The sequence below is a fragment of the Pinus tabuliformis genome, chromosome 3_1 (assembly GCF_031772625.1).
Source record: "Pinus tabuliformis cultivar Carrire ecotype Pingquan chromosome 3_1, CPIR1, whole genome shotgun sequence".
In the NCBI taxonomy this organism is placed as follows: domain Eukaryota; kingdom Viridiplantae; phylum Streptophyta; class Pinopsida; order Pinales; family Pinaceae; genus Pinus; species Pinus tabuliformis.
This window is the reverse complement of record NC_142301.1, coordinates 720,986,858-721,058,946: the sequence shown is the minus strand read 5'-3', so window position 1 is coordinate 721,058,946 and position 72,089 is coordinate 720,986,858. Positions and strand designations below refer to the sequence as shown.

General features: G+C 37.1%; 1 protein-coding gene across 1 annotated transcript; it reads right to left on the bottom strand.

Moving 5' to 3' along the window:
- Positions 1-44,304: 44,304 nt before the first annotated feature.
- On the bottom strand, positions 44,305-69,811 carry LOC149189316 ((R)-mandelonitrile beta-glucosyltransferase-like). Its single transcript, XM_089413186.1, has 2 exons — positions 69,230-69,811; positions 44,305-45,416 (listed from the first exon to the last, which is right to left on the bottom strand). The coding sequence occupies exons 1-2, from the start codon at positions 69,753-69,755 to the stop codon at positions 44,452-44,454; spliced, it is 1,491 nt and encodes a 496-aa protein (XP_089269312.1). The 5' UTR covers positions 69,756-69,811; the 3' UTR covers positions 44,305-44,451.
- Between the last annotated feature and the right edge of the window lie 2,278 nt (positions 69,812-72,089).

The window sequence follows — 72,089 nt, the reverse complement described above, 5'->3', positions numbered from 1 at the left end:
AAGGTATTGTTAAAATATAATTACTTGATGACTCATTCTGAGCTAGAAATATATTTATAATTAGGATCCATCCTATTAGAATTTGTGCACTATGCCTTGGGATCTAAGTATCTACATGGGGATTTATGTACCTTGAAATGATTATATTAACTAACATTGCAATATTTTTCATTGGATTGACGTATGGAAGCACAATGAATGATGATGCCATAGTAGGAATGAGCCACCTGGAGGAATATTTTCATGTTGGGGTGGCTAGAGGTCATTATTAGATAATTTTGCCACATTTTGAGTGAGATGGACTCCAAGGGAAGTTATATTTTAACAAAATTCCTTGGTTTGCATGAGAGTAACACCATAGATGTACAATGGACACATGATTACCAAATTTATAATATAAAATTGAGAAAAAGTTAACAAGATTATTATGTTACTGACATTGTTGTACAAAAAATTATCATGTGTTTGACCACACATGTGGAATTAGTTAATCAATTTCTCCTTATGAGAGGAGTGCCTTATTTCTTAGATTTTTTTTGTAATAATCGGAGGATTTTTCCATGGTTTTGACTTGGAAACATGGTTTTATAATCCTTGCACACGGTGTGACGTCATGGTTCCATAGTAGCTCACAGATTTCAATATGTTGAGGAGGAATCCATCGATACGAGGAGGGCGCCTCCCTCATATATTTAATGTTTTTAACAGAATGGAAGACTCTCTTTCTCTTTATGTGGTCTACTTTATTATTTATTCTCTTGATTATAATGTTCTATACTAGTACTAGTAGAGTAGTGTGTATGAAATAGGCACTGAAGAAAGCACTATTCTAAGGCCAATAATGAAGAGAGAGTATGATTAATAACTATTTTGTTTCTTTGTGATTTTATGAAGCTAGATATTCATATTAAATTTTAATTCCTTAGGGTTTTCAATTCCTACATTATATGTATATTATAATTAATCAAGTTTGCAATAACTATGCTATATCTACCATTCGTTTACCCTCTCTATGAATTTTGTATAGTCTAGGTTTCTTTAGGTTATGCTCCCCAAGTATTCTCAATGAAAATTTGTGGGGACTTACACGTTAAATTAGACGACACCTTTTGTAGGAATTAAATAAGAATCCATATCCAATGGTGAGACTTAACTTATCTGTATTCTTTTCTTTCCATCTCAATTCTATTGTCCTCCCAACCCTTTTTTTATGTAAGGGTTGCATGACCAATATTTAGATTTATATTTTTGTGTTGAATTCTTGGAGCTCACCTTAATTAGATAATTAGTATTTGAATTATTTTATGTTAGTTTTTTCTTAAGGGTAATATTCATTGATGATTATCATGAACTACCTACAAAATATGTACACAAGTGTTTCAGGGAAAACTAATGTCTATTCGAACTGCTAGTCCCACTAAGATAGGTAGCTATCTTATAAGCAAACAATGAAAGCTTTTCAAGAGTTCCTTTAAGTGTGATAGATGGAAGAGAAGAAAAGAGGACCAACTTGGATCTTCCGCTTTGATCCTAGCTTGATTTCTCCTTTCCTTGATAGAATTTGCCACTCCTCTCCTACTTGTCCCACTTCAAAGAGTACCTGTAGAGTCAAAGTAACAAAAAACTATTAAAGAATCTCTATCTAAAACATTATAAACAATGCAGAATCAGAAACACATTGACCATACAATTGCATTCATAAACAATAAAATTCACAAATACACGATTATATGGAGGAAAACTCAAAGAACTTTATTAATAGTAATGTAAGAGAGGATTACAACCCAGCTGTCTGATCCAACATCATCCTCCCAGTTGTAGAAGCCCTCTTCACCTCATGAACAAGCAAATCACCCAACAATGCAATGTCTCTTCTCACCAACAAACCAACAACACTTCCTTACAAAATACAAAATTCTAGCCTCCAGATCCCTCAGAAGAGGGATCCATTTATAGATGTCTTGCAAGGGTGTGAGTCAACTCTGGGTTTATGATTAGTTTCATTCCACTAATAGTTCTTGGTTCCACTCAGAGATTTCATTGATCTCTTACTCATTCCTGGGCGAATTCAGAGAGGCAAGTGTCACAAGAGAAGTTTCTGGAAGATTCTATGATCATCCACCTTGCAAAATGTCTCTGCCATTTATCTATTCTCTCTCATCGCACCCCGCAGAAGTCCATTTCAGTATGCATCGCACCTGGCCAGTTAGGCAATTAGTATGCATCACACCTTGCCCATGGAGTAGTTTGTATGGTCCAGTTGTGGCCAGTTCTGAGTAGCTTTTCAGGTGGAACTTCTGGGAAATGATGTAATCAGCTGACCATGATCCTTTAGGGTATGAAACAACACTTTTAGGGACTTAAGGAGCCCTTAGTTTATGGACATATGATTTTGGGGTTGTGGTGCCCAAATATGCCTATAACAGTTGCCTACTAAAGCATGAGGTCATAAATCTTCTGATGTTGGGTGAAATGCTTTATTCATGAGGATTCGAGGTATTTGTACTAGAAGGTGACCTGTATAAGATACAATAAAATACATCATCATCATATTATTTTCATGATTTAGCTAAGGCGGACATTCCCATGCTCAGCTTTATAAGTTCATTTTCATGTACATAGGACATACAATCGTCTGTTGTTGCAGACTGGTGATTCTTCGCATGAAGAGTCATCTTTCCTGGGTTAGATGACTATCTGTGCAACTTCTGTGTATAATTGATGTCTTTATTTTCCTGAATATATCGCAGCCTGGATGGATGAAACTAGATCTGGGGTCTTCAAAACTCATCCAATCTTTGCCCGATGTACAAGTCGATCCATGTGAGAAGATGTTCTGAATTTGAACATGGAAAGAAATCACCTGATTACCAGCCAATGATGTAAGTTGTTAACAGACGTGAGAGGAGTCACCGTTAATGATGATGACCCTCAAGGTACTGCAGTACAATTCATGTCATGTGAATATATGAGCCGATGTCGAACACCACGCAAAGTTTTTCGATCGAAGGTCATTGATGTAAACCTATTGCCAGAAGTGAGAAACTTTCCATTGAGGCATGCAAGCTTCAAAGTACTGAAAGGGTTGTTTCTAAGTCAGCTTCTTGGATAATGAGCTGGTGTCAACAAGAAGTGACCTATCGTAGGAGGGCCTCGATGTATCCCACATCTACGACATGAAATGAAGAAAATGATTTTTGTGGAGGTGAAAACGATCTGATGATATGAGGTCCAGGAATGGCGGCCATGAAAAATGAAGAGTGAATGTAATGCAGTGGATGAGGCATTTGCTGGATGGTGAATTCTCTGAATTACTTCTCTTGAACATATTGGCGACGCTGATATGGACTTAGTAGCATTAACCCCATGGGTTGCACGGTGGACCAATGGTGATGGTGAACGGAAAAACCCAACCCAACTCAATCACGGTGATGGAGTGAAAGTGTCATGTTCAAGAGCAACCTGCTACCAATAGAGTTCTTCAAGTTTTCTTCCCATTTTTCCCCAGTCATTACTAACTAGTACCTCTTTATTTTTGACAAGCTTGAGGAGGATAACATATGCTTGGTCTATAATTTTCCCTTCCGGAAAACTTGTCGCTTTGTGTTTAGCGAGCCTAGCGTCAGCGAGACTCGTTCTTGTTTGGGTGGACAAGTTTGTCGCTATTATTTTAATGAGTTTAATGACAAATATAACTCGGTCCTTTTCATGTTTAGAGAGTTTGAAAATGGAAGAAAAGGAGACTTCAACAGTCCTCTTTCATGGCATAATCCTTAAGTCTGAAAAGGTGTAAAATGATACAAAAGGGATGACTTTTCGATAGCTTTAACGAGCCGACAAAGACAAGCGCTCAATATTTTTGTTTAATAATCCCTTAAGTCCAAAAAAATTAAAATATATGAGAGGGATGGCATTCCCCTTACTTTAACGAGCTGGGAAGGCCAATAGCTTGACAATCTTTTTATATTTAACGAGTCTTAAAAGAGTTTAAAAGAGACTCGTTTTTTAGGAAGGAGTGGTATTTCTAGGTAGCAGTTGGTTCCAATTAAGTTTGGAACTTCTTAAAACATGGTAGTGTGAAGAGGGTGGTAATCAGAATCACTCATCACAGATGTTCCTCAAAAGGGTAAAAAATCAAGTGGAAGCGTATGGTCAGCCAAACGAATGGAGGTGACGGAAGGAACACAACCAAAGTTCAAAAGGGTTGATAGCAAAGTGATCACAAAGGTTATTTACCAAAGGAGGGTTTATTTTTTGATGAGCTTGAACCTTGTGCCAACATGTGCTCAGTGCAGGTTGATTTTTTAATGAGCTTGAACCTTGTGGGAACATTGTTATTTTTCCTTTTTATGTAAGCTAGGAATGACCAAACTATAAAGTTAAAGATCTAAAAATGCTAAAAAGATAAAAAATGAAACTGGTCATTTTTTTCTTGTATAGAAAAGTTTGCATGCCCCCAACATAAAAAAGTCTTCAGTAACCATATGGAAACTTACTGTGGTTAATCATGATGATTTTCTGTCAATACTTAGATGAAACACTTCTTGCACTTTGTCTGCCAAATAGACAAAGGTGAAAGGTCACTCAGACCGATCACATAACTTATAAGGAAATTTATCTTTACAGTTGGGTTTGTCTACAAAATAGACAAGGGTGCATGCCCCCTAAGATTCATTACATTCACCAGACTACTTGGTAATTAGGTGGATGGAATGAAGGTTCCTTTAAGACTTGACTTGGAACTTTGCTCAACCTTGTTTCATTTTTTAATGAGCTTGACAAAAGACAAGAAATTTTGCTCAGATCATTGGTTTCATTTTTTAATGAGGTTGACACCAGTCAACGAACTATCCTCTAGCGACCTTTGATCACAACTCATAAGGGGTCATGAAGGAAATATTTGGTTCCAATGCCCTCAGTACATAATGTACAACATCACTTAATTGAGTCATGTCAGTCAAATTTTCAACTATGAAAACCTCGCTGTGATTGACACTATCAAAATGGTCAGAGTCCTTCTTAATATTTGATGATGTAGAAGATATCATATGACAGGTTTCCACTGTGGCCACTTCTGCCAGATTACTTGGAGGCAGGAGGGCAAAAGTACCCATTAAGGATGAGTCTTCTAGGAGACCTACTCCGACATGTTGAAGTGATTGACAACTTCCATGGATCAATGGAATGCTTCTGGTAACTTGAGAACTGTTGGGGAGGAAGGTTAGTTGGTCAATGATTGTGATTCCGCATTGAAATGGGAATGCAATCTTTCTAAAATATGTTGACACAACAGTAGCCATAGCATAAATCCAGGGCCTACCCAGTAGGATATTTTAGTCAAGGTTTCCATCAATGACCTCGACTTCAATTTCTACTGTCATGCCCCCTAGTTCGATTTACATGTTACTTAATATCCCATATGGCGTGTATGTTCTTCCATTGAATGCTTTCAATGTCGTTGATGATCGTGACAAGGGTGGAGAGCCTAAAGTTTTCCAGCAACTCCTTGACATGATACAGGTAGATGCTCCTTCATCAATTGTTGTTCTATGAATAGTTTTGTTGAGGCCCTTCACCTATATGAGGAAAGCGAGTTGTGTTGGTAACTGAGGTTTGTATCCTTTATGATTAAAGGCCACTAGATTGGAATCCGTTGGATCAATCCCACCTATTGCTGATAACAAAGCCTACTTTTGGGAGGGGCAATTCTGCAGTACTTCAAGTGTCAACATAGCGGGTGGCGATTGGGCTAGATCGTACACTATATTATAATTTTGTCCTGCTCGGGCATGAGGATTAAATGTCAATTTATGTACTACTCCCTTAGGTGGTTTTATTGTTAACTCAATAATGATTGGTGGAACAACTTCTAACGAAGTTGTTGTCGAACTGCTGGGTTGATCAATAGCCTTGTCGTTCGACGATTGTGGATTTCCATAATCCTTATTCCTTTTAGATATCAAAGCATCATTTTGTTGTTTTGAGATGGATAGCATAAGCACTTGGGATGGGGAAGCACGATCACTAGCAACCAGATTAGTTTCTAGATTTGGAAACGGATCAGTCAATACCGCTGAGGTATTTGAAGTCTCTTTGAATAACTTCTTGACTTCAGCTTGATGTGGACAATCTTTTGTGTGATGGTCCTCATCACATATGAAACATGGCTGATTAGGTTTCTTCTTTCCAGTAGGGTTTCCAAAAGGTTTCTCTGGATTCGAATCCTCTTGTTTCATCTTTTTTTTGTCCCTTTCTTCTTGTCCCCTAGTTGCGTAGGATTTTTGGCTTTGTCGGTCGACACAACATTGACCTCCGAGGTGATAGGTTCTTCATCTGCTTTTTGAGTAGAAACCATATGGGCTTTCTTCAATGTATCCTTTGTGGTTTTCGTGCTTGTTGTACCTATCACTCCATCACCTGCATGAGAGTCTTTGTTTGATTTAGGAGGGGGAGGAATGGAAAATTCTGGTCTAGGAGCGTCAAGAATTTTGTCGTAGAGCGTGCCAGACTAGGTATAGATCAAGTCTAAATATTGTGCATGAGCAATGACTTGCTCTTTAGTGATAACTCCTCCCTTAGCCATGTCCTTTGTAATAGAGGGTAACAATGACTTTATAAACCATTCAGCTAAAATTTGATCAGGAATGTACATCTTCACCATTCTTCGGCCACGTCGCCACTCATGAATGTGATCATATATGTGAGTGGATGTCGTCTATTTAAAGTTGGTAAGGAGTTCTGTCCCTATTTCGTACCTTATGGTTAACTAAAAATGGGTTAAAAAGGTAGTGGCAAGGGTTCTGAAGTTATCAAACAAAGCTCTAGGCAATTCTATATACCATTTATCTACCGGACCAGTTAATATTCGCTGAAAAAGGTGAAGCCTAATCGAATCATCATTCAGGGTTTTGGATGAACACCACAAATGGAATGTCATCACATGATTCGATGGATCTTCACCTGGATTTCCATTGAATTTAGGAATATGAGAGGGAAGTTTATGAGGAATCGCAGGCCACTAAGGGGCGTAAGCAATTGGATCATTCGTTAGTCAGTTTAGATCTGGTAATTCTAGAGTTGCTACAAAGGGCAACTGTTGATTCAGGTTAGGTGAAGCATACCCAGGATACGATGGAATCACTTGAGAAGTAGGTATTTTCATACCAGCATAATGTATTTGATGTTGGTAACTTTGATTAGGTTGATGGGAATAACCATTAGAGTATGGTTGTTGATAACCGCTTTGGAAATGTGGTTGCCCATTACTTACAAATCCTTGTTGCTCAGGTTCTTAATATGAAAGCTGGAACAAAAATTGTTGATATTTCACCAGCCATGGTTGTTGGACCATTTGCTGTTGTCCAATACTGGATGATTGACCAAGATGCGAAGTGATAGTATCTGTTTGAGCATGAGTCGCTCCAAATAAGGAGGCAGTAACCTGAGGTTTTGATTGAATTGTTGAGACAAGAGGCTGCTGTATTGCAACTTGAGAGACTTGAGGTTGGCATACAACAGGTAGCACTTGTACTTGTGTTACAGTCAAAATAGCAGGTGTAGTGGGAATATTTGACACAGGATGGACTGGTTGCATTGAATATACAAGCCTTGGTTGTTGAGGCAGTATTGGTACCCAACTACTGGATGTAATTCCAGTTTGACCTGAATTTTGTTGTAAACTCTCATATGGTTGTTCTCCAGGAGGGAACAATGAAAAAGCATACTGCCCCCAATATGGCGGTAATCTAGTACTTAAAGGGTAGATTGGCCTTTGAAGACACATTGGATCAACTTGTTGAGTTTCAACATAAGAAATACCGGATGAGATTCAGGATGAGGAAATAGGAATAAACCATGTCGTTGAAACAATACCTGGTTGGACTCCAGCTTGTTGTTGATAACTAGTCGGGACAGATGGTATACCAGCAATCATTGTAGGAATGACAGTAGGAAGCTCCGCAATCGTTGTGTCAGTTGACACAGTCCTAGATGTTGATGGTTGTTCAGACATATTTAGTTTATTCAAAAGATTTCCTAGCGATTCGACAGGAACTTGCGATGAAAAAGAACTAACTTCTATAGTAGAAGGATATAAGTGGATTCTGATTCCAAAATGCACTGGAGTATTGGGTGGAAGGTCCTCTACTATCTATTCTATAGCAATCAATCCATGTGGAAGAGGTAGACCGTTAGGTCCGTAAAATATTTCTAGAGCTGAAGAAACTGTAGCTTTTGAAGTAACAGATACTAGAGGGGTGACACCTTTTGAATTCTAGAATTCAACTTCCAGATGTTCAAGAAAGTGAACTTGATTTTCTGGATCAGTCCTAGGTGGAGATGCTTCAGGAATAGAGGTGTCTACCATTACACTAGGATCAGTTCTAATGTCCTCTTGTAACTGTGGAACTTATTCTATAAAGGCAGATGTACCAGAGATAACTGGAGTAACTGTAGTCTCTGATGATGTTAAAACACAAGTTTCAAATAAATCAGGTGAATTGGACTCAGTTGAATGAGAACGCTTTCCCTGGGATGGTTTTGTTTCTGGGGTCAAAGACGGTTGACTCGCTAGCCTCCATGAACAACAGGGTTTTGATTGACTTTCTTCCACGATTGCGGATTACTTGATCAACTCAAAAATTAAAGGGGAAAGATGTTATTCCAATTTAAATGAATTTTAAGACACTTTGATGCAACTTGCTTTTTCAATTTTTAAGAGTCGTGAAAAAGCTAAAGGTGACTATAGCCACCTTCGATTTTTAATGAGCCTGAAGTGACAAGTGCTCAGATGGACCTTTTTTTTTAAGGAGTCAAAAAGGAACGAAAGTGACTGGTCTGGAAGTCTAGACAGAGGGTTTACCAAAATGATTGTAAAATTGTAAAATACACCTTGGTGATAAATTATAGAGAGATTACCAAGGACTTATGTACGACAGTCAATCTTCCCGAATGCTGTGTTCAGTGCATTACGATTGATAGGGCGGCAGACACAGCTTCCTAAGGATAAAGGATATGAGTCTACTGTGGTCTCCCAATATATACTTGATGGTACCGGGAGCACAAGTCCGTACTAGCACTTGTCGTATCAAAGAAGAGGAATCACCCAACCTTCGATGAAAACGATAGTTACTAGGTTTTACGACGCTGGAACACATCTCTAGTCTAGACTTCTAGATGTGTTGCATTAGGTTCCAAAGCGTTTTTATGTTCATTGAGGTTTATTTTAGAGTTGATCTTACTTAGAAGTTTGTATTTCAAGGTTCACCGCATGATGCAGATGTGAAATTCCTAAATATGCAATCTAAAATGATAAACAATCATTTATGTTCTTTTAGTAATGAAAATCCTAGCTACAAAGGAAAGAGGATTATGATTTTCTTTCAGCAGGGAGCATAGAGCACACACTAAATGCACTTTTCCTAAATCAAATTTCGCAAGCTGTCAAAATGCAGATGCACATGCATGTATTTGTTTTCCACTTTTTTAATGTGTGAATGCCAGAAAGAAAGCTAAGTACAGATCTGAACTATTTTCTTTCAAAGTGATACTACTAACAATTTTCTTTTCAAAATGAAAGGAATACTAAGACGACAATTTTCGATTTCAAATTGAAAACTATTTTCGACACTTCAAATACTAATAATTTCAAATCAAGTACAATGACAAAAGTACAATCAGCTATCTATAAGAGGAAGACTTTACGACAATCTTCTATTGATTCAGAATGACAATTACGACACTTGCATCAAAAATGACAGTTCGATTAGGCTACTTTTGACAAAGGAAGACTATAAATGATTGACAAATACACAAAAACATTTACAATTCCTAACTGACAGAGGCTGGAATAATGTGAGGGAAGGAGGTTATGGAAAGAAGGAATTGATCATGAATAGAAAAACTACTGAATAAAGCTGAAAACAAGAAGGTAAAACCAAATTTCAGAAAAGAAAGCAGTATCACTCAATCATCGCACCTGCGACACAGGGAAACAGGGATGCATCTCATCTACAACACACAGGAGGTGCTGTACATCCAGGTTGCATAGTTACAGACTATGCGATGGGCCAGGGAGCGAAACTGAGCTTGGTTTTTGCTCGAAATTTGCAGCTAAGTTCAGTGATTTAGGCTGAGTAATGATGGAAAGTAAAAACAAAGCATAAGGGTAAGATCTAATGAGGTTCTGAGCTACCACAAGGGCACTTTGAATGCTTTGTAAGTCAAAAGTTTAGTTCATAAACCAACCTAGAGATTGACTGAAGCAGCATTTATCTACTTCGCAATTGCATAGAAAAGGCGTTTTGAAGGCTTGCTAGCGAACTTCAGGCTCTGTCTATAGTTTATAAAGCAAACAATAAACAAACAAAATAAACTATTCGTTCCACAACGGAGTCGCCATTTTGTTTCAGGGAAAGCTAGTGTTGATTCGAATTGCTAGTCCCGCTAAGATGGGTAGCTATCTTAGAAACAAACAATGAAATCTTTTCAAAATTTCCTTTAAGTGTGATAGATGGAAGAGAACAAAAGAGGATTGTCAAGCCGTAAAAAGGGTCTTTTTCACCTCTAATTACCTCACATTAACTTGTCAATCCAGGAACAATTTTTTGTTTCAAAGAGTGTACTTAGTTTGAGGCTGTTATTTGTCAGAGTAATGCTAGTAGTACAATTCTCAAAATACAAGAGTAAACGGATGCTTAAAACAAGATCTACTTACAACAAAGCACTTTAAAACCTAAATCATGCTTTCAGAAAACTAAGCAATTTATCAGTCAAGGGTCCAGTAACAGTAACTCATCCCTCTATAAATTGATGTAACTAAAGATAAACAGATCATTAACCTAGGAACTAGACAACAGATGTCAATGCTCGCTACAGTCTCAGATCATTTTGCACACCAAAGCAATGATAATAGGAAATGGAACAACTAGGAAATGGAACAACAACTAAGAAATAGAATGGCAACTAAGAAAATGTAATAGCAACCAGTTCTTATAAACAACAACACCTTAATCTACAGAAACAAGTGCAGTAAGTGTATCCTACAGAAATCATATGGTAATCTTTACTCTAAGAATAAATTAGATAGCACACAAAAATAGAACAACAACTGATTAGTAATGAAATATAGAACAATGCTTAGAGCCAAATGTAAATGCACAACAAACTAAGATAAATAACACACACGACACGCCTTAGTATTGAGAAAAACAGTAATCTGATTTCGATACTACAAATATTAATCTTTAGTTATAAAGGATAACGATCGCAATTCATAATGGAACAACAATGTCAATTGAACAACAATCATAATTAAGTATAAACCATAGATGAATATAGTAATACCAACTTAAGAATATTACAGCCCGGTTACTCTATAATTGGACAGCAATAGCATTCTGTAAAGAACAATAATGTTACATCAATGATTTAAAGGAACAACAATGCGTTATAAATTCCGACTAAACAATACGACATTCCTGTTACAGAGAACGATATTGTAAATATAACAGAGCTGTGATATAAAATAACAAAACACACCATATTACCAATCAATGTTGATAATGAAAACCACACACGAATTAAAGATAATGGTACAAGAGCAAGTGTTCCACCAGGGCGGGGCCCTTAGCCTCCAGGGAGACACTGCTTGAGATTATTCCAGGATCAAAGATGGAACAACAACCAGATTTATATTAAAGCATCCAAACAAAGTTACAGTGGATCACTTGTCAATGAGAGTCGATGATCAAAGTTTTAAATACAACAAGAAATTACATAAGAGTAACAACAACTGTCCCCTGGGCTAGCAGTGCTGCCCCTTTTTATAACAACCGAGTGGAGATATCAATGATTCAAAAACAGTTAATATTTTGATCCCTCAGGATCAAAGGATCCTGAGGGATTTTCCAAGATGTTAATTCTAGTTATCCCTTTGTTCTCTTATGTCGATTCGATATCTCCTTTTCCTTTCCTTGGTTGATACGCTTCAGTTTGGATTAACTTGTCTGCATATGGTTTCCTGCCATAGGGACAGTAGTTAACTTTGCCCTGTCTTTTTCCTTGGTACGGAAATCTTTCATTTTTCTCTTTTTTCTGTATAAGAAAATGGAGATTATTAGTTATTTTTCATTACATACAAATCTCATAGATTTCGCCATAATTTCTCATTATTTACCTAGTTCATGATGCAAAGGGATTATGATTTTTTAAAGAAAAGATGACAAAAGAATCAATAAAAAATACCTTCTTCAGTACACCACACACCCCCCTGCTTACCCTTTTTCATGCCCTCATGAAAACATTGTAGTTGACATGTAAGGCAATGAGAGAATAGGTTGGATATGGGATCTCATGTGGTGGTCTACGGCAATGATTCCTAACTAGGTGTTCAAAAATATGGCTTGTCTGGCCCTCAAGCATCTCATACAGGGCTTGGTATCCAGGTGCAGGGTGCCAAATAATCGGACTCTGAAACCTATATCCTAACCAAGATGCCCCAACCCTCAACATAGGCTCACCGTAGAGGCTCAAGCGATTAGTGACTAACTTAAAGTTTTCATAATTAAATGGCTCCCTGAGTTGGATGTTTGGATTAGAGGTTTGAAATCGAAATTTATCAGCTGCAATGGCAAGGTCCTTGATAGTAAGGAAGTATTTTATCCCTTGTTGATTGATTGTTGTATGAATGGGTCCTAATGCTTCAATCACGCCCAGAGTCCTCATGAGACTCTTGTGTTTATTCCATAACTGTAATGGATCTCTAGGCTAGGTTCTTACCCATAAGTCTAATCTACCTTCTCGTCTTTGGAAGGCATTATAGGTTTTAAGCCATTTGATTTGGTTAACTCCAAATGAAACAAATTCCTGTAGTTGGATATCCCCAACGAAAGGACCTGGGTTCTGCTCTGTCTCTTGATCTAACATGAGGTTATGTAGATAGAATTCACACATTAGTCTTTGAACCTTTACTCCATAGTGCTTATAACAATTTATAAAATCATTAATAGTATTAATTTTTATAGGGGCTTCTACTTTCACAACCTTAATTTTCAATTGCAAATATCGTTCCACTAAAAACAAGGCATAATTCTTAGCAGGGGCTCTACATGCTAGGACGTCAGTGTACAAGGAGCATAAGGTATCCATCTGCTTGATAACTACATCTAACCTATGAGTTACCTTTGTGACTTTCTCTTCTTCCTTTCACCATCCTTCAAAAGCCTGGCTTTCGGATAGATTGACATTCCTTAGCTGTTGTTGTAATTCTTCATACTTTTCTCGAAAAATCGTTTGTTCTGTGAGTTTTTATACTGCTTACTGAGCTTGCATCAAACCCTTTCATAGGTTTATTGTCCTTGGATCACTATCCCACATAGTAATGGCAAGTGGAAGATTTACTTGAATCTTCTTATTGCGTCACCTCGTGTTTATAGTCTACATTCCTTTAGAGGACTATGCCTCTGTCTGAACTTCTTTGTCACAGGCCGATATATCATATGTTTGCACTTCAACATGGGAAACGGTTGAATGCTATTCCTTTTGTTTTTGAACGGCAGTTTGCACTTCATTAGGGTTTTGAATGGCAGACTATTTTTCAACAATGTTTTAAACAGTAGACTATTCTTGAACAGCAGACTGGACATGGGTCCTCTGCACCTTTTTCTTGGGGGGTCTCACCGGAGTGGTTGCATGTCATACCCCTGAAGTCCTTTTTGCTCTCTTTCTCATTTTCAAAACCCTGATTTGTTGTTGAAGTCGTGCTATCACATTCAACAATCTTTGTTGTTATTTTCGTAGTCTTCTAACTTCTTCTGTTTTCTTAGAAAGAACAATTGTCTGTTTAGTCCGGCCTGGAATTTCACCTTGGCCAATTCCCTGGTTTTCTTCTTGGGGTGCTCCTTCGCTATTTTGTTTAGGTTGCTCAGGAGTAAAAACCCTAGCTAGCTCTGTTATTTCCTGGGTGACTTTTTTTTCCACCCATTCTTCTTCCTGACATTCTGCCGGTGTAGTCTGGTTGGGAACAGATTGTTCCTCCTTTGTATCACTTTTCTCTCCTGTCATACCTTCATCATGAACAAGATGATTCTCTTCTTCTACTTCCCTATCATGTAATTCTTCGGGTGCATTCTTGTCATGAGAAGAATGCTCTTTTGGTTCTTCTTCAATATGGAGGCCTAGCGGGCTGAGAGGTTGGGCATATTCGCCCATATTGGCCAGAATTTTGGCCAATTCATCCACTTGAAATGGATTTTGCAATGGGCTATCTTCGAGTTGCTCTGTTTCTTCCTCCTCCTGCCCAGGTTGCTCGGCCTCTTCCTCTGTTTCTCCTTCCTCATTTCCTTCCAATTCTTTCTCATTCTCTTCTCCTTCCAATTGTGAGGCTTGCTCATCCACTGAATCGTCTATCTCCACTGGTTAGCTAGTATCCCCTTGGGAATTTTCCAGCCTTCCTCTAAGCCGTGCCAATCTAACTGATTTCCTCTGTTTCAATGGTCTATCTGGTGTACTGGTAGCATGCTTACGTTTTGGGGTTGGCATACCCAGTCCCCCTTCTATCTTGGCAATTAGCTCTTCCCAGCTGCTCTGTTGCTGAGTAAGACTGTGGCTAACTATTAGCCATATCACCCCATGGTGACTTACTACCGATTCTACATGTTGTGATTTCCTCATAATTCGAGCGACATCATGAAGTAATGAATTTAAAAATGCAGGTAAGTTCACAGAGCATTTCTCTTTTAATACAGCTAAGAGTTTAAGGTGTCGTGGTCTTACCACATCTTTCCTGCCTTCACAGGTGATGTAGCTTTGGATGATCTTCGCCAATTCTGCCCACGGCTCACCCAATGCTGCTGGTAGGACTTCCTTTCCTCTGACTATTAGGTTCTGGCCTTCATCTTGGAAGATCTTCATGATCTTTTGTAGTCTCTCCTTCTTTAGAATCCACACAGGTCCAGTGGCTGGTAGTCCCAAGACCTCTGCAATTATGTCATCGGTGACTGCTATGTGTCTCCCCCTTACTGTGGAGTGCTATTCTTGCAAGTTCTACAAGAATTATATTGCTACGGTCTCGTTGGATTCCTGTAACCGATTAAGATAAACTAGCCATCCTGCCCTTGCCAGGATTTCTCGTGCAGCATCAAAAACTGTGAATACATATGGTTCCCTCCGAATTGATCTTCCTCCCATGCTTTAGCTCATTGTAAAAATGTAGAGATGGTAATGGAACAATAGGCTATTCAAACTGTTAGAAATATAGAGAAAATAACGAAACAACAGGGCTCATTCAAATCCTGGGTTACTTGCTAATTTCTACAGAGCATAATACAGAAATGGCTTAGGAACAGCAAGCCATGTAGATTGAAAAACAATATACTGTTGAGCCTTGCTATTTCCAAGTAAATAGTTTTCCGAATAATAGTCTGACATGTATACTAGTATATTTTGAGGTCACCTGCCTCCCCCCTGCAATGTGATAGGCCGCCCTCAGCCATCAAATGAGGGAGCGACATGCCGATCTGCCATAGTACAGATTCATAAAGGAATAGCGTATGCCGAAATGCCATGTTTTACAAAAGGAGCAGATTGCCGAAATCAAGGTATATAGTAGGATCGCTAAACAAATAAGAGAATGCTATGATATGATGCGAGGCTCGGAGGATAGGACAGCTGACATGCACAAAAAGTCTGATGCGGTCATTATCAACTTTTTCCGTCATGATTGGTTGTAATAGATTTTCATGTGTTTAACGGTTCGGAGAAATGATATACATAATCTCATGTCACATATTACAAAGGTATAGGACAAATAAGGGGGTTAATGATTACTATTGGTGTACAAGGAATGTGACTTCAATACCATTAACAGAGCTCTGCTGCCGACAGGTGTCCATAACCTTGACAGAGTTGTTTGTTTGATCCATGGAACCATGATACTTTGTGTATGCTTAGGAAGTGTTGTACAATGTCAAAATGGAGGCCATTATGCTGGCTTGGTAACTAGTTAAACCATAATGCCATTCACCAAGAAGGAGTGAAAGGTGGGCAGGCCGGCGCGTGATGAGACCTCCTGTTCCAAGGACTCTTTATTTTTTTCTGATGTACCTCTTGGATCATATCCCTGGTGTGGTGGCCATAGCGGGAATGCCACTTCACTTTCTTCCTTATGATCATGGTAGGCTGGCTCTTGATGAGACTCCCTATCCTGCATTTGACAACCCATAAGTTATATAAACATTTTTTCTCTCTCTCTTTTTTTTTATAAAGTACTTTCCTATGTATACACAAAGGGTGGTTCAACACTCCTTAAGAGTAGGAATGGTGGGAGAAGTCTTAACATCTCAATAGAAAAATATACCCTTTGTTCTTATTCCTTAATAATGATGAAAAAAGATTATGGGAATTTTTTATTTTTTATTTTTAAAAAGAACCACCATGATAAAGATAAGAAATCATATTAGCACTAGTAGGATAATGACAACAAAAGTGATGGATAATTGTGTCCTTTCCTCTTTCCTCTTATCAATTCAAAGCAATTTCCTGTAAAAATAGCGATTTCATATCATTCACTAATTTCAATATGCTCTAGTTTTGTATCCATTGCATAAGTGTATAATTGTGCTCCAAAAAGACTCGCAATTATCATATATTGAGAAGAACGGCAGCTGTCCTTTAATTGGAACGGCAAGGAGAACAAGCATCAACAAAAGGAATATGAGAATGTTGTTATTTCAAAAAGGAAGAGCAAAAAGTACAGGTGTTGTTCCTTTGCAAAAGGAATAGCAGAAAATGCCATTGTCGTTCCTTTGGAGAAGGAACAACAAAAAAACACAAGTGTTGTTCCTCTGGAAAAGGAACAACAAAAGCCAAAAGTTTTGTTCCTTTGGAAAAGGAACAACAAAAAAAAAAGTGTTGTTCCTTTGGAAAAGGAACAGCAAAAACAAACGTGTTTTTCTTTTGGAAAAGGAACAGCAAAAACAAAAGTGTCGTTCCTTTGGAAAAGGAACAACAAAAACCAAATGTGTTGTTCCTTTGGAAAAGGAATAGCAAAAAACGCAAGTGTCGTTCCTTTGGAAAAGGAACAGCAAAAACACAAGTGTCGTTCCTTTGGAAAAGGAACAACAAAGTGAAAAAGGAACAGCTAATACAAAAAGTGTTGTTCTTTCAGAAGAGGAACAACAAAACGAAAGTGTTGTTCCTTTGGAAAAGGAATAACAGAAAAACAAAAGTGCACACAAATGTTGTTCCTTTGGAAAAGGAACAGCAAAAACAACAGTGTTGTCCCTTTTGAAAAAGGAACAACAAAAGAAATGCAAGCTGAAAGAAAGGAATCAGCAAGATAGTGAAGGTGTTGTTCCTTCTAAAAGGAACAACAAAAACAATAGAATTATTGATTCTTTGCAAATATGTCTAGAGAATAATTTATGCTAACAAAGCAAAGGAATTATGTACAAAATGTAAAAATAGTTAAATCACTTTAATGAACTAGAGGTGAGGAAGATCTCTCTTCCTCCACAAAAATTTGTATGTCAGAGTCTTCACGAAGTTGCTGGTAGAAGGATTCCCGAGTAAGTGGTTTGCAGTATAGTCGAACTTGGTGGCCGTTTGCCTTGAAGGTATGTCCAGATCCATCAACAGTGATTAGAGTAAGGGTGCCATTATCATGCACCTTTTGGATCTCGTATGGCCCGAGCCAACGAGTCTGAAGCTTCCCGGGAAAATCCTGAAACCTGGAATCATATAAGAGCGCCCAATCTCCTTCGTGGAAGACTTTCTTTTTGATGAGAGTATCATGCCATTTAGCTCGCTGTTGTTGGATTAATGCAGTGCGTTGAAGTACAGAGAGCCTGATCTCATCTAGCTCATTGATCTGCTGTAATATATTAATCTGTGCCTCGTTTAGATCTAGACCAACTTCTTGTGCTGTTCGCAATGTTTGGATTTCGAATTCTATGGGAACAATGGGTTCCCTTCCGAATACCAATTGGTATGGTGAATAGCCAGTAGTGCTTCTCCATGTTGTTCTGTAAGCCCACAAGGCTTCTGGTAATCTTGCATCCCAATCGCATCTATGTGACGCAATGGTTTTTGTCAAGATTACTTCTATTATTTTATTGTTGCTTTCTACTTGACCGTTTGCCTGTGGGTGGTATGGAGTAGTAATTTTATGTTGGATATGATAGTTTTTTAGTGTTGCGGCAATCTTGTTACCAACAAACTATTGTCCACCATCTGTAATTATGTTTCTTAGAAGCCCATACCACACAAATATATGGAATAAGAACTGTATGACGGAATCCTCTATAGCTCTCGGCAATGCCTTTGCTTCAACCCATTTGGTGACATATTCTGTTGCCACGAGAATATATGTTTTCTGGTTTGAGGATGGGTTAATTGGACCAACAAAATCGAGTGCCCAGCACTTGAATGGTTCAATAACCAGTTGTGGGTTCAGGGGAATTTCGTCAGACTGACCAGGGCATCTTGTTCTTTGGCAACTGTCACAAGCTTGAACGAACTTCTTTGCATCTTTGAAGATCATAGGCCAATAATACCCTGTTCACAACACCTTATGTCCAGTTCTCCGATCAGCAAAGTGTCTGCCACATGGTCCGTCGTGACAAGCTTTCAAAATGTAAAAAATTTCATCCTCCCGGACACATCCCCTGATGTGCATATCTGCTCCTATATGGAACAGGTATCCCCCAATCTAGGAAAATTGAGCACTTCGCTGGACAATATGTTTTCATTCATTGGGGGTCAGATGTTTCGGTAATTTTCCTACTGTTAGGTAATTCGCAACACCAGCATACCAAGGTGTTTTAACAGTAACAACGAAGATATGCTCATTTAGAAATTGATCTTCAACTACTGCTGCATCCACAACTTTAGGCATCCATGAGAGAAAGTTAGCTACAGGATTTTCTTTTCCAGGTCTGTCCTTGATTGTAATATCAAATTTTTGCAATAAAATCAGCCATCTCGTTATTCTACCATTTGTGATTGGTTTCTTTTCTAAATATTTTATGGTAGAGTGATCTATATACAAGATAACAGGATATCCAGTAATGTAATGCCTGAACTTATTGACAACATGTATTACAACTAGAAATTCCTTTTCAGTAATAGTATAATTCAGTTCAGCAGGGAATAAATTCTTGCTAATATAATAAATTGCATATGTTATTTTATCTTCTGCCTACCCAAGGACTACTCCAATAGTTGTATCTGAGGCATCTGATGAAATTTGAAATGGTAGGTTCTAGTTTGGTCCTCTAAGGACTGGGGCTGTTGACACAAGCATCTTCAGATCTTGGAAAGCATGGTCACATTTTTCTATCAAAAGAAAGTCAACATTACCTGTCAATGCATATAAAGGTGCAGCAATATGCGAAAAATGTTCTATAAATCTTCTATAGTAACCAGAAAACCCAAGAAAGCTGCGTACCTCTGTTTGAGTGGTGAGGGTGGGAATTAGTAAAATTATTTGAATTTTGGCTGGGTCTACTTGTATACCAGCTGTTGAGATATAATGGCCTAGAACAACTCCTTCAGTCATCATCATATAACATTTTTCATGGCTCAAACAGAGCCTAGTAGCAATGTAGCACTGGAGAACTTTTTCCAGTGTGTCCAATGCTGGATCAAAATCATCTCCGTATGGTGTAAAGTCATCCATGTATACTTCCAGTCCTTTATTTATTAAGTTTGAAAAGATGCTGAGGATAGCCCTTTGAAATGTGGCAGGAGCATTGCATAAGCCAAAAGGTAGAACTCTGTAGGCAAATGTTCCCCAAGGACAAGTAAAAGTGGTTTTGTCTTGGTCTTCAGGGGTAGTTTGAATCTGATTGTATCCACTGAAGTCATCTAAGAAATAAAAGAATTTCTTTCCTGCCAAAGTGTCTAATACTTGGTCAATGAATGGAAGGGGAAAGTGGTCTTTTTGTGTTGCTTTATTTAGTTCTCTATAATCTACACAAATTATCCACTTCCCATTCTTTTTTGGTACCACGACAAGTGGAGAGACCCATTTACTATCGGAGATAGGGTAGATGAAGTTCACATCTAAAAGTTTTTAAAGTTCAGCTTTTACAATGTCTTTTAGGTGAGGATTAAGTCTCCTTTGTGGTTGGCGAATAGGTCTCACATTTTTTTCTATGTAAATGTGGTCTGTACATAACTGGGGATCAATTCCTTTCATATCAGGATAGTCCCATGCAAATGCTTTTTTGTATTTCCTCAGTAGTTGGATGAGATTCTCTTCTTGTTCAGGAGTCAGGTTGGCATTAATGTTTAAAGTCTTTCCTCGTTCAATTTCTGCAATTTTACTATTTGAGACAGAGGTAGTAGGTATTGTTTAATCATGCATATATCTAAGAGGATCTTCTTCTAATTCATTATAAAATATTGCTTCTATCATGTGACATTGTATGCGGGATTTGGTTTTAGTTTGGCTAATAAAATTGTTAATGGAATCATCTTATGTTTGGTCTTTGAAATCGAGGGCCTCTTCTATGGTTAATGGAGATCTAATATTTTCGGTAAGGTATGATACAGGATGCTTGTTAGTTTTTATTATTGTGACACTTGACTGCGCTGGGGGGTATAAAGTTAGATTCTTGATATTTCCCACCTAGCTATGGTCATACTACCTTATCGACAGCCAATATAAGCATCGACAGTTGCAAGCCAAGGTCTACCTAAAATCAACGGATGTCCATCAAGTTGGTTTTTGGGGTTTATTATCAAAAAATCAGCCGGATACTCTCAGGAGTCAACAGATACCATGACATCATGTAATGTGCCTTCTGGCCGAACCACAGATCAGTCAGCCAGTTCTAATAAAGTGGAGGTCGATTCTACTAATGTAATGCCTAGTTTTTGGCAAGTGGTGGTTGTTAAAATATTAATTTCAGCTCCTAGATCAACTAAGGCATTTGAGAAGGTTTTTCCATTGATTTGTATGGTTATTATTGGATTTCCTGGGTCTTCATATTTAACGGGTGTTTCTTTCCCGGATAATAAATCGGATAGAGTGCCAGCTACTTGGACTTTTGGGTTGCTTGTTATTTTCCTCCTTGGTTTCTTTATACATAGCTCTTTGATAGTCTTTGCATATATCATAATATCTTGAATAGCTTGGAGGAGTGGGATTTTTATGTACAAGTTTTGTAGTTCTCCAAGAATGTCAAAATCAGAGTATTGTATATGTCGAGGTATAGTTAGGCATTCTGGGAATGGAGGAGAGGATGTGGTTGCTAGATTATGAATTTGTTTTCTTGTCACTTCCTCTTATCTCTATTAAATGATAATTTATTTTATGAAGATAAAGTTACAGGTGATGAGCCAAAGAATGTTGCAGAGCGACAGGAAGTTTGGGAGGCAGCAACATCTATGGTGACAGCTAAGGCAACATTGACAACAACAACATCAATGTTAGCAACATCTATGGTGGCAGCTGAATTAACAGAAATTGGAGACAACAACAGTAAGCTAGACATAGATATTGAAAGCATCAGAAGACCGATGATGAAGGTGTCTCAGAGGCAACAGACAATAGCAATAAAGCAGAAGAATTTCAGCAAAGGAAATACAAAAGCAGAGTATGAAAGCATAGCTGGAGGCAGGATGTAGAACAAGCTTTGGAAACCTAGAGAAAGACAGCAAGAAATAGCACATGATGACTTGCAGAACAAAGTGTGGGATCTAGGAAGACCAAGACCATAAGACACATGATCAAGAGATCATGAATATTTTCTACTTTGGGAGTCTGATGCAGGAGCATTCAGCCGAAGGAAAATCATTGTAAATAGTAGACATAGGGTGTCATGCATTTTTGGAATTAGTTTCCTAAGTTCCAAGTCAGTTTAATATTTAGGATTTGAGTGTGATTTAATTAGATGTTCTCGAAATAAATAAATGAGAACATAGGAACTAGGGAGAGCTTTTAGGCATAAAAGGAATGGATGTGGACCATTAAGTGATAAGGAGGCTTTTCTATTTTAAAACAGGGAAAATATGTAATAAAGCCTCAAGAGGCTTTTTGTCATATGTATGTGTTGCATGTAGAGCTTTAGATATTTTATTTGAGTGATTTAGGGAAAGGATGGGATTAGTAATCCAATCCCACTTCTATATAACCATATGTAAGCCTACGGGCAGGAGGAAGGCCACTAGTGTTGATAATCAGGCCTGTGAGAGAGGGAGGCCTTGCATAATTGAAATTTAGGCCTGTGTGCCTATGCATGCGTGTGAGCGAGACCGAGGAGTCTCGAATGTAACCCTGCTTTTCCATTAATAAATATTCTGAGTTATTTCCTATCCATGTCAATGTATTTAAGAAGTATTTCGTGAATAAATTGCTATGAATTCGTAGGCTCTACAGGTTGCAGACAGAAATTATGCAAGACACAGGGAACGAAGTGATTAAGAGGAATCACTATGGACATTGAATCCAAGTGGAAGACAGAACAACCTTGGAGGAGGAGTTGCAGTGATTCAGAAGAATCGAACGGGAGCTTTGAATCCATTAAAGGAGGGAAGTACTAAAGTGATGCTTGACTGAAGCTCGTCTTCATTATATCGGTGAGCATAAACTACCTGTGAATAACTCTGTTTACACAGAGAATACACGATAATTCCTTAGCGGAACACTGTTCCGGAATTGAAACTTTCTTAAATTGATTCATGCGATATTGGGTCCAACCCAAATATCGCATCGGAGGAGTGTAGTGGAGTGGCTGCCTTTGGAACCGCCGAAGTGTAAGCTCCGACATTCCGGAGCCGAAATCATTATAAAGCAGAGTATAAAGGGCCATCGGTTCCGCAGAACCCATCGCATCGCAAACTGGAGAGGTCGCGATAACGACACCGCCGATATTCTGGACCCGATATCATTATAGGGGAGCAGCATAAAGGGGCATTGGGTCCGTTAATACTTTAGACCTCGCGATAGCGAATTGCAACTATCGCATCGGAGAAAAAGGGAAGGAGAGTTAAGGGGTTATTGCGATGGCCGATAGTCGGACCTGCCGATATTTATAAAGGCAGGTGTATTAATTTTGAGTTCCGGCCAAGGGTTCGGAGGAGGATTTTATGTTGCTTTCCCGTGTATTCGTATTATGTGTGGCCAAGGGTTTTAAGGCTTAATACATATATTGTAATGCTTGCGAAGGGTGTTTAGGCTCTGATAAAGGCATGGCTCTAGTTTAATGTAATTCCGTTGTTTATAAAAGGCTCAAAGCCTAGAACGCTTCCGATAAGGCCTGTGGGCTATAAACCACAGGTCAAGGGTTGAGATTTATTTAAGAAAGGGGGTTTTGGCCTATAAGCAAGATCTCTTTTCATCATTACCAAAGGCCCGAAGACCATGCAATATGCAATTGCGATATATTGCATCGCAAAATACAAAGGGGTTATGGACCATGAAATAGCGATACGTTGATGTGCCGATAGCTGATAAGGCCGATCGGAGCAATCGGTGATCGGAGATCGTGGAAGTGAAGTGGCATGCACAATGAGAGGACCTGACAGGTTTATAAATGTGGCTCTATAATATTTGAGTTCTGATATAAAAGTGTTTGTCGTGCTTTTTCTGTGTATTGATGCATTTCCGTCATAAAACCGAAATACAAAGGGAAATGACCAGAAGCGATAAAGTCGGACCTGAAAGGTTTATATATGCGGCTTTATGTTATTTGAGTTCTATGGTAAGTGGGATTTCGGGCAGACTTCAAGTGATAAGCGGTATTGGAGAGGCTTCGTCCGATTCCATACACTGGCTGACACGTAGCACCCCATGGGATAGAGAAAACCGCCTTTTTGGGCGGGTAATCTTCGTGCAACTGGGCCACCCGAAATCACTATCAGCCATTGGATTGGAAGGTCGCAGATCAACAGTGGGCTTGCAACAACGATATAGTATAGACCTGATAGGGATTATGGATGCGATTGGATATTATTTGAAGTCCGATAGAAAGTGTTTTGTCAGATTTTTCTATGTTTTCTATGTATTTCTCTGTGTAAATAGAGAAATGACTTTTTAGGATTTCAGCTGCGCTAGTGGTCTTTTCTGTTACAAACAGGTGGCCACCATACCTTAAGTGTTTTACAATGATTGTTTCATTCTCGAAAGGGAGATGAACGGACAAGGCCTGAGAGCCAAAAAGCCCAAGGAGGGAAAGCAAATAGAAAACGCTGATAAGCTTAAAATCCATTCAATGGCAGAGGCAGAAGAGGCAGTTACTCAGAGAGGCAGTTACTTAGAGAGAAAGTTACTCAGAGAGGCAGTTTCTCAGAGATAGAGAGTCAAAGAAAATGCAGCTACGAACAGTGTATCAGAGGCACTAAGAGGAAGAGTTTGTGTACTCTTTAAACTGGAGGTTTTCGAGTGAAATCCCTATGTAATATCACTATTGTTGTGCTATAGCTCTGCTTGAACTCACACTTGTAATATTCTAATCTTAAAGACTTAATATAGAGGTTGACACTGAAATCTGGACTAGGAGATGTAGCTTGGAGTTTGGTGAACTCCTTGATTATTTATTGTGTTGATGTGTGTGACTGTTATGTTTTCTAACTGGTCATTGTCTATATTATTCACAATCTTTTCGATCCGTTCCACTAAGTAATATAGGAATTCCTGCGCATGAGTCTGTAATACATTTATATTGATTTAAGATGTCATTTTCAGATCAAATGGTATCAAAGCATTTGGTTTTGTTAAGGTTAGACAAGCTTGTGCTAGATTTTGAGCGCTAACTAGATTAAAGCTCAGACTAGGAGAAGGAGAACTTGTTGAGGCTAACCCAGAGATTAGAAGAGTCTATTCTCAGAGGAGAATGGCGAAAGAATCTCCGATAGGATCAGAATATCAATTTATGGAAGCTTTTAAGGCACTCCAACCGATGGTGGAAGAGATGTATCTAGAATTTAAGAAGGGTCGAGTTGAAAGCCCCTCAACACCTAAACCAGACAAAGGAGCAGAGGAACCTTTTCTAGTTTCCCATCCAAAAGGCAAAGGAAAAGGAGAAATGCCTTCTCCACCAACTCCTCCATCATCACCTTCATCATCCTCATCATCTTCTTCGCATAAAACTAGCCCTGATAAGAAAAAGAGGAAAACTTCTTTGATTAAATTAGATGTGAAGTTTGATTTTCTAATTTATGATGGAGAACTCAATGCAAAAAAGCTAGATAATTGGATAAGACAAACTGATGTATATTGCAAGGTACAGAATGTTGAATCGGAAAGGAAGAAGATTCAGTTGGCTAGCCTTTGACTTGGAGGAACTGCACTAGTATGGTGGGAAGGCAAGACACAAGCTGATCTACAAAAACATGGTAAAATCATTTCTCCCTGGAATGAATTTGTTTCTTCTATCAAAAAGTAATTCTATCCTTTAGCTTACATGCAGCAGGCAATGATGAGTTGGAAAACTCTTCGCCAGTTGAAGGGTCAGAGTGTACAGAGTTATACTCAGGAATTCAGAAAGAGATATTTAACTCTAGGAATATCATTAGACTCACCCAAGACTTTATTGAAGTATGTAGGTGGTCTTCATAGCTATTTAAAGCATACTATTCTAATGTTTAATCCCACTAGCTTAGATGATGTATCAGTTCAAGCCACACATCTAGAAGCTAGAGGTAAGAATGTGAACCCAAAGGTTTGGGGAACATCTAAGTATTCTGTAAGCAAGAACAAGGAAAAGAAGTAACTGAAATGGAAGGAGAGGAAAGCAAACACTATACAGAAGGATAAACCTTCATGCACTCATTGCAAGAAAGAATGATCTAGACTTAAACAGGAATGCAACAAATTATAGAGATAACCATAAACGCAGATATGCAGTGGAAATAATACTTCATTTCATTAATATAAAATACTCAAATATGCTTACAAACGGTAATGGAAATAAACTAGCTAGGGCGATGGTAGCTTATCTCTGAGAAGAGATGTGGTGGCTACATGGCTATGAACTGTGTTACAATGAGGCTCGAAGGCCTATTTATTGTTGAGAAAGAATGGAAAACCCTTAACATTCCAAAACCTAACCCTGGAAGATGAAACACAAAACCATGGGCCCCATTTGAGTAAATTGGTACACCAACTTCTCGGGGTTGTAACTTTGGCATACGATCTCCATTTGACGCGTACAATAGCTCGTTAGAAATATCTATCCAAGCACTACCACTTTGGTAGGAAACATCGATCCATGGACCCACGTTGCCCTATATTTCCCAAGAAACGTCGTTTAGGGCCTCAAAACGGCTCCGGAAGTTCAGGACCCGAAAAACTGCTAAAAATAGTAAGTTGTGCTACAATTAAGGAACTGAAAATGCTGAGAGAAAGAATGGTGGGGGTCCAGGTGGACTTGGCAGGTGGCCACCAATATCAACTTGGATCATTCCTCCCCCCTTAGGAAGTAATGGTCCCCATTATGTTGAGTTCCTCCATGAGATGAGGAAACTTTGCTAAACTTGTTCCCAAGTGAGCCACTTGCCCTGGTGAAGGAGTTGGCCTGCTTTGACAAATCGATACAGTTGGATATTCTGTTGGCGAGTGTTCTTGATCTGTGTGTCCATGATCTGATTAGTTGCAGCTTGTTCCATGCAATCTGGATTTAATTCTGTGGGTGTGAGTTGTTCTGCAATGTCGGAAGTGTCGAGCAATGGTGGAAAGCATGGCCGAAGGCGGTCCACATTGAACACTAGGTGCAGGCCAAGGAATGGGGGAATGCTGAGCTCAAATGCATTGTCTCCCACATCCTTAGTAATGGTGTAAGGACCATATCAGAGTGGTCTCAATTTCCGATAGGCTCCAATAAGGCGTTCCTTTTGAAAACGAAACTAGACATTGTCGCCCACTTGAAACTTGTGTGGCACCTGATGTTGATCATGTTGCTACTTGTACTTGGCATTTGATTTCTCGAGAATGTCATGGACCTACTGGCGAATATGTTGGATGTGCTCAATGAAGTTGGTGGCCTTATCTGTTTTGGACTGGACATGAGCTGAATTTATGTGAGTAGCTGCAAGTGGCATGGCCACATCAATGGGGCATAGTGGTTGGAATCCCAAACCCACCTGAAAAGGGTTGTGGCCAGTCGAGCTGTGAAGAGCTCGGTTGTAGTTGTGCTGAACATAGGGGAGGCTCTCGTCCCATGTGCATGGATTCTTTGAGTTGTACATGCGTAGAATGTGCATAATCATCCTATTGACAACCTGTGTCTGGCCATTAGTTTGAGGATGGAAGGCTGTGGACTTAGTGAGTTTGGTGTCCAGCATTGACCAGAGACTAGACCAAAATGTACTGAGGAACTAACTATCCCGATCTGACATGATAGACTGTGGGATCCCAAAGTGCACCCACACTCGTTCAAAGAAAAGTTTAGCAGTGGTTTTTGCTGTGATATTCTTCTTGCAGGCCGCCATAATGGCCATCTTCGAGAACCTGTGGATGACCACAAAAACACAGTCATTTCCATGCTTCATGGAAGGAGGGCCTGACATGTAATCCGCAGAGATGGATTCCCAAGATCGACTAGGGGTAGGCAGCGGGGGATAGAGGCCTTGCTTCTTGATGGTCAGTTTGGCAATGGCACAGGGAGTACATGATCTAATGTACTTCCCAACATCCTGTCAAAGATTCGGCCAATAGAAATACTTCTGTAGTACTGCCATCGTTTTCTCGACCCTGAAATGCCTAGTAGCCCGACTATAGTGTGCTTCCCAGATCATCTTGGCATGCTCGCTTGAAGGAACACAAAGGTGACCCAGGTGGCATAACAAGGCACCTTGGAGGTGAAAATCTGGAACATGCCGACCCTCTAAGAGTGTCTGGTATGTGTGGCTGAATTCTGGGTCGCTTTTTTAGAGAAGTGGCCAATCAAAAGTCTCATGCCCACAAGAGTTGAGCACGGTGGTTAACGCCATGATCGGTGGTCGACTGAGGCAATCTGCAACATTATTGGTGCTGCCCTTCTTATACTTGATATTCAAATGGAACTGTTGTAGGTATGTAGACCACTTCTGATGGCAATCATTCTGCAATTTCTCTTGGTTCTGTATGAACTGCAGGGGTCAGTGGTCTGTGTGGATGATCGTTTCCTTCCCCAAAATGTAATGCTTCCATTGTCGGCATGCCTACACAATGGAATACATCTCTTTATCATAAGTGGGATACTTCCGGACTGTGTCTGAAAGTGTTTCACTATGATATGCCACTGGATGCCCGTGTTGAGTAAGGACTGCCCCAATAGCATAGTCAGAGGCATCTTTCTCGACTTCAAATGGTTGTTGTAAATCTAGTAATGCGAGCACTGGTGCTGTGCAGAGGTGATCTTTCAACTCTATGAAAGCCTTCTGTTGAGATTCAGACCAAAATAATTTTGCTTTCACTCCTCCCTTGGTGACTTGACTCAAGGGCCGAGTGATATGAGAAAACCCCAACACGAACCTGTGGTAGAAGTTGGCAAGACCTAGAAAGCTGCGAAGCTCTATCATAGTGGTTCGAGATGGCCAATCCCGAATGACTTGGATCTTGGCTGGATCCACATGCACCCCTTGTTCATCAATAATGTATCCTAGATACTGAACCTGGGTCATGCCAAAAGTGCATTTCTCCAAATTGGCACATAGCTTGTGTTGTCGCAGCATTTGGAGAACCTATCAGATGTGGTGGAGGTTCTCTTCCCAACTCTGGCTGAAGATCAGAATGTCATCTAAGTATACCACTACAGATGAGTTGGTGAATGACCACAAGATGTCATCCATTAGCCTCATGAAGGTTGCAGGAGCATTCGTCAATCCGAAAGGCATAACCAACCATTCGAAAAGGCCCTCCTTGGCTTTGAAGGCAGTCTTCCACACATCAACGGGTTCGATCGGTACCTGGTGATATCCTGACTTCAGATCAATCTTGCTGAAATATTTCGCCCCCTTTAGTTGGTCCAAGAGGTCATCAATCCATGGGATCGGGTACCTATTACGGACAGTGATCTTGTTCAACGCCCGATAATCAATACAGAGTCTCCAAGTCCCATCCTTCTTCTGTACCAACATGATCGGGCTCCCACAAGGAAATGAACTTGGACGGATGTGACCTTTCTGTAGGAGTTCCTAAATCTGCCTCTTGATTTCATCGTTTTCTAGAACGGAGCACCGATAAATTGGTCCACCGGGTAGCGGCGCACCTGGGGTCAAATCGATGGAGTGCTTGACCTGACACTACAAAGGAACCCTTGCGGGTGAGGTGAAGATGTCCTCGTACTCCTCCACGACCTTGTCCATCTATAGTTGTTGTGCGGAAGGGCCCTGTCTGGAGGCCGTGGCCATCGTCTTCTTCTTTCCTTGAGGGTGTATCATCAAGAAAACAAATTTCCTGGTCTTGGAAATGACCTTACTGCATTGTTTTGCAGTAATCAAGGAGATGGCGGTAGGCGCTGCTACCTCTGGTATCCTGTACAAATTATTTCGTAATGTAATAATAGTAGCACGGGGCCTAGATTCATACACAGCATGTCACTTCCACAAGTATGGTTTCCTTAATAATACATCACAAACTTCAAGGGGAGCAATGTCACACAATACCTCATCCATGAAGGGCTTGATGTTGTATGGAAGATGACACTGCTGGCTCATGTGAAGATCCCGTCCTTAGTGAAGCCACCCGATGGTGTACGGTTGTGGATGTGTTATGGTCGGTTAACCCAACTGCTTCATGACCTCTGCCGAAATGAGGGTCTTTTGGCTCCCACTATCGACAATGAACTATAGCAGGGAGCCCTTTACCAACATCTAGGAGTGGAAGAGACACTCCTCCTCCTCTAGATCTTCAGGTTCATTTTTCTGGATCTTGGCGGTAGCAATAGTGGCGTTGGGATCCACATCAATGATCTGATTCGCTTTGTCATTCCCCATGTCGGGTTCTGACTCAGAGTCGGAACATGCATCTGATTCTAAAACCTTTAGCTCAGCCACCAGTGATTGCTTGGCCCGACACTCACTTGTGTTGTGAGTGGAGCTCTTATGGAACTCACACCATTTTCCCGTGTCCTTTTTGGCTTCGCAGCACTGTTCTTTGCTTGCAGCTTCGGCAGGTTGTCTTGGGTTGCCTTTCCTTGGCTTTGTCCTTTGTTCTATGGTTTAGGGGCAACTTTCCCTTGCTTTGGATTCGCAAATCCAAAGTCTCGCTTCTTTTGTTTGAACTTCTGCTCGACCTTGACGGCATATCGGTATGGTGTGCCGAGCGAGGAGAGGTTCAAGAATTGTATTTCTTCCTGGATGTACTTGTGCAGGAAGCCGCAGTATTTGAGTATCAAATGTTGCTTTGAACCCTTGATACCCAACTTTGTGCGAAGGGTATGGAAAAGATTGGTGAAATCCAGTATGTCCTGGTCCCTTCCCTGCCACAGCGTGGTCCACTTTATGTATTCATCCACATAGCTTCTGACAAGGTAGTACTACTCCTTAATGGCATCTCGGAATGAATTCTAGGTGGGTGCAGCTGAAAATAGTGAGCTGGTACATTCATCCTTCTGCCCGTAGTATGTTTCCCACGAGTCCTTGACGTGGGGGGCTGCTTTAAGGAAAGCGAAAACAATATTTTCCCGACTCGAAAATTCATGAATAGAGAAATAACCCTCTAGCAGATTTAACCATTTATCTATGGAATCTGTGTCTATCTGACCCTTGAATATGGGGATTTCAAAATTAACTTGTACCTTAAAGGGCATGCCATTTCCATAGTAGTTGTTGGAATCCGATGCGTCGCTTCTGGGTAGCTGCTGAAGGATTTGGGCAAAGTTGTCCATCATCGCATTTCGTTGTCGCTCAAGGGCTTCTTCGAGCAAGATTTTGATAGGATCTCCTACCCCCTTGTCTTTTTTCTCATCCGCCATGGGACGCCAACAGGATTTTCGAGGCTGATTTTGCAAAGGTTCGACCAATTCAAGCCCTAACTCCTTATATCCCAACCTTGTTGGAGACATGCAAAGAAAAACAGAGAAAAAGAAGACCGCTCTGATACCACTGATCCGGACTTAAACATGAATGCAACAAATTATAGAGATAACCATAAATGCAGATATGCAGCGGAAATAATACTTCATTTCATTAATGTAAAATACTCAAATATGCTTACAAACAGTAATGGAAATAAACTAGCTAGGGCGATGGTAGCTTATCTCTGAGAAGAGATGTGGTGGCTACATGCCTCTGAAGTGTGTTACAATGAGGCTCAAAGGCCTATTTATTGTTGAGAAACAATGGAAAACCCTTAACATTCCAAAACCTAACCCTAGAAGATGAAATGCCAAACTGTGGGCCCCGTTTGGGTAAATTGGTACACCAACTCCCCGGGGTCGTAACTTTGGCATACGATCTCCGTTTGACGCGTACAATAGCTCATTAGAAATATATATCCGAGCACTACCACTTTGGGAGGCAACATGGGTCCATGGACCCATGTTGCCCCAGATTTCCCAAAAAACGTTGTTTAGGGCCTTAAAACGGCTCCGAAAGTTCAGGACCCAAAAAACTGCTAAAAATAGTAAGTTGTGCTACAATTAAGGAACTGAAAATGCTGAGAGAAAGAATGGTGGGGGTCCAGGTGGACTTGGTAGGTGGCCACCAATATCCACCTGGATCAAAGAAGGACATGATGAGGCACACTGCTGGCTTTTGCATCCAAAACGGAGACCTAAGAAGTTCGGTGGAAGGAAGAAAAAGAATGCTGTAGCTATTCAGTAGGACTTGGGATCAGATTCAGGCGATGAAGCAATAGTTATAGCCACAAGTATTAAAGGTAAAGATTTTGAAGCATCCACAAGTAATTATGCACAATTTGTTCATAATGAAAGTAATGAGAGGGAAGGAAATGATCTTTTTCATATTAGAGTAATTTCCAAGCATAATAAGATCGATACTTTGTTTGATAGTGGATCACAAGTAAATTTTCTTTCTAAAACGATTGTGAACAAGTTAGAATTACAAACAAAACCTCATGAGAATCCATATCCATTAGGTTGGGTGTGTGATAAAACAAAGCTACAAGTAACGAGACAATGTAAACTTAGGTTTGCTATTGGATCGACATTTGTAGATGAGGTTGAGTTAGATATAGTTCCATTGGATATATGTGGTTTTGTTTCGGGAAGTCCATACTTGTATGATAGGAAAGCTATTTTTTATAGAGTTGAAAATAAGTATCAACTCACTAAAAATGGAATGGAATATATTGTAAGAGCTCATAAACTGAAAGATAACTATTCTCTCATAAACTCAGGGCAGATGAAAAGAATTGGGAATTCAAATAAGCAGTTTTTACTAATGGTTGTAAAGGAAAAGGATCCTGAAAAATCTAATGCATTTGAAGGTTGTGATTCTAAACTGAAATTTGATTTAGTTAAAGTTGTTTCAGAGTATGATATTCTATTTCAAGAATCAAAAGGTCTGCCACCCAAGCGAGAAATATTACATGATATTTGTTTGCAGCAAGATGCTCCATTACCTAACATTGGAATGTATAGGTTGTCAGCTTTAGAGAATGCAAAGATAAAGAAGCAGGTATAGGAGTTGCTCGATAAAGGGTTTATACAACCTAGCACATCACCATGTGGATCTCCAACCATGCTGGTGAGAAAGAAAGATGGATTGTGGAGAATGTGCATTGATTATAAAGCACTAAATAAAATAACGATCAAGAATCGTTATCCTCTTCCTTGTATTGATGATCTATTAGATCAATTGAAAGTTTACTTTTCTAAGTTAGACTTACAAAGTGGTTATCATCAGGTCAAAGTTGTAGAAAAAGATGCATGGAAGACTACTTTCAAGACAAAGCAAGGACTGTATGAATGGTTGGTTATGCCTTTTGTCTCAACTAATGCTCCTGCTACATTTATGAGAGTTATGAATGATGTACTTAGACCTTTTATTGATGACTTTGTAATTGTTTATTTAGATGACATTCTTGTTTTAAGTAATACGTGGGAAGACCATGTAAAACATGTAAAGTAGACTTTGAATGTTTTGAAAAGAGAAAATCTCTATGTAAAACTGTCAAAATGTGAATTTGGCAGAACAACTTTAAATTATTTGGGTCATATTGTAGGGGGTGGTGAATTGAAGATAAATACCTCTAAGGTTGAAGTCATTGTGAACTGTCCTAAACCCAAATCTGCTACAGAGCTTAGGAGTTTCCTAGGGGCAGCACAATACTAGAGAAAGTTTATTGCTAACTTTTCTTTGATTGCAGCTCCATTACATGCTTTACCAGGATTGAAACAGGTGTTTCAGTGGGGAGGCAAACATCAGAAAGCCTTCGATACCTTAAAAGAGAAAATCAGTACAACACCAGTACTAGCACTACCAGATCTTCAACATCCATTTGAGATTGAGAGAGATGCCAGTGACTATGCCATGGGAGCAGTGTTGATGCAACACGAGAAACCCATGTGCTATCATTCTGAGACATTTACTTCTACATTAGTTAATTATCCCACATATGATAAAGAATTGTATGCATTAGTACAAAGTGTGAAAAAGTGGAAACATTACCTAATGGGTAAGGAAACAATCATACATACAAATAATCAACCACTTCAATATTTGAACTCACAAACTAAATTGCAGCAATCAATGCATTATAGATGGATGGGTTTTATACAGCAGTTTCATCTTGTCATCAGATATAAAAAGGGCATACACAACAAGGTTGTAGATATGTTATCAAGACCAATCATAAATGCATCTACTATACTTAAGCATAACTCAGTAATGCATGAAAATTATATTGAACAATATGCTCAAGATGTAGATTTTAAAGATGTATATGCAACTTTAAGTCATGGCAAGCAAGTAGAAGAATTGGATTATTATGTATTCCACAAACTGAAAGAGTTAACATAATCCGAGAAGCACATACTTCTCTAATATTAGGTCATTTTGGTGTAAGTAAAACAGTTGCACATTTGCAAAGGTTGTGTTATTGGCTGAGAATGCATGAGACAGTTTCTAGATATATCAAAGGGTGTACTATGTGTGCTATAACCAAGACCAGTAATAGAAAATTAGGGTTGTACACTCCACTTCCAATTCCTTCTCGTCCTTGGGAAAGTGTTTCCATGGATTTTGTTGGGGGATTTCCAAAGTCTAGAAAAGGTCATGAGTATTTGTATGTTGTTACGGATAGGTTCAGTAAAATGTGTATTTTGATACCTTGTAAGAAGCAGGTTAGAGCTAAACAAACAAAAAAGTTGTTCTTTCAGAATGTATGGGTTCATTTTGGTTTGCCCACTTCTATTGTATCTGATCGAGATTCTCGACTTGTTGGGAAGTTTTGGTCAATTTTATGGGAGTTGATGGATACCAGGTTGAAGAAGAGCACAACATTTTATCCACAAACAAATGGCTAGACAGAAGTGGTCAGCAGGACAGTGATCTAGTTGCTTAGAGGCTATTGCAGCAAGCATCCCAAGCTTTGGGATGAGCATTTGTGCTATGTGCAACATGCTTAGAACCGTGCTAAGCACTCTTCTACTCAGAGATCTCCTTTTGAGACTTGTTTTGGTTTTATACCAAAGTCTTTCTTGGATTTTGTCTTTGGTAAAGACATAGCAGTTGATGGACACAGTGATGTGGACAAAGCAACCAAGTTCATTAAACAAATCCAGGAAATTCACCAGGTAGTACAGGAATAGTTGGAAAAAAGTCAAGCCAAGTACAAGGCAAGACATGACAAGCATCAAGTTGAGCATAGTTTTCAAGTTGGTGATCAAGTATGGCTACACATTAGCAAAGACAGAATGCAAGGTGAAGGTAAAAAGATAAAACCAATAAGGTATGGACCTTTCAAGATACTTGATAAAATTGGCGAAAATGACTTTTGCCTTCATTTGCCAGCTTATATGCAGATCTATTCAGTCATTAATTCAAAAAACTTGAGATTGTATGAACCTTCATTGATTAAAGATCCTGAAGAGCAAAGTCAGTTGCTTTCTATTGAGGATCTATTGTCTGAATATCGCAATGAGTTACAGGAAGATACAATTCTTGACAGGAAGGTGAGAACTACGCATCGAGGGGATGTTGAGTACCTGAGAGTAGGGTTCAAAGGTTCAAATCCAAGCAAGGCATGATAGATAAAAGTTAAACAAGTGAGGGAGTTGTATCCTCACTTGATCGATGCCTAAAAAAAACCAGCTTTTGGTGGTCCAAAAGCTTTTCAATGGGAAAGCGTGATCCAAAATGGATCCTAAAAACCTCTAAGTTCAAGTCTTTAAAACTATCGGAAAAAACTATCGCAAGGGAAAACAATGAAAGAATGGTGGAAAACAGAGTTATCAGAGGTTAAAATGCTGTTGCACCAGAGCTGTTGGATCGGACAGATCAACGGTCCAAATTGAATCAAGATATCACAATCAGGAGAGGCTAGCGGAGTATATCGGAGGCGGCCCTATGGAAATTGCGATAGCGATCAACACGATTTAATGAGGACCATTGATCGAGTGCGCAGATCAACGATCCAGATCAACTCGCAATATCTCATCGCTATAACACAAAGGAAGGACTTACCAAAGGCCCGAAGACCATGCGATATGCAATTGCGATATATCGTATTGCAATATCACATCGCAAAACACAAAGGGGTGATGGACCATGAAACAGTGATACGCCGATGCGCCGATAGCCGATAAGGCTGCTCAGAGCAATTGGCGATCGGATATCTGGAAGTGAAGCGACATGCGCAATGAGCGGACCTTACAGGTTTATAAATGCAGCTCTATAGTATTTTATTTCCGATATAAAAGTGTTTGTTGAGCTTTTTCTGTGCATTGATGCATTTCCATCATAAAACTGAAATACAAAGGGAAATGACGAGAAGCGATAAAGCTGGACTTGAAAGGTTTATAGATGCGGCTTCATGTTATTTAAGTTCCTTGGTAAGTGGTATTTTGGGCGGACTTCTGGCGGCAAGCGGTATTGGATAGGCTTCGTCTGATTCCATACACCGTCCAACACGTAGCACCCCACGGGAGAGAGAAAATTGTCTTTTTAGGTGGGTAATCTCCGTGCAAGTGGGCCGCCTGAAATCGTTGTCAGTCGTTGGATTGGAAGGTCGCAGATCAACGGTGGGCTTGCAACAGTGATATAGCACAGACCAAATAGGGATTATGGACGTGATTCGATATTATTTGAAATCCGATAGAAAGTATTTTGTCGGATTTTTCTATGTTTTCTATGTATTTCTCTCTGTAAACAGAGCAATGACTTTTTGGGATTTCACGTGCACTAGTGGTCCTTTTCGTTACAAACAGGTGGCCACCATACCTTAAGCATTTTACAATGATTGTTTAACGCTCGAAAGGGAGATGAATAGACAGGGGTCGGGAGCGAGAAAGCTCGAGGAGGGAAAGTGAACAGACAGTGCCGATAGACTTAAAAGCCACTCAATGGCAGAGGTAGAAGAGGCAATCACTCAGAGAGGCAGTTTCTCGAAGATAGAGAGTCAGAGAAAACGCAGCTACAAATAGTGTATCACAGGCACTAAAAGGGAGAGTCTATGTACTCTTTGTTTTCGAGTGAAATCCCTGTGTAATAATACTGTTGTTGTGTTATAGCTCTGCTTGAGCTCACACTTGTAATATTCTGCTCTTAAAGACTTAATATAGAGGTAGATACTGAAAGCTAGACCACGAGATGTAGCCACGAAGTTTGGTGAACTCCTTGATTATTCACTGTGTTGATGTGTGTGACTGTTATGTTTTCTAACCACTCATTGTCTATATTATTCGCAATCTTTTCAATCCGTTGCACTAAGTAATGTAAGCATTCCTCCACATGAGTGTGTAATACTTTTATATTGATTTAAGATCTCATTTTCAGATCATCACTGCATGCAGAACATCTTTCCTATTTTTATTCATCATATTCAAGACAATATTGTCAATCTCTATTCATTTCTATTCCCTTAATCCAGCGCCACCGTTTCCTGCTCTGGATTTGAGCTGCGAATTGTGCACCTACCACATCGGAGTTTACAATTATAACTATGCTCAAATAATCGTGGCCAACGCATTATAAAAAATTAATACGTAATAATCCTTAAAACCAGAAAATTACATTGATTGACTTCTGAAAAGCAAGCTTCCACTACCTTCCTGTCTGGTTGTGTTTGTTTTGATATAGGTACCTATGACGAACTCTGGTATTCTTATCAAGAAGATCCCATTCTCGACCATCTAAGCAATGATGCAATGATAACATAATCAAGCAAAATTGCCGTACATGCTTTGGTTGATTGTTCAGGTGACGTCATCAATGATCGCTGGACAGCTAACTTTTCTTTTGTTGTTCTGTTCTCAATCTTCAGAGTTGTATATTAGAATCTGGTTGTGACGCAAATATTTGTTATAATAACATATTTCATGTGCCATGCCAATATAAGAATCTTAGGAATGTTCTGAAATCTAACCGTCAATGGAGAGGTTGATTGTTTGTTGTGTGAATCGTCCTGGAATCATTAAATAATATTTATTATAATAACATATTTTTTACTAATATGTTATATAAAAATATATTTTATATATATATATATATATGTGAAATGACCAGTTTAATTTTTCACTTAGATTATGGTGATGTATTGGACATGATAAAGATGTTATGTAAAGCTTACAATTTTTTATATATTAGATACAGTAAAGATATAATACTATCAAACTTAAAAAAAAAATTATATATTAAAGTAAATATACAAATTTTATACATATAATTTTTTATTAAATAAAAAAGTATATTTTTATAGTTAAAAAATTATAAATAAAATATATTTTAATATAGTTTAAGTATAATAAATATATATTAACTTCATATTTCTATAGAGTAGATAATACAACTTAAACTAATAATAAAAAAAGTTATTAATAAGTGTTTTCCATTTTTCTTATAAGAAAGTTTATAATTCATACCATAATTAATAAAGATTTGATATATATTATTTTTGAAATATTAATATTAAAAAGAATATTTCATTTTATATGTTAAATAAATTATCTCATTTTAATATAGATTATTTTATATATAAAAATGATGTAATTAAAAGTAAAATTTGTGTAATTCTTTTCATGTTTTATATATATAAAACCGTGAAAAATTATTTTATATATAGAGAGGTTCATTAAAATCAAAATTGGTTGATTAGACTTTAAGAAAAGTAAGATATTACTTAGATCTTTTTGTTATCATACACATAAAAAATTTCTAACCGATAATCATTTTGAAGCATTAGATAAGATTTCTACTTTTGATTTATACTTTTCTACATGCTATGATTTGAATTGGGCTTGTGGTGAAGATTGATTCTGAGATGTTTGTAGGAAGACATTTCTATTAAGATATTGTTGTGATATGAAAGTATTATAGGTGATGTTTTTAGATATAATTTAACATAACCTTTATTTTTGTAGGACTCATGGTCATATCTAGATAGAAGAGGAAGCTCTTGAGGATTTTTAGATGCTTACTAGGCTCATACTGACTCCTTCTATTAGGAACAATATCATGAGCATAAAGAACAAAGACGATGTCTATACCTACAAGAATCCTACAAGAATAACCAAAATCCTCAAAAACTCTTCTAACTCGTCAATGTATATGTCAAAAAGAATATTGAATAGGGAATAACCTTGATCAATGTCTCTATTACAATTTATCTCTTTCAACCATCCCTCAATGATCTTAAAATTGGAAGACGTAGTGTCAAAATATTTTCTAAAAGTAATGAAATGAAAAAGAGGATTAATATCATTATTATTCCACTCCTCCATAATGATCCTAAGCATAATGAGGTCATCCATAGTTGATTGATTCCACCATGGCAAGATTTGTGTGGTCTGGTCGTAATCAGTTTGAGAATATTCATCTGGTTTATATGTCAACCATTGGTAAAGTGGTTGAGGGAGGTGGGTGGAGCATCCTCGATACTAAAACCTCATTATATGGTAATAACAAATGGTTGCAAATCATCATAGGAAAATACTTGAATTACCATGATTATGAAGTATAGATTAAGGAAGGAGTAGTTCAAAAGTGTAGTTCTTCTTTCATATGGCGTAGCATGCTGAAAAAAAATTATTGGCTTTTAAGGGGCCTGCGCTAGGATCTTGGGTTTGGTTCACGAATTGAGATGGGACTAGACACCATCAAAGGATTTGAGGGAAACTTCTCATTATTTGTTCCTCTTGTTCATCATCTACATGAAAGAGATTTTTTCTTTCTTAACCATATTTCCATTGTTCGGTATTATTTTACTATTTTTCATTCTTCGCTAATGGTGGAGGAGATAGTTTTTATAGGATATTTAGGAGTGAAATTGGAAAATTGCATCTCTCAGTTATGTGCCATAGGTATCAGAATTTCCAAGCAGGTGGATAAGTTGATACGGGATGGTCAAATAAAAAAGTGTCAGATTATGGCTAAGGAGATTTATTATAGTCTATCTTTGACATCAGATTCACTAGTTTATAGGTTAAAAATCCTAGCCTTCGGAGATCCCACAAAGATTAAAGTGTTTATGTTGGTTGTCCCTGCACAACAAAATTCTTACATGGGATAATCCTTTTCATAGGGAGTTCATTGGCCCTAGATTATGCTCTTTGTGTATTAATGTTGTTAAGGGTGGATGACATAGTTTTTATAGGATATTTAGGAGTGAAATGAGTAAATTACATCTCTCAGTTATGTGACACGGGTATAACAATTTCCAGGCTGGTGGATAAGTTGATATGGGATGGAAAAATAAAAAAGGGTCGGAATGTGGCTAAGGAGATTTATTATAGTGTCTTTGACATGAAATTCACTAGTTTACAGGTTATGGTTCCAAAAACCCTGGCCTTCGAAGATCCCACATATATTAAAGTGTTTCTATTGGTTGTCCCTCCACAACAAAATTCTTACATGGGATAATGTTATGAAACCAGCTCACAAAAAGATAGAAAAGAGAGATACACGCCTTAGAATTCAGCCTCTTCGAGGGGGAAACCTCCTTTACATTACATAAATGAACAATTCTTGGATGATACAAATGAAAAGACCTCCTTTCTATATATAGGAGTCTAAGGAGTCACAAAATAATCCAGCCGACCTAACAATAATAATATAAAGGCACAATAATAACAATAGTGGGCTTCTATGTGGCACAATAACAACAATATGGGCACTACATGGGCACATCAATATAATAAGTGGGTTGTACTAATAACAATGAGGGGTTATCCTAGTAGTATAGGGCCCTAACATGCCCCTCTCCTTCAAAAAGCGTTGTCCTCAATGCTTGAGTAGTTCTTGATGCTTTTGTATAAAATTCTTGTCCCACGTGGAATCTTCAATAGGTAAGTTCTTCCACTTGATGAGATACTCTGAAATTGATCGATTTTGTAGCTGTCGGGTTCTTGTTTCTGTGACTGCTTCAAGTTCCAATATGATTTTTCCTTCCTCTTCAATTTCTGGCAATATTGTTTGAATTGGGATCTTTTGCAACTTTTGAATAAGTGGCCACACTTCTTCGTCCTTCTTCCATTCATCCCTTGCTTCGTTTATCCAATCTGGTTGGATAATAGAAATAGCACAAAACAATGCTTCCACAGCCTCATCCTTGAAGAGTCTTCCCATTTGGTAAGGTCGCCATTTTTTAAGTGCATGTAGTATTTTCAACATTTCCTTCTCATAATTAGCTTGCTTGAGATGTAGCAGTAAAAATACCCAATCACCTACATCAAAACATTTTTCACTATGATGTTGATCTACCTGTTGTTTCATTTGATTTTGCACTGAAGTGGCGTTATCCTTTAAAAGTTGGAGAACTTGTTGTTGATGCTCGATGTGATCTTTCTCTGCTTGAACCTTTTTCTTCTTGATATATCCTTCTATCTCTAGAGTTTGAGGAGTGGTAATTTCTTCCAATCCTTTACAAGATATGGTCGGATTCATTTCTTGATGCTCGATGTGATCTTTCACTTCTTGAACATTTTTCTTCTTGATATGTCCTTCTATCTTGATAGTTTGAGGAGTGGTAATTTCAACCAATGAATTACAAGATATGGTTGGATTCATTTCTTCTTTCTCGATGTGATCTTTCACTTCTTGCACCTTTTTCTTCTTGATATGTCCTTCTATCTTGAGAGTTTGAGGAGTGGTAATTCTTGCCAACGCTTTACAAGATATGGTCTGATTCATTTCTTCTTTCTCTGGGGTGGGGTCCTAGCGTATATCTTCTTCTTTTGATGTTTCTTGATACTTTTCTTCCTCCTCTTCATATTCTATGTAAAATAATTTCTTCTCAGCACACTTATGACCTTTAGTGCATTTTCTATCACAATTGTAACAAAGCCCTTTTTCTCTTTTTTCTTCCAATTGTTGTGGTGTAACCCTTGTAGGTTGTGGAAGGCTAGGAGAAACAACACTTCCATCTTTATAGTTGTGAGGGGTACGCTTCCTAGTTTCCATAATTTTTCTTTCCACTATGTCACAAATCCCTTTTACTTTTTCTAATTTTTGTGGTGTTGCTCTAAAAAAGGTGTTGCTCTTTGTATCCTCATAATGTGCTATCATTTCCTCTGTGAAAATTGACCACGTAACAAGTTGTTTATGAGAACAAAGCCCTTTGTACCATAAAAATTGATCTGGTTCTAAATATGAAGATGCAATACATACCTTTTGTAACAGTTGTACACCATGTAGATCAAAATATTGCTCCATCTGAAGTATCCAATTTACCGGATCCTTGCCATCAAACTTCCTCATCTTGCTTTTTCTTGATTTTAGGAGCTCGACCTTGAAACGACTGTAACTCTGTACTTTCGGATCTTTAAGTTCTGAAATTGTGACCTAAAGTAGCCCTTTGTGTCCTCTTTCCAATGCCACCAATCTGATCCAAATTGAATTCACTAAAAAAGAGTTATGAACAATCTCCCAAGATGACCTGATTATAGACCTTTCCAGAAGAGCGAACTTGTATGAAGTGCCACGTGTCCATTTTTCGACCTTTGGCTCTTAAAAAGATATAAAAACAAACTACAGTCTGTCCTTTTTCTATACCTTCTTACGAAATTTCAATCCGATGCTCAGAGAGAAAGTTATGACGATTTTCCCCAGGTCACCTATTTTGAATGTAATTTAGGAGTTTGCAAAAAGACCAACTTCCTCAGATCATATCTCCGACAATATCACGCGAAAAGCTCTGAAATTCGAACCCAAGGTTCAACGTGATTTCTTCTCAAACGGGTTTTTTTTGCGACTTCTGAAACATCACAGAAAAAAGTTATAGTGAAAATGCCACGATGACCTGTTTGGAGCAGCGAAACCCTAGAATCCAAAGCTCTGATACCAAATGTTATGAAACCAGCTCACAAAAAGATAGAAAAGAGAGATCCACGCCTTAGAATTCAGCCTCTTCGAGGGGGAAACCTCCTTTACATTACATAAATGAACAATTCTTGGATGATACAAATGAAAAGACCTCCTTTCTATATATAGGAGTCTAAGGAGTCACAGAATAATCCAGCCGACCTAACAATAATAATATAAAGGCACAATAATAACAATAGTGGGCTTCTATGTGGCACAATAACAACAATATGGGCACTACATGGTCACATCAATATAATAAGTGGGTTGTACTAATAACAATGAGGGGTTATACTAGTAGTATAGGGGCCTAACAGATAATTTTTTTCATAGGGGGTTCATTGGCCTTAGCTTATGCTCTTTATGTATGAATGTTGCAAATGAAGTGAGACATTCATTCATGGATTGCCCCTTTGCTACAATGGTATAGAGTGGGGTTTTACATTCTCTTTGCATAGCATTGCTTTGGGTAAATATTTGGTTGGAGGATTTTCTTAAATATTAGTTTGGGACACATAATGAACATTGTTCTTTGCCCTTTTACATTATATGGGGCATATGGAGATGCAGAAACTGTAAGATGTTTTCATAGAACGAGGCTGATATTAGAAGCATCGTGATCAAGATAGTGGCATATTATTTAGAGATTAGACCTCAAACAAAGATACAGGAAAAGAAAACGATCAACAAAAAGGATATATGGAGTGGGTTTCCTTGATGGTGCATGTTCACAAAGGTTGTGCAGTTGTGATGTATACATTGTTATAAAACTGGGTAGATAGTATTATTTTTGGTGGGAAGTATGAATATCTTCAAATATCTTACCAAAAATCATTGCACTTTGGGTTCATTGCACTTTGGGGCGTTCTCATCTGCACCAAAAGGCACCATTCATTGAGTCAATGGTCATTCACATCTTCAGCCACATATGCTATCAAATTGGATGTGTCACATTCATTATCTGGAAAAGGTTTTCCAATGTATAACTTCCAGACACATGTACAAAGAAGCACAGAATTCGATTGGAGACATTTTGTCGACGGTAGGAATAGCAAACGTACTGGGTGTGATCTATATTTTGTGACTTTTGCCCAAAGTTCTTTGTTCAATGTAAGAAGCATTAATATCATATATGATCTCTTAGTGGTCTCTTTTTGTTTTTTTGTGGATATTGATGGTTTTTTGAATCAGCTATTTCTGACTTCATTCTGGACAGATTCCTAATCAGATAAAAGATCATTGTTGATACATCATGATGTTTGAGATAGGAAAAGGATAAGTATGAAAAAAAAGAAAATCCAGGTTTTTGTTTCTCATTTGAGCCCTGCCTGGATCAAATAGTACAGAAAAGGAACTATGTTGTATGTACTCTCTTTTTTGAACAAAAATAAATCATTTTCTTCTACTGAAAAATAAAGGTGCTGCAAGATTTTCAGTTGGTGCTCGGATCGTACTACTTGTTTGGAGGCTTCTTCGGTTTTAATTTTTTAGTTAGCGTTGGATAATTTACCATGCAAAATCAAACTAGCTGGTTACCTGGGAGTTACATAATTCTGCAGTTCCAAAAAAATCCTAATCTCTTGGAACATATCAAATATTTGCGGCAAAAATTCTATAAGCTTATAAAGGAGCCTGATAGCAAAGACTTTTGTGAGTGAAATCTAAAATCACGGCCAATAATCTGTGTTCAGTTATTCAAAATTATCTAAGATACGATGGGAGTACCATCACGGGACTTAGTGATCATGACACGGACAACTAATAAAACTTTAAAGTTAAATCTACCACGGCATACAATGCGTAATTTCTGAATAAGATGGAAGCATTTAAACCATGAAATGTGGCGCGATGAAATACTTTTGCTAATAGGAGTAATCTACAACGCTTTCTTGAGGGGAATGAAAAATGGCAGACTTTAAGGCGTCCCTATTCCTGTTCATCTCGGAAAGGAGAGATGTATCTGACAATTTAGCAAGAATTTTGATATTGATCAGCAGCTTATTCTTAAATCTCCATATTCTTTTACGGTAAATTCTGGAAACAGAGTCATGTGGTTTCATTTTTGGATTGGACTCCTTTAGCCATCGTCATGTCTTTAACGAAAGTATTTAAGTTCAGAAAAGAAGATCCTCCGGGGAGGACGGCCTTCGTTGCAGACTCCTTCATAATGAGAACGTTGTCTCTCAACTTCTTCCCTTCCGGTGTTCTCATCATTCTCCTCATAACGTCCTCCACCTCTTCTTTCATGACCACCTTCTGGTTATCTACTTCCACATCCTCAAAAGCCAGGCCGATTTTCCATATTTCCTTGGCGAATCTGCTGTTGAGGAATTGATCGCCAAAATATGGGAATCCCACTACGGGAACCCCCAAGCCCATTGCCTCCAAGGTAGAGTTCCATCCGTTGTGTGTGAGAAACAATCCCACTGAGGCATGGGCAAGTACTTTACACTGTGGCACCCACCTCGCAAACAGGGCCCGCTCCTTCGTTCGTTCTTCAAAGCCCTCGGGTAAAATCGCAACCTGGCCTTCTGCGATATCCAACCGACGAACCCACAAGAAAGGTTGTCCGCTGCCTTCGAGCCCTAGTGCCAACTGCTCTAGCTGTTGCTGAGATTTCATGACAGCGATGCTGCCAAAGGAAACGTATATAACTGATCCCGGTCGTTGCATATCAAGCCATGTCAGGGAGCTCTCTTCCTCCTCCCACAGACTGCCACACGAATCCCTTCCTTCTAAGAAATTTGGAAGAAAAAGAGGTCCTACGGCCAGAGCAGGACAGCCATTCAAAGAGAGTGCTGTTACTGCATCCCTCCCTTCGAGCTCCTCGAACGTGTTCACTAATACGTAGTCGCCATTGCTTTGCTTCTGCATTTCATAAAGAATAGCATCGAAGGTAATGTCCACCGGATCCTCAGCACTACATCGGGACAACATGTCGGTTGGCTTCAATGGTGGGATGTTGCCCGGAAGACAAGTGATGAGGTTTTCTTTATTTTTGCCTTCCGACACTGAAGAAGTTACAAACAAATTACAGTCATTTTAATGAATATAATTAAACAAAAGCACTCGGGATATATAAGAAGACTGTAAAAGGAAACAAAATATGAACTAGTTTTTTATCTGTTTTTTATGAAAATGTCAGTGTTTTTCGAACTGCGATGCAATATAATCGAATTTTCTTCGCTGCTGTAGGGTGATTAAAGCCAACTCAATTACGTGTTAGAACTTAGAACTTAGAACGTACATGGAGAGATGGTAGATTGCAAAGTTTTGGACTAGGGAATGAAATTTGACTTATTGGAAGTCAAGATTACTTAACCATAGTTGACCTGAAGCTGGATAAATTAGAAAATGTCAATTTTCCTGCTTGGAAGTCAGTCGTTTTTTAGGAGTGACCAAAAATAAGGAGGGTGATAAAGGCACATTTTATATAACTAATTCGAAAATAAATATTGATATGTGACCTCGAGGAAACCAACCTAGTATAATGTTATTAAAATTTCTATAAATCATAGGAAACAACGTGTTTATATGTCAACTTTCTTTACAATCATTGGGACTCTACAGACCATACTACAATACTATTTGCTTAACAGAAAAAGAAACAAAAGAAAAACTACTTAGGATACACTACTTATATCTGTCAATTTTACGAGTAATAAGAAAATATTTCTAAGATTAAATTTCGTATTATTTGTTATTCAAATAAAATCTATAAAAAATAATATTTTCCTAATTTTATTTACATTGAATGGAATTTAAACAAATATATCGAAAAAAATATCTCATTTAATTTTTCAAGTTTATTTATTTAAATATGAGGTCACATATGTTATGTGGTTTTATGTTTTGCAGTTAAATAGAAAATACAACTATAAATGAAAATAATTTTTTTCACTCAAAACATTAACATTGTCTTAAACCATAAACAAGTATTTTCTTTAATTGAGCCATCTCCTAGACTAGAACAAGTCACCATATCAACAACTATATAGATGTTATCGTAAAGCATAACAATTACCATAAACTAAATACTACCATAAAAAAATAACATCTCACTCTTCATAAGAATTCCTTACTATAATCAAAGAAGTAGCAAGGTTCAAATAATATATACCAAAATGTTAAAGAACTTAACCGTTTACAATCTTATACATATGCATTTTTAGTAGAAACTCTCCTCTTGTTTTCCAACAAAGCTGAGGCAATCTACTAAAAACCACACCTAAGTTATCCCTGATCCACAATCCAACCAAAATATTAAACATATTAAAATACAACTAAAATTCATATCGAAGCATCACTAAATCCATATGTGTTGCATCATAAAAGACATGGTTTAGGTCTAAAATTAACAATAACATATATTAATAAATATGTCTTATCGAGACGCTTTAAAAGAGACAAATCCCTAAATAGACTCAGTATTTAGAACTTGATATTGCATTGGGCCTAAACAATCCATAACAAGATACAAAACAATACCAATAGATGAGGAATTTATAATAAAATCATTAGCCATTGCAAAGACATGGGCAACCATAATTTCTAAGTGGATTAGTGGTAGAGCTATTCCTTCTGTAAATACAAATGATTAGATAAAAATAAGATGGACTATTTTACCCTAAAGTTTAACACCATTAGAAAAACATTCATAGCTTCGAAAAGTATACAAATGATGAAAAAAATATGCATAGCTATTAATAAAAGTTTATGTATATATCAAAACTTTGTGCATGATTGAGGAAATGGAAGAAGTGAAGATAAACTCTGGTAGGTTTAAAGCGCCATTCTTATTGTGATATGTGATTTTATCTACCTATATGACATGAGTTTTATCTTTCATATCATGAGGACTTGCTACAACTAGTAGTTGGTTGGTTGCTGAAGGTAGATAAGTGGTATAGACATGTGGCAGGATGGAGTGGGTATAGATAGATGATGATTGTGGTTGGTTGGCTGTTGAAGGTTGATAAGTGGTCTAGACATGTGGCACGATGGAGTGGGTATAGATAGATGATGATGGACCAGAGAGAACCATCCCCTTAAATGAATAACTTTAACATAAATATAATTAATTTAGAGTGTAAATTCCTCATGTTTCTACATATACCATAACATTATAAATTGAAATAAGTGATAATAACCCTATAATTTAAAAATGGAGTCAACATTGATATGTGTGTGTAATTTACTCTTCAATTTGGTTTGTTGGCTTTGCACTTGCTCTTGTATTTTTAAATCATCCTTTCTTTTTTGTTTTTTAATTGTAATTTTTTTTCCTTATTTTTTATTTCTTTTATATTATTGTTTAAATTTTCATCTATATTTTTTTATTGATATCATTTATTAATAACTTTAATTTAAATATTTTTTTTATCATTTTAGAAATCACATTATTGGTTAAATTTTCATTTTTATTTTCATATTAATCTAATTTATTAATCATTTCAAAAATAATGTCCCAAATGTTTCTATGTTAATATGATTCTATTTTCTTCAAAAAATTATTATCTTTTTTTCTTGAAAATATTATAACAAGGACGAAAAGACTCAACACTACATTCTAAAGTCAAATACCTTCTCTTTTGTGACATACTTCTTCTTGTAAAAGTTTCCACTTCTTTCTTGATCCTTATAAATAGCATTTTATTATATGCTTTTATGGATAATATTGGAGACATTTGAAACTTATTTTTAAGGGTCTTGGACAGGGATATGGGCCAGCGTCCACATGCCCAACCCTTTGCGGAAGTTACCACTTCTTTCTTGACCTTTATAAATAAACTTTTATTATATACTTTTGTGGATACTATTAGAAATATTTGAGACTTTTTTTTCAAGAGAACCTTGAATAGGGATATGGGTCGGCCTTGCACTTTGTAAGCCTCCACATGCATAGCCCTTTGATTCTCCCCTGTGGCACATTTTTATTTTCTACCATACATTTCAAATGCAAAAGAAATACTCTCTAAATAGATAATCCTTAGAAAAAAGTTCCATGAGTCCACTTAGTATAGTTTTAACGAAAATTACCAATCACCAATTCTTAATGATAAACAAACTATTCTAAGAGAATAATAGACACATATATAATAAACTTTGGAATCAAATACCGAAATCATTATGATGCTAATGCAAATGACATCTACTATTAAATGGAAATTGACTTATCACAATAGCATCAACGACTATGTAATAAGCCCCCTCGCTATTATTATTAGGTAATTCTACCAATAAATGCTTGAGTTGGGATTCAAAGCCACAATAACATCCCCATGAACTCCTAGAATGAATGTAACCTGAAATAATCACTTTTATAAACATGTGATTCTAATATCTTATGTCTATCCTAACATAGTATTTGGATATTATATATTTCTCATAATTATAGAAGGCGTGCCTTTTATATTTTCTATTTTCGAACATAGTTAAGAGTTTTAGCTCTTTATTTTATTGTTAGTTAAGAGTTTTAACTCTTTAATAAACATGTGATTCTAATATCTTATGTCTATCCTAACATAGTATTTGGATATTATATATTTCTCATAATTATAGAAGGCGTGCCTTTTATGTTTTCTATTTTCGAACATAGTTAAGAGTTTTAGCTCTTTATTTTATTGTTAGTTAAGAGTTTTAACTCTTTATTTATTGTTAGTTAAATTCAGGATAGGAAATAAGTAAATGTATATTTGTTTAGTAATTTTCTTGTTATGTCTTTTCATCTTATGCATTAACTCTTTATTTTATTTTTTTAGTAATTTTTTGTTGATGTGTTTTCATCTTAAGCATTAAATAGAATGATTTTGAAACTACAAGTTTTTAGTGAGGTATAATGTTGTAAATTTTCTTCATACAAAGCTAACAAGGATGGTTTCTCTTATGAACAAAGAGAAGAAAAAAATGATAGCAAAAAAAATTGACCATGTTTATTTTCTTATTTGATCGCCTTATGTATCAACTACACCTACCACTTAAAGAAATCTAAAATAAAGGTCATTCCTTTATGATATTTCTTTTTCACTCTACTTTGTACAATTAATTATATTTTTATCTTTTACTTTTTATTATTTTATCTTATATTTTTATCCTTCACTTTTTATCATTTTACCGTTTCCAATTAGCATTATCCATTTCCATTATTTTCTTGTTTATATATTTATCTACCTAGTATTTAATTGTGGAATTTTTCATTATTTCGTGTTTGCATGCTTAGCCTTTCCACTTTCAATTTTTTTTTTCCTTTTCTTACCATTTCTATACTTTTCCTTTACCATTTCCAATTCGTTTTTATATTTCTACATTTATATTCTTTATTATTCTTATATATATATATATATATATATATATATATATATATATATATTCCATATTTAGAAATATTTATAAACTATTTCTAGTTCCTACCCCAACATCTAATATCTTCATAACTCCTTTGCACTATTCACACATTCTTATAACATAATTAATTTTGAGCTTGAGCATTCCTTCGTGGGAAGTGCATACTCGTTGGCACACCATTTCCTCTACACTGCTCTTTTCTCCCTCACCTTTGTACACTCTATCCTTTGCAAAAATTTTCCATCTACATAAATGTCCTTCCTCATGACCTTTCTCTCCACAAAGTGCATTGTCAATGCTTTATTGTTTAGTCAATTTTCCATTTATTTACCTTTACTTTTTCAAACATAGCTTATTTTCCAAATGCATGCATCTCACCTTGGCATTATTAATATTTATTATATAATTTTTATCCCAATTTATTTGGAATACCTATATATTACAATTGGTGTCCAACTCGACATATGCTTCGATGATACTTGAAAGATATTATTTGGATAGGGTAATGGTTAGCATGATGACTAGACAGTAAGACAATAATAAAAATTTCTATTTTATGTATGTTATGGAAGGTTTCATGTCTCTTTCAACTTCATTTAAAAATAATATAAGGAGTTCTTATTGTTAAAAATAGCAACAAGAAATCCTAATTTAATTCGTCCTTGAATTAAATAGGAATTAAATCGAAATTATGTTCTCATAGCAACTTGTAATAGTTAACAAAGATAATTTGACTTAGTTGGCTTAGGAAATTTGAGTTGGAAGTATATCTAGAGTCATGTAGAGTGATCCATAAATTTTAGAGGCCCAAGTTGATTTATTTTGAGTTCTAATTAATTAATTCAATTTAACTAAGTTATAGTCTGTTAAACTAGTTCCCAATGTTGGAGGAACTTGTAGGAGGTCTACTAGTGAAGACGGGCACCAATGCGGCTTCACTACTACACTAATGATCCAAGATATTTTACTTACAAATGCATGAGAATTACATATAACAAATTTAATTAAGCATGGAACTTAAAAGCACGTAAACAATGTAGAAATGATCAGAAGAACTTAAAAACCATGACATGATGATTTGATTAAGGAGTTCATCCAAATTGGACTACGTCTCTGGGCCCTGCTCAATAGTGGGGAGGCATTCATTCAATTAGTGACATAAAAGGGATAAAAGTACAAGCAGAAAACAATTAAAACCCATATACCTTCAAGCTGAAAGATGGGCAGAGAATGGAGAGCTCAGCTTCATAAAATAGATACTACCATTAAACTCCTGGCAAAAAATAGTGCAAAAACTCCTATCCAAACTCCCAATTTGGATAATCGGGCCTTCTGCAATCTATCAAAACCTCTCTGCTTCTCAACGCGAGGTTTGATCTACTGTCAGGGTTAGGGTCTACTACGTGTGTGTGCTTCTGAACTATCTGCTAACTCCCCATGCCTTTTTCCGACACAACAGTCATATATATAAGCATGGAGGCATCCCTAAGAACCAAGGAATTTTTAACATAATAACCAAGTTTAGGCAGGCGGGATTTCACCAAAAGCTTATATGGCAACAACCTTTTAACAATAGTGAAATCATGTTTAAACATAACAAGCCCATTAACTGCGCTCAAGGCACGAGAGCATGTCTATTGACACTTTTAACTATCGATGAACAATCCAAAGCCAATACAATAGACACTTTTGCGATATATGGACTTATCGAATTATAGAAATAATATATAATATATCACATCAAGATCCTCCCTGCAAATCGTAATCGATGTGCAACCCATCAGCATATCAATCGAAGTTCATCCCTCTACGATATGGTGGACCTGCCAAGATTTATAAACCACAACATATAAGATATCGGGTCCAGATCCTCCCTGCAAATTGCAGTCGGTGTGGGCTAGGGTGTCACTCCATGTTATCGCTCCCCTCTTGTGAACTGCAATTGCGATATATACCGCATTACAAATGGACTCCACTGGAGCCGATTCGTATACTTGTTCCACCTCCGACCTATGATATGTGATATTGCAATCGCAGTCGACACCTGGTCAGGGCCGATTCTTAAGCCGCTTAGTCCTCTTGCGGTGATATACGATATACGGGACCAAGTGGAAAGCTACCCTGTGTCACTCCCTCATTTGCTAATACATTTTCGATATCACCTTCTCCTGCCACATGGACAAGTCAAACTCAAATTTTGACTTGCTCTAACTTCGTCATCTGGACTCAGATTTGAGTCCCATTAGGATGATGAGAACTTTCATTTGATTCTAAGTTTATCTAGATTCTTCCACTTTGAGTTTTGAGCCTCTTACAATGCAACTGGTACTTTTCTGAAGATCCACCTTGATCAATCCTCCAGGATCCTCCTATATCAATCGTCTCCACTAAGAGCTTTTGGACCACCAAAAGACTTTTCAGTCAATTGGAATGTGAGGAAATGGCTTCCTCAATTTTTCCTTCTACATCCATCGAGCTTTGCTTGGTTGCATTCCTTTGAAGCCAACATGGATATACTCCACATCTCCCCATTGTGAAGTTCTAGTTTTTTGGTCGAGAATGATATCCTTGGGAACTTATCTAGATACTTTGGTGCAAAATCATCCACTATAGGAATCTGTGAAACCTCCTCGGTGTCCATAATCAATTAAGGTTCATAAAGCTTCAGGTTTTCTACATTTATCACTAAGTACATCTTCATATAAGAAGGCAAGTCAAGATGAAAAATAGTCTCTGATCTTTGCCAATATGGTGAAGGGACCATATCGGATGGGTCTCAACTTCTTCCCTTCTCATTTCATTCTATCCTTGTTGATATGGAGCCATAGCTTTCCCCAACTTGAAATTGATGGTCAACTCAGTTCTTATCAGGTTGAGGTCTATACCGATCTTGACTCTTCTCCAATTTCTCTTGCTTTTCCTAATGAATCACCTGTATCGACTGAATGAGCTTCTGTGCTTTGTCCCTATCATCTCATCCATTTATATCCTCCTCTTTCCCAAATACCATGTCCAAGGGATCTCTGGGTAGATAGCCAAAACATGTCTCAAATGGTGACCTCAGTGTACATGAATGTGCTACTCGATTGTATGCATGTTACACATAAGGAATTTTTTCATCCCACAGCTTGGGATATTTCCCACAATAGCCTTGCAACAAGTGTACCATAGTGTGGTTGAAAATCTTTGTCTGTCCATCGATCTATGTATGTGGTTGACAATCTCTGCCTATCCATCGATCTATGGATGAAATTCCATACTTATTTTCAGCTTAGTTTCCATCATTCCCCACAATTTGATCCAAAACTCCACAAGAAAGCGAGAGTCTCGATCTGACACAATGGATGTGGGCAACCCAAAATGGACCCAAACATGCTAAAAGAAATAGAAAGTAGTTTTCTCAGTAGTGACCTACTTTTTACAAGGTATTAAAATACACATTTTACTAAAGGATCCACAATGACATACAAATAGTCGTGACCTTTCCTAGACATAGGAAACCTCCTACAAATTCCATGGACACACTTTCCCATGGTCGACTTGGAATAGGGATTGGTGTGTAGAGCCCAAGTTTTCTATTAGAGGGCTTTGAAACAAAACACAACACACAAACCTTCACAAAGTGAGCCACAATGTTTTTCATATGAGGTCAAAAACAAAACCTCTACAAATGACATAAAGTTTTCTCAATTCCAAAATGACCATACACCAGAGAGGTATGAGCCTCTCTGATTACATGAACCCTTTCATCACTAGGTATGTATAGTTTTCCAAGGTAGTACAATATATCTCCCTACAAGTAATAATTGTCCACTTGCGATCCATGAGTCAGTTTTGCATAGATTTATTTAAAATCACTATCGTTAGCATATTGTTCAGCATAAATTTCTAACAATAAAGAAACATTTTGCAAAACTATAGATGCAGAAATAGGAGGGCGAGAAAGAATATTTGCTACTTTGTTGTTGGCACCCTTCTTGTGTCTTATCACCAAATGAAACTGTTGGAGGAATCACATCCATCTGAAGTGACAAGCTTGCTGAACCTTGGTCTGTGACTGAAGATATTGCAAGGGTCGATGATCCATATGGATGATGGTCTCCTTGCCAATCAGATAGTGTTTCCACTTCTTTAGACTTGGTATCAAGGCGTACAACTTCTTTTCATACATGGGATAATTGAGAACAGCCCGAGAGAAAGTCTTTGAATGGTAACATATAGGATTTCTTTGCTGCATCAATACAGAACCCATGTCATATCCGTTGGCATCTGTTTCAATTTCAAAAGGTTGTTGAAGGTCTGGTAAGGCCAACACTGGTGTTATGTTGATATTCTCTTTAGTGTGTCGAAGGATTTATGTTTCTTACCTCCCAACTCAAAGACCCTCTTCACATTAGTCAAGGCATGCAAGGCGGTTACGATAATGGAGAAGTTCATAATGAACCTTCTCCAATACTATATCATGCCCAGAAAAATTCAAAACTCTATAAAATTTGTGGGCTCAAACCAATTCATAATTGCCTCCACTTTAGAGGGATCTATCCTTAATTGTCCATTACTGAAAATGTGGCCTAAATAAATCACAGAAGTCTTCCCAAACTCACACTTTGACAGTTTCAAATATAGTTTCTCATTCTTTAGAACATCAAGCACTTTCTTTATATGACACAAATGTTCATCCGAGTTCGTACTATACACAAGCATATCATCTAGATATACAAGAACAAAATGACCAAGAAAAGGCCCAAATAAATCATTCAATACCCTAAAAAATGTGGCTGGAGCGTTGCACAGTCCGAATGGCATCACCATCCATTCAAACAACCCTATTTTCTTTTCAACGCAGTATTCCAAACGTCTCAGCAACAACCCAAGGGAGGCTTCTCTTATAAAAACATCTTACAGGGTAACATAGATCCAGGGTCCCCTCCAGATCAAGGTGGACATACACCTAGGCCATACATAGTAGATCAGCTAGGGTAAACCCCAGCCCTCAACACTGATTCTACAGGACTAGAAGAATACGTTAAGTCATATGAAACTCAGGCCCTAATCTACCGATTTAACAGTTTTTGGCCAAAGCCATACGATCTATTTCACTGGATCTACACTAGTTGGACCATGGAATGTGATATACATCTATGCTCCAAGGGGTTTTTCATTGTTAAGTTCGCATCCACGGAAGCCAGAGATACAATCATCAATGCAGGGCCTTGGTTTTGGGGAACAACTGGTCTTTTTATGACCCCATGGTTTCCAGATTTTGATCCAAACAAAATGACTGTCTCCAGAATGCCAGTCTGGGTCCGCCTATATAACCTTCCTCTTCAATTTTGGAGTGAATGAGTTTTGTAAGGAATTGGGAACAACATAGGGAAATATATCAAAATAGATCTGGAGAGGATTAGGGAGAGGATCTACACCTTTGCACACATTTGTGTGGAAGTTGATCTAAGTAAAGGACTGCTAGAAAGTATAAGGCTGGTATACAAGCAACAAAAATGGCTGCAAGGAGAAGACTACGAAAACACTGCTTTCAGATGCAGAGTCTATAGGCTGGTAGGACACTTGCAAAGTACATGCCCAGAAGCCAAGAAAGCAAACAGTAAAAAGAAGCAAAAGGGAAGCAGAGAAAAGGGTGGCAATTCCCCCCTCCTGACTCAGAGGATGACGAATTATAAGTAGAGGAGGAAGTTACTCCCATAGAGAATACTGAGCCTACCCAAGGAAAAGAGACCCAAAAGGAAACAGCCATCAAGGTTTCACATCTCCATTCAAATCAGGCAGAGAAGACAAGCGAGGATCTGAGTATGGGGGGGATCAAATGGCATCACCCCTCAGATTCTTCAGACTCAAACAAGGATACAGCTCCATAGAAAGCAGAAACACAGTTAGTCCTTGCAACTATTGAGCCCACCCAAGGGGAGTGGTGCAAGGTCGAAAAGAAGAAGTGGAGAAAAACATGAGGTGTGAGTCTTCTACTCACTCCCTGGATCCAGTTTTTTTGTCCTTTCCTCCCTTCCTTTTTCTTTTTCTTTCATTCTTTCTGAATAAATGGTAGCCTCGCTATGTTGCATTGTGTGCAAAAGCACACGAGCCCAACGGGCAACTTCTGAAAATGCTTCAATGCATATTCTATGTGTAACTTTTCATTTTTATAAATAAAAGGTTACCGCTTTTTCTGTGGAAAAAAAAGAAAACATAAGACATTTAAGTAGGCAAAGGTTCTTAATTAATATTGGAATATAAATAAGATCTCGGGTAATAGTGAAAAGCGCGACACATCCCCTGGTTAGGGTTGCGCAAAGGCAGGGTATCAGGCCGTGAGTAATGGAAGGTGCACGAAGCCACCTGGACACTGAAATAAACAAATAACCAGTAAACCTCTTAGACATCTCAAGGGTGTGAAACCTAGTTCTAGCACCCTCCCATACCACTTCAGGTGAGACCTCATTCAGTGCTCCGCGGACTGTTGCTGAAAGGGCTAGTAGTATAGGGTTTTGTTTGGATAATTAACTCCGAACCTAGGTTAGGCCCCAACAAGCCAATGAAGCCTCATGCCTACACTCAGCCTTTTTCTGTGTGTTCAAGCTCGTCCAACTAGTAGAAATCGATAAGGGGAAATATAAACAAGAAAACCTATGTCAGAGGTCTTACATGATTCTCTGATGGAACAAAGTTTTCTTCTCTTAATAAGTTGGGATCCCTCCTCCACCCCAAAACATAAATAAGTGACTATGCATATTCCTCTTGAAAAATGCAAAGGTGAAAGAAGAGAACGGCTTTCTGCGTAGAGAGGTGAAGCCTACAAATCCACCGGTTACTGACCAGGCTTGCTAGTAGTGGAGCAATGTGTGTGTTCTTGCGTGACTTTGTCGGGGTACTATCCAGGCTTGCTGGCAGCAGAGCAACACCAGAGATGGAAACTTATACTCTGAAAATCTTCAGCTCGTGAGCTAAACTACCCTTCACAAATTCGAAACATTGTGATCAAGATGAACGTTTGATTGTGTTTGACTGAGTTGGCAAAAGGTGAACCATATATGTCCATGGGGTAAATGGGGAAGCCAAAGTAGCCTGCAAAATGATTCAATACTCCCCAAAAGGCCAAGGCACTATGCTATCAATGAACCAAAACAGAGACAATGGAATTCTACTAGTGTGTCGCCAAGTGTTGTAGTGGCTACAACCACCCTCCAAAATTTTGGCCTGCACCTAATTTCAGAGCCTCCCTTGTGAGTTTTGCTTGATTACTACAAAAACTCAGGTTCAGTCTGTGAGCTCCTGTGAGTCGTCACATTCACCTTCCTTGTTCATTTCACCAACTCTTGCATGTTGATGTCAAAGTCATGCTTACGACCATGTTCTAGTTATGCTCAAAGTCTTCGCTTCATGTGTACTTGTTGTGTTCGCTATGAAAACATCTATCACACTCACACATGGAGTCACATTGACTGTCATGCAAGCATTGTCACGGTCAACCAATGATCAATCAGAAGTGTCACGCTTGTCACTTACACCGTCAATCATTCATGTTGTACATTTGTGTCTGGATGTTTTGAGTCATCTCGTCATTGATTCATGCAAGTGTGTGTTTGGAAGATCACATAGGCATCTTTCACTCGTTCACACACTTAGTCATTTCGCTGAAGTTATGACGACTGGACTCCCCTTTGACAACCAGACCATCACCCTGCCATCGAATAGATCGATTGTCACCAAGAACAGTGCCGAAGCACCAAGAAAGTCATTTCAAGTTGCACTTCCTGCATGAAAATCAATCAATCCCCATAATGGTCAAGTAGAGAGTTTGACCCAGCAGTTACCTGGGGACTGACTCCCCTGAAAAATTGCATAGAGGATGCAAGTATTTCCTGCTCTAATGACTGAGAAAATTGTACAGATAGGCTAGATAGATACTCAGTTCACATCCCTGTCTCTCATGGGAAATTACACAATTTTTTCAGTAAGCCCTCCCGACAACTGATTGACTACTCATGTAGAAAATTGAGTAGTTTTCATGAGGAGGCCCTTTGCTTCCTAGAAGTCTTCTCAGATTAGAAATTGCGTAATGATGATTAATAGGCTAGCCTCCCAGCATTGGTGCAATTTCCCTCGCGAACAGCTCCTAGCAGCAAATTGCCAGTTCCCTCTAGGAATTGCGCAGTTTCTTCTGCCAAGCTCCCGGCAGCTGACTACGAGTTCCCCTCAGGAATTGCATAGTTTCTGCTGCCAGTGACCCAGTAGCCAGCAGAAAGTTCCATCCAGGAATTGTGCAGTTTTGGCTGCCAAGCTCTCGACCAGTTCCTCCAAAACATTGCACACTTTTGCTGCCAAGCCCCACTACTAGCTCATTCTAGAAACTACACAGATTTTGCCTACAGAGCCTCCATGCAACACAAAATGTTCCCCCAAAAAACTACACAATTTTTTCCTCTAGCTGGGCCAGATGATCCAGATTTAAATAGGAATGCAGCAAATTACAAATATAGCAATACACATAGAGATGTAGTAGAAATAATACTTCATTTCATTACTGTAAAATACGGAAATATGCTTACAAACATAAATGTATATAAACCAGCTAGGGTGATGGTAGCTTATCTCTGAGAAGAGATGTGGCAGCTACATGCCTCTGAACTATGTTACAATGAGCCTTGAAGGCCTATTTATTCTTGAGATATAATGGGAAAGCCTAAACATCCAAAAAGGTAAACATAGAAGATGAAACGAAAAATTGTGGGCCCCATTTGGGTAAATTGGTACATCAACTTCCCATGGTCGTAACTTTGGCATGCGATCTCTGTTTGACGTGTACAGTAGCTCGTTAGAAACATCTATCCGAGAACTACAACTTTTGGAAGAGTAACATTGGTCCATGGACATATTTTGCTCCCATATTTCCCAGAAACGTCAATTAGGGCCTCAAAACAGCTCGAGAAGTTGACGACTTGAAAAACTGCTAAAAATAGTAAATTTTGCTACAATTAAGGAAATTGAAAAATTGAATCAGATAGTTGTGTGGTTCCAAGTGGGCTAGGTGGGTAGCCACCAACATTCACCAGGATCATTCCTCCCCCCTTTGGAAGCAATTGTCCCTGTTGAGTTGAGTTCCTCCATCTGCTGAACTTAGTCCCTGGTGAGCTGTTCTGCAATCTCTTATGTGTCTAGTAATGGTGGGAAGCATGGTCGAGGGTAGTTCACATTGAACACTCGTTGCAAGTGAAGGAATGGGGGAATGTTGTGCTCCAAGGCATTATTTCCCATAGCCTTGGTAATGGTGTAAGGACCATGGCGGAGTGGTCAGAGCTTCTAATGGGCTCTTTTAAGGCATTCTTTTTACAGATGCAACCATACTTTGTCACCCACTTGAAACTTGTGTGGTACCCCTGTGGGTGAGGAGAAGTTTTCCTGTGTTCTTTCATGACCGTATCCCTCTGTTGCTACTGCTGCATGGAGGAACCCTTCGCAGGGGTCATGGATGTGGCGACGATCTTCCCCTTACTTTGGGAGTGAACCAGATAGAAAATGAATTTCCTAGTCTCGGAGATGAGCTTTCTTCCTTTCTTAGTAACAATCAAAGAGGTGGTGGTAGGTGGGGCTACCTCCGGTATCTTGTATAATGAATTACCTAAAGTAATAATAATAGTGCGGGACCTTGACTCATACACAACATGTCGCCTCCATAAGTATGGTTCGCCTAATAGTACATCACAAACATCAAGAGGTGCAACATCACACAATACGTCATCTATAAAGGGCTTGATGTTATAGGGAAGGTGACACTGCTGGTGGACTCAGAGATCTTGTCCTTGGTGAAGCCACCCAATACTATACGGCTGTGGGTGTGGTGTAACCGGTAGGCCCAACCGCTTCACAACCTCTACTGAAATGAGGTTCTTTTGGCTGCCACTGTCAACAATGAATTGCAGCAGCGAACCCTTCACCAAAATCTGCGAGTGGAAAAGACGCTCCCCCTCCTCTGGATCTTCGTGCCCATTCTCTGGATCTTGGTAGTGGAAATAGTGGTGCTAGGCTCTGTGTCAATGATCTTCTTCTCTTTACCATTCCCCTTGTCAAGTTCTGACTTAGGGTCATAACATGCATTTGATTCTGAAGCCTTCAACTTGGCCACTAGTCACTGCTTGGTCTGGCACTCACTTGCGTTGTGAGTGGGGCTCTTATGAAACTCACACCATTTTCTTATGTCCTCCTTTGACTTTGTGATGTTGTTATTTTCTATAGCTTCGACGGGTTATCTTGGGTTACCCCATCTTGGCTTTTTCCTTAGTTCTGCAATTTGGGGAAGCCTTTTCCTTGCTTTGGATTCACAGAGCCAAAGTCTCGCTTCTTCTGTTTAAACTTTTGCTCGATTTTGATAGCATATCGATGCACCATGCCAAGCGAGGAGATGTTCAGGGACTCCATCTCTTCTTGGATGTACCTGTGTAGGTAGCCGTATTATTTGAGTACCAAACGTAGCTAAGAATCCTTGATACCCAACTGTGTGAAAAGGGTATGAAAAATGTTGGTGAACTGTGGCACATCTTGGTCCCTTCCCTACTGCAGCATGGTCCACTTTATGTATTTGTCCTCATAGCTTTTGATAGGGTAGTACTACTCCTTGATGGCATCTTGAATGAATTCCAAGTGGGTGAGGCTGAAAATAGTGAGCTTGTACTTTCATCGTTTTGCTCGCAGTAGGTTTCTCACCAATCCTTGACATGGGGGGTTTCTTTGAGAAGAGCGAAAATAATCTCTTCCCAACTAGAAAAATCATGAATAGAAAATTAACCCTCTAGCAGATTTAACCATTTGTCTACGACATCTACGTCTATCTGACCCTCGAATATGGGGATTTGAAAATTAACTTGTACCTTAAACTATGTGGCATTTCCAGAGTAGCTGTTGGAAGCCGATGCGTCGCCTTTGGGTAGCCACTGAAGGATCTGGGCAAAGTTTTCCATCATCGAGTTCCTTTTCCGCTTGAGGGCTTCTTCAAGCAAGATTTTGATAGGATCTCCTACCCCCTCATATTTCTTTTCATCCGCCATGGGAGGGCATCAGGATTTGTGAGGCTAGTCTTGCAAAGGTTCGACTAGTTTAAGCCCTAACTCCTTATATCTCGACCTCATTGGGGACATGCAAAGAAAAACAGAGAAAGAGAAAACCACTCTAATACCACTAATCCAGATTTAAATAGGAATGCAACAAATTATAGATATAACCACACATATAGAGATGCAACATAAATAATACTTCATTTCATTACTATAAAATACTGAAATATGCTTACAAACAGAAATGGATATAAACTAACTAGGGCGATGGTAGATTATCTTTGAGAAGAGATGTGGCAGCTACATGCCTCTGAACTATTTTACAATGAGGCTCGAAGTCCTATTTATTATTGAGAAACAATGGAAAAACATAAACATCCAAAACCTTAACCCTAGAAGATGAAACGCCAAACTGTGGGCCCTGTTTGGGTAAATTGGCACATCAACTTCCCAGGGTCATAACTTTGGCATACGATCTTTCTTTGATGCATAAAATAGCTCATTAGAAAGATCTATCCAAGCACTAAAACTTTGGTTAGATAAATATCGGTCCATGGACCCATGTTTCTCCCAAATTTCCCAAAAAATGTCATTTATGGCCTCAAAATGGCTGTGAAAGTTCAAGACCCGAAAAACGACTAAAAATAATAAATTGTGATATAATTAAGGAAACCCAAAAACTGAAAGAGACAGTTGTGGGGGTCCAAGTGGGATAGGTGGGTGGCCACCAACATCCACCTAGATCACCAAACGTCACGGATATTCATTGTCGATCCGGATTGCCCATCTCCATCACTCAATGACTGTTGTGTTGTTTTCATCAGCAGTTCCCAGAGCCTCCATCTTGCCTCGCAACATTCTCACCCCTCCAAGTGACCTACATCTAGAATGATCATGTATCATGGTAGACTAGGAGGTTTTTGGATTTCATGTCTTCTTGTCATGAGTGACTATAGGAACATGTACACAAACATACATGGCACGACGATGAATGAGATGAATGAAGGGGAGAACATGCAAAGGGACAGGTTCACCAATAGACAAATAAATAATGCATGTAAAGGGATGTGCTCGCACATGAATGATCATGCAAATATGTGTTTGCAGACGGACGGATGAGAAAAAATGCAAGATGCTCTCATGGACGAACGAACGAACGAACATGCACTTTTCTCGAGTAGACAAACATATCAAGCAAGGACAAACATGCAAAAGAAACATTAAAGCGAACCAACGACCATCGAAGACTAGGTGCACTTTGCCATGTGGAGGTGAAGCTGTGACACACCATGAAGACATCCATCACCCAACAACATTACAACTCGACATGCACACCAGCAACATCACGAATGTACTAGCACTGTCATGTCGAGTCATGTCATGATTCATTCTGTCCACATCTCTACTGTGGGCCATACTATCTATCAATGTAATGTAACGTGGAAGTCCAAGAGATCCACTTGTTCTACAAAGATTCATGTAAAGTCGAAAATTCATGAGGGTATTCGAATAACCACAAGGGTTAGTTTCACCCTTGGATATAAATACCCCCTCACTTGTACATGAAAAGGAATTTTTCACCTCAGCTCCTCCCACATAGCCAAGAGAGTCTATAATATTTTCTTTGAGGAGTAAGTAATGGCTCCAATGACCCTCACACAGGGTTAGTGATGTATGGTGTAACAAGGTGTCTTGGAACTTTCTCTTAATTCATAAGCTTGCTAACAAGCTAGCACATTTTCACACATGTATTGTAACTATTGTAAGACTAATTTTTAACACTTGTGATGCAATTTTCTTTAACTTGTGTTTCACATTTGAACTATTTCACTTGTTGTAATACATAATCTATTGATGAAAATGTGTTGTATATGATGTTAACGCTCTCTAGCTCATGGAGACAACTCTCCCAGACATTGGATAGACCTTTCACATAAAAATTGTTGTAAGAAATCATTGCACTTGTGTGGACTAATCCACTGAGTGTTATATGTGTTATCTTCCCTTGTGTGTTGTGACTGCCGCATCCATGTGGACTACTCCGTCGGAAGTTGTGAATGTCTTGATGTGTTGTTTGTTCCTATCAGATTTGGGACTTCTCCCAACCAACTTGGGACTCACTCTCACCATCTTCATCTACAGTGAAAGAACCATTGACAAAAGTGACACTTGCACTCACCAGGCACACAAACCTCACTTCTCGAAGAAAAAGTACACCACTCTCCTGTGCTGACAAGAAAGAGTTGAGGCAAATCCTTAAGATAGTGACAATCGAGCTATCATACCAGATGGGACTCCCACACTAAACGGTGTGAGGTCTAGTTTGGACCTCATACTGGGGGGATCCCCTGAATGTTGGTGGGTCCAACACCGTCAACAAATTCAGAGAAAAAAAGAGAAGAATGAAGTATTTTCTATTTTTTGTCCTAAGTGTAAAAATAAGAATCCACTGAGAGAACGTACATAAGATAGTATTCAAGTTTGTTTCATTTGTTCAAAAACGCATGCAACTAAAAATTGTCTATTATTATTGAACTCGAAAATACTGTACAAAGGAGATTAATTGACCTTTCTATGGATGAAATTGGTGGAAATAATAGTCAATGATTGTATAATTTGGGCCTTGTGATTCATGACCATAATTTTACCTTTTATCAAAACTTGGGAGTGATCAAATGCCTACTCGATACCTAGTTGATTTCCAATGTGTCCTTGTTTTAGATTATATACAAACATATGGAAAAATACAATTATTCATGAATTTATCAAGTGGTAGCATTGGACCTTTGACTTCACCTATAAGCCACACAGTTTATTAGCAAGTATGTTGGGAAAGAATAAGCTCACTTAAACAATATTTAGTTTGATTATATTTTATTTCAATTTTCTTTCATTACCTTGGAATAATTATCTTTCCATGTATTTTCTTTTCTTTACCTAGATTAATTTCATGTTTTTGTACATACTTGATTCTTAATCATTAAAAAAAACATATTTCTCTAATGTTTTTAGTATTTTAACTAAGATGGCAGTATCACCTTGTTCGTCACAATTAGCCTAGTTTATATTTGCATAGGCTACATTTCTAGCATGAGGTTCTTGAGTTCCCACACAATCTTCATTTGAGAGTGCATGCCTAAAGTAGGAGCTACATTTTTCCCCTCAAGGGAAACCAACTTTGGACCATACTCTTAGGGGTACATTGATGTTATTTGGATTATATCTTCTACTTAAATCTAATTATTTATGCTTGTTCTTATATTTTTCCCATTAGTCATATGACCACCTATTTTGATGTCATCTATGATTTCTATCATATAACTTTAACATGGTATATCAACTTCCATGCATTACATATTGAACGAAATTTGAACTTGCAAATGGTACATCACTCATAATCCTTTTAGTTGATCTACTACAATTGTATGTGTGGATTCCTTGCTTAGATATGTTGTGTTGGTTTCTAAACTTGTCATGTAATGCAATAAAGGTTTGGTTTGATATAATGACTCTTCCGCAATGTAATAATATTACTATCATGTCTCATACAACATCCGAGGTATACTTTTTTTTATATAAATTTTGTCATTAATAATATCAAATAATACAATCTATTATAGAGTTTGTTATGTATTGTACCACATATGAGAATCATATTGAAAATTTTTCCCTTTTTCCCATTTGTTATCATCCCATTCATTAAAAATGTTCTCCTCACTTATTTCTGGCTTTTAAATTGGCATACAACAAGGTTTAATAAATAAATATCAAGAAAGAAGATAAAAGCGAAAATTAGACAAAAATAATTATATATATTTGTGAGAAGTATATAATTTTACAAATGAAAAAATAATGAAGTTGCCTCGTTAAAAATGCCCAACACCATGTTACTATGCTAAAAATGGATATCTAAATAAAAGGACTAAAAAAAATCATGCAAGAAATGCAAAATGTGTAATAGAATGGCATTGAGATGGTAAACTTACATTAAATCTCCCTTTCAAATGATTATAACTACAAAAAATGAGGGTTCTTGCAACGAAAAGGATAGATGAACTAGTAGAGGGCCTTATATAATTAGTATTAACTTTGAGGATCAAATTAAAAGGTTTCGTTTAAGTTTTTCCTTTAATTAATCACCACCTTTACCTATTACTAACTAATGTACATACTAAGTATTTCATGTCCTAGGAGTTGACGTATATAATAGGAGAGAGGTTGTCCCTCTAAGGTAAAGTTATGTGATTTACATAATTAAACTATGTTATGATATTGTTAAAATATAATTACTTGATGACTCATTTTGAGCTATAACTAGGATCCATCCTATTAGAATTTGTGCACTATGCCTTGGGATCTAAGTATCTACATGGGGATTTATGTACCTTGAAATGATTATATTAACTAACATTGCAATAGTTTTCATCGGATTGATGTATGGAAGGACAATGAATGATGATGCCACATAATCATAAATGTGTTCACATTAAGAATATTATACATACCATAATACAGAGTAGGTATGAGTCTCCTAGAGGAATATTTTCATGTTGGGGTGGCTAGAGGTCATTATTAGATAATTTTTCCACATTTTGAGTGAGATAGACACCGAGGGAAGTTAGATTTTAACAAAGTTTCTTGATTTGCATGAGAGTAACACCATAGATGTACAATGGACACATGATTACCAAATTTATAATAGAAAATTGAGAAAACGTTAACAAGATTATGATGTTATTGAAATTTGTAAAAAAATTATCATGTGTTTGACCACACATGTGAAATTAGTTAATCAGTTTCTCCTTATGAGAGGAGTGCCTTATTTTTTAGATTTTTTTGTAATAATATGAGGATTTTTTCATGGTTTTGACTTGGAAACATGGTTTTACACTCATTTTTTGATCCTTGCACACGATTTGAGCTCATGGTTCCATAGTAGCTCATAGGATTCGATATATGATGTTGAGGAGGAATCCATCGATACGAGGAGGGCACCTCCATCATATATTTAATGGTTTGAATGGAATGGGAGACTCTCTTTCTCTTTATGTGGTCTATTTTATTATTTATTCTCTTGATTATAATGTTCTATACTAGTACTAGTAGAGTAGTGTGTATGAAATAGGCACTGAAGAAAGCACTATTGTAAAGCCAATAATGAAGAGAGAGTATGATTAATATATATTTTGTTTCTTTGTGATTTTATGAATCTAGGTATTCATATTCAATTTTAATTCCTTAGGGTTTTTAATTCCTACCTTATATGTATATTATAATTAATCAAGTTTGCAATAATTATGCTATATCTACAATTAGTTTACCCTCTCTATGAATTTTGTATAGTCTAGGTTTCTTTAGGTTATGCTTCCCAATTATTCTCAATGAAAATTTGTAGGGACTTACACATTAAATTAGACGACATATTTTGTAGGAATTAAATAAGAATCCATATCCAATGGTGACACTTAACTTATCTCTATTCTTTTCTTTCCACCTCAATTTTATTGTCCTCCCAACCCTTTTTTTTTATGTAAGGGTTGCATGACCAATATTTAGATTTATATTGTTGTATTCAATTCTTGGAGCTCACCTTAATTAGATAATTAGTATTTGAATTATTTTATGTTAGTTTTTTCTTAAGGATAATACTCGTTTATTCGTTTATGATTATCATGAAGCTACAAAATATGTACATAAGTTTCTAACTAGCTAATGAATTGTTATATCTTGATTTAATTTCATTATCTTATGAAAAAATCTAGCACATTTTTTTATTGTTGATGTAATTTTCATGTTTCATAGAGTTTATTTCATCTCAATTAATCTTATGAAAAATCAAAATAATTCCATGAAATTAAACTTTATTTTCATGAATAAGTTTTGTTAACCACCTATTGACATGGCATTAAATAATGATAATTTTGAATTCGTTTTGATTATAAATTTGTGCTTAAAAATATATACTTAAATATCAACATTCATAGAATTTTTGAAATACTAAATTAAGATAGAAAAACAACTTCACTCATTACTGGTGCACCACATGAAACACTTCACATGCATAAGAAAATGACCTAATCATTTCAATCCTTTCTTATTCTACCAATGTTGAATTATTAACCATTCTTATTTTTTTTATCTATCAAGGTTTAAATTGGTGGTACAGGTATAATTTAATGTTAAAATGATGATTTTGGCTCACCGTGACATTGGCCGTGTCATGTCTTAATTATTAGTGGTAAAATGAACACCTTGACTTATTTGTTTACTATCGTAATTCTGATGTACACCTTGTTGTCATAAGAATAATTTCTAATAGCATGGAGTTAAAAAAGACAAGACTTAATAATTATCACTTAATACTACATTTAAGTAAGCACTCTTGTTCACCGCATGGCATGATGATGGACATTCCTAAGGGAAATGGTTTTATGATAATGCACTCATGAATTTCAAGTTATATCTTGTTACCCTAAATGTTTTAGCTTCCTAAAACTAAGATAAATATGTTGACATTTTATATTGAAAATACTTGCTTCACTTAACACTAAACACTTCACTTAACACTAATCAATGTGGAATGGGATTGCATCTCGGTATGTTTCATGTCATGATCTATAACTCGTAATTAAATCTTGCGGGTGACATTTTGGATTTCATTTCATATGGATAAATGATATATGGAGACATATTTTTCAAAAAAGAGAACCATTTACTAGAATATATTATTTATATAGACAATTATAAATGTGAAGAAACATTAATTTTATTATATACAATGGTATTCAATTATCTTTTCTAGACTAATATATATCATACAAGTACACTAATCTGAATTTCACATAATCAAAAGCTAGTCTATTTTAAAAATACCTTACATATTTTAATTTGTTTTGAACTTTGAAATTAAGTTACATAGATATTTGGATTATAGAATATATGAATTGTCGAGGTAGTCTCTCTAGTTATTGTAGTGAGGTAGTATCTCTCGTTATTGTACTGTAAGATAAGACTACAAAGCTAATAACCAATAATTTGTAACTTATTTTTAAGTTTATAATTTTCAATTTTTAAATAGAATATAAGAATTAAAATAAAAAATATATTATTAATTTTTTCAAAAAGAAAAATGTTAAGTAATTATTAGAGTATTTATTTTGGAATATTATATCTTTGAAATATTTTTAATAGTAGTGAGATAAAATATTTTTAATAATAGTGAGATAAAATATTTTTAATAGTAATTAGGTACACTGAATATGAAATGAGTCATGATAAAATAAGGGCGAGTGAATTAAAATTTTTATTATATGTTCTTTTAAATCTAAAATAATAATATAAGATATATTATTAGTAAGTGTTTTGATACTTATCAATATTTAATAGCTATTTTCTTTGTAATTTTGGTGCGACATTTTTATTATGTCCAATATATCACCCAGATGGGGTGAGGAATTGAACCAATGACTTCACATTAAAGAGTTCCTTAACATAACACCTTCATATCAAGGAATATCTTAGCATAGCACCTTCACATCAAAAAGTACTTTAATATTGCACCTTATCACTATCTATCTAAAACCCATGAACACCATTTAATAGTTATTTAATTTAAATAAATAAACTAATTTATTTTATAAGAAACCTAACTTACACTTTTACCAATAGAACAATATATTTTTAAATACATTTGCTAATTCAATAAATCATTAAATTATTAATTCTAGATATAATTATAATAATAATAATAATAATAATAATCATTTTTAAGGTTATAGCCAAGCCAAACACCAAATTGGTAGGGACTCACCTCGACCCAGCGATTTGACTGCTAAGTCTATGAAGGCATACATACTCTACCCCTTCTGGTTTTGAACCTGTGACCTCTTAGGATGAAACACATGCTCTTAACCTTTAGGCCCACTCAAACTGTATAAATGTGCATAAAGGGTTTTAAAAAAAATCCAATAAAAACAAATTATGAAAAAAAGTATTGCTTTTGATATTTGAATTTTTTCTAATATATTTATATATAATTAAATAATAATATAAAATTTAATTAATACAATTAAATGTTTCCCTAGTATCCTTATAAAATTTATATATAAATAAAAATAAAAATTGAATAATATCATTAATATTATTTTTAATAATTAATTATCTCAATTTATGGCTGATATTGATAATCAGTATTTTAAGATCATTCGTAAATTTTTATAAATTATTTACTTTAAAAAAAAACATCTCTTCACTTCACCGAAGAAAACTGATAAAATTAAAATATATATATATATAAAATTTGAGTCTAGTTAAATTGAACCGTGAAAGAAAAGGAAAAAGAGTAATATGTAAGTCACACATAATGTTCATGTAGCATTGAGAAAATCTATACTCTCTACAGTGGAAATGGAGAGACATACCATTTGCTGGAATATGTCCCTCAGAAGCTAGCAAGCTGGCGTAGCGTTGGGAAATGGAGGCGGCTGCACATAGAGGCCAGAAGATAACCCTGGGCACTTTCATATTGCTTGCGACTTCCTCCGTGCAGGACATATAGGGTTCTGTGATGATGAACGTGATGGGTGGAAATGACGGTGATTTTTCATGAGCACTGGTAAGGAGGTCCTCCAACGCGGGGCCTAACTTTCGCAGAGAAAGAAGTAAGTCGTTGGCGTTGGTGGTGCGGCCATGGTTGTCTGGTAAACCATCAGGAATAGACAGAAACCGAATTCTCCATTCTTGCTGCTCCGAGCCAAGATCTTCTCCGGAAACAAGAGATCTAACTTTCGTTGAAGCTTCCACCATGCGTTTGTGTATCCACTCAGTATTGACGAAAGTGACAAAAACTCCCCTAATAACCAGAAGCTGAGCCAAATTCATAAGAGCGTTAACATGACCCTGTGCAGGACATGGTACAATCGCTGCATGCAGAGCATGATTCATCATATTCAGGACAATATTGTCAAACTCTATTCGTTTCTCTTCCACCACAGTTTACTGCTCTGGATTTGAGCTGCGAATTTTGCACCTACCACAGAGGAGCTTACAATTATAGTGGTCACGACCACGTCTTACCATGCTGAAATAATCATGGCCAACGCATTATAAAAAAATAACACGTAATAATCCTTAAAACCGGAAAATTATATCATATGATTTTTGAAAAGCTAAGTTTCCACTACGTTCCTGTCTGGTTATGTTTGTTTTGGTATAGGTATCTATGACGAACTCTGGTGCTCTTATCAAGAAGATCCCATTCTTTGGTAACATAATTAAGCAAAATTACGGGACATGCTTTGGTTGATTGTTCAGGTGACGTCACCAATGATGGCTGGACAATGAACTTTCCTTTTGCTGTTCTATTCAGAGTCGTATAGTAGAATCTGCTTGTGACGCAAATATTGCTATAATAACATATTTCATGTGCCATGCCTATATAAGAAAATCTTAAGAAAATAAAGACAACCGAAAAAGCACCTTTATGTCCACGGCAGATTTTGGAATATTCTGAAATCTAACCGTCAATGGAGAGGTTGATTGTTTGTTGGATGTTGATTGTTCGTTGTGTGAATCATTCTGGAATAGAAAATGTCTGCGTTTAGTAATATTTATTATAATAACATATTTCTTACTAATATGTTACTCACTAATATATATATATATATATATTAAGAAAATAAAGACAACCGAAAACGCAGCTTTATGTCCACGGCAGATTTTGGAATATTCTGAAACCTAACCGTGAATGGAGAGGTTGATTGTTTGTTGGATGTTGATTGTTTGTTGTGTGAATCGCTCTGGAATAGAAAATGTCTGTGTTTCTTTAAAGTAATATTTATTATAATACATAACTAATATGTTATTTACTATATATATATATATATATATATATAAAGGTTTAAGAGTTTTAATAGACGGTGATCAAGTATTTTGTTAAGGCATTTTTAGATATGAATGACCAGTTCAATTTCTAGTTTGGATTTTCGATAAATGGTGATAGGGGTTTTGTTAAGACATTTCTTGATGTGAAGTGACTATTCAATTCCCCATATTGTAGTGATATATTGGACATGATGAAGCTATAGTCTTGTGAAGCTTACACAAAAAAAATTATATTAAACATGATGAAGATATAACACTGCCAAATTTACAAAAATATATATATAAATGAACATACATATGAATATACATGTAAATTTTTATTAATTAAAAAATTGTATTTTTATAATTAACTTAATATAATATCGTTCTAATATTAATTATAAACAAAATATTTTAATATAATTTAAGTATAATAAATATATGTTAACTTTATATTTATATGTGAATAGATAACCACTTATAATAAAAAAAAAATATTTTATCAATAAAGTGTTTTCAATTTTTCTTCTAGCAAAGTTTATAATTCATACCATAATTAATAAAGATTTGATATATATTATTTCTAAAATATTAATACTAAAAAAATATATTTCAATTTATATGTTAAATAAATTATTTCATTTTAATATAAATTATTTTATATATAAAAATAATATAATTAAAAGTAAAATTTGTGTAATTCTTATGCATGGTAAATTATCCAACACTAACTCAAAAATTAACATCATAGAAGCCTCCAAACAAGTAGTCCGACATTGAAATTAAATTATCCAAGCACCAACTGAAAATCTAGCAGCGCCTTTATTTTTCAGTAGAAGAAAATGATTTTTTTTTATTAAAAAAATAGAGTACATACAACATAGTTCCTTTTCTTGTAGACTATTTGATACACGGAGGGCTTAAATGAGAAATAAAAACTTAGATTATCTAGTTTTTCATACTTGTCCTTTTCCTATCTCAATCATGATGTATCAACAATGATTTTTTATCTGATTTAGAATGAAGTCACAAATAGCTGATTCAAAAAACCATCAGTGTCCACAAGAAAACAAAAAGAAACGACTAAGAGCTTATATATGATATTAATGCTTCTTACATTGAATAAAGAACCTTAGAAAAAAGCCACAAAATAGATCACACCTAGTGCATTTGCTATTCCTATCTTGGACAAAATGTTTGCAGTCGAATACTGCTCTTCTACATTTTGCTCTTCTTTGAAGATGTGTCTGGAAGATATATGTTGAAAACCTTTTCTAGAGAATGAATGTGACACATCCAATTTGATAGCATATGTGGCTGAAGATGTGAATGACCATTCACCCAATCAATGGTGTCTTTTGAATCCCCATACACCTAAATAGTCAATACCCAACGATTTGGCGCAGATGAGAACGCCCC

Excerpts from the sequence above, each read along its gene's own strand:
- LOC149189316 (XM_089413186.1), bottom strand. The coding sequence starts at position 69,755 with ATGATGAATCATGCTCTGCATGCAGCGATTGTACCATGTCCTGCACAG. Across the intron at positions 45,417-69,229 it reads GGGACATATTCCAGCAAATG|TGTCGGAAGGCAAAAATAAA; the intron begins GTATGTCTCTCC and ends TAACTTCTTCAG.